This window comes from Esox lucius, chromosome 18 (genome assembly GCF_011004845.1).
Source record: "Esox lucius isolate fEsoLuc1 chromosome 18, fEsoLuc1.pri, whole genome shotgun sequence".
In the NCBI taxonomy this organism is placed as follows: Eukaryota; Metazoa; Chordata; class Actinopteri; order Esociformes; family Esocidae; genus Esox; species Esox lucius.
In genome coordinates this window covers 17,095,118-17,166,538 of record NC_047586.1, presented here as the reverse complement: position 1 = coordinate 17,166,538, position 71,421 = coordinate 17,095,118, and the positions used below count along the sequence as shown (strand labels likewise).

The window sequence follows — 71,421 nt, the reverse complement described above, 5'->3', positions numbered from 1 at the left end:
ATCGGGACTCATCAGACCAGGTAACATTCTTCCAGTCTTCAACTGTCCAATTTTGGTGAGCTCATGCAAATTGTAGCCTCTTTTTCCTATTTGTAGTGGAGATGAGTGGTACCCGGTGGGGTCTTCTGCTGTTGTAGCCCATCCACCTCAAGGTTGTGCGTGTTGTGGCTACACAAATGCTTTGCTGCATACCTCGGTTGTAACAAGTGGTTATTTCAGTCAAAGTTGCTCTTCTATCAGCTTGAATCAGTGGGCCCATTCTCCTCTGACCTCTAGCATCAACAATGCATTTTCGCCCACAGGACTGCCGCATACTGGATGTTTTTCCCTTTTCACACCATTCTTTGTAAACCCTAGAAATGGTTGTGCGTGAAAAACCCAGTAACTGAGCAGATTGTGAAATACTCAGACTGGCCCGTCTGGCACCATCAACCATGTCACGCTCAAAATTGCTTAAATCACCTTTCTTTCCCATTCTGACATTCAGTTTGGAGTTCAGGAGATTGTCTTGACCAGGACCACACCCCTAAATGCATTGAAGCAACTGCCATGTGATTGGTTGATTAGATAATTGCATTAATGAGAAATTGAACAGGTGTTCCTAATAATCCTTTAGGTGAGTGTACATTCACAATATACATGTATTAACTTCCTGGTAATAATGTTAATCCCATAAATGTTAAGTCTAGTCACAATGACCTGTAGGTCCTTAAAAAAGAACATACACACAAGACCCCTTCACTTTCTCAAACATTTTTTATGTTACAGATTTTATTCATATTGACTACATGTTTAGCCATAAATCTACACACAAAAGCCCTTAAAGACAAAGCAAAGCAACAGATTTTGAGAAATGTATTGAAAATAAAAATCTAGTTAAAAATAAATAAAACCCTTCTTCCTTCCTTCAATCCTGACCAGTCCCCCAGTCCTTACCACTGAGAAGCATCCCCTTAGCATGATGCTGTCACTACCGTGCTTCATTGTAGGGATGGTATTAGCCAGGTGATGAGTGATATCTTGTTTTGGCTAGACCTAACACTTGGCACTCAGGCCTAATTCTTCCATATCGGTCTAATCAGAACAGATACTTTTTCTTCTTCATGCTCTTAGAGTCCTTCAGGCGGCATGTCATATGTCTTTTACTTAGCAGTGGCTTCTGTCTAGACCCTCTACCCGAAACAACAAACTGCTTGAGTGCTGCAGAGATGAATGTCCTTCTAGCACCTTCTCCCATCTTGGCAGAGAAATGTTGAGGCTCTTCTGGTCACCTCCCTGAGAGACATCTCGAAGAGGATCATAGGACAGAGGATGCACCTGAGCTAAATTTTGAGTGACATGGCAAAGGGTCGGAATACTTATGTACATAAGATATTTCCGTTTTTAATGTTCAATAAATTGGCACACATTTCTTAAACCATGTTTTTTGCTATGTCATTATGGGGTATTGTGTTTAGATTTATAGCAAAGATGTTTTGAAGGGGTCAGAATTGTATATATAGACTAGTTGCAGTCCAACAAGTTGTCAACGTTATTCTGTATTTGGTTGTCGATTTATGCAGAATTCATAAGGAAAACATTCTCTATAAATTGTCTATCAATAGGCTATATTACTGTGCCCCAATGTCGCAGTTTGTCTCAATGTCTCATCTTTTCTGACTAATTTTTTCATTATTGCAACACACCAGAATGGTGCTTTCCACTTCATTCTTGTGTAGGGGACCAATGAGGGTGAGATGAATGGATAGCCCAATGTTTCAGATTTTACAGAGGTTGCTGATATAACAATCACAAAACCAACGCTATGTCATATGTTCCTCAAGTGTGGGGAGGTATCTTAAAAAAGGCTATTTTCTCATTTAAGATGATTTCCAAATATGCTACAGACGTTCATGTGTTTTATGACTTACTCACGTCCACACAATTCTGTTGGGTAAATGTATGCCCAAACTATTCCAACACAGAAAAGATTTTAACAAATGCTTACTTAGGCCTAATAAAAATGTGTTGTAAGGAAACATGTTCACTTCTATTGTAATCATGGATGGTAATATGTCATAGAACACTGAAAACACTGGACACTTATTTGACATTCTGATTGCTGGCCACTATTCGTTTTGTAGCTGTAATGTGCTTAGAGTACAGGGGAATGACATTCAATGTGATTTAAGCTACTACTATTACTATTCCAGGTTAATTTGTTACAACCCGCCATATACTGTGAGAATAATGAAACAAAAAAACAGGTGTCTCTGGCCTCTCTACGCCAACCTGTCTGCTTGTGACGCAAGGGGAAAGTCTAGGCCTAGGCTACTTAAAGCAGGATTAGCGCTCTACCAACATTATTACACTCAACTGCCCTCCATTCAACCACCGCGCGACCTGCTGCTCGGCGCGTGATCGAAAATAGGAGGGCTTTCGACTAATCAGTACTTCAGACTCGCACGAGCAAAAGTGCTTGGGTTGTCGAGTGAGCTTTTAGCAGAGGCGCAGAAGGCAGAAGGAAGGAGCGCACGCAAGAGCGGCGCGTTACCAATGCATTCTCCAGATATAGTACGGTCCGAAGATTGAAATACGGAAAGCTATATATTCCACAGGAATTTTGAACAGTGCACGGTGTGCTATCGTCTCCGAATGAATGACCATGGGGGAGTGGACAATATTAGAGCGTCTCTTGGAGGCGGCTGTCCAACAGCACTCTACTATGATCGGAAGGTAAGAGGAATAGTGTGGATATGTTTGTAAGTGTTAGTGTGTGTTTGATGATCAAGCGCTAACCTGGCATGAAGAACTAATGAAAACGCAAAAAACTAAGATGATACTTCTCGAAAAATGTGAACCATTATGTAGTCACTGCATAAGCTAAACAAACAATTCCCAGAGAATAATTAAGACAACTCTACAAGGCTGTTGGCGCTTTCCTTTCAGAACTGACTGGTGGCTTTCAGCACTGGACAGCACCCAAGCGGACGCTTTGAAGCCTAAAGCCTACAGCCAGCTTTATTTCGCAATACTTGTGCATTTATCTGTTTGTTTAACGATTAAGCATTTCATCTTTATAGGATACATCTAAACAGCGAAATGTTGTTCCTTTGCTTGTTTGTCTTGTAGGATCCTCCTAACAGTGGTGGTGATCTTCCGGATTCTAATTGTTGCTATAGTTGGAGAAACCGTCTATGATGACGAGCAGACGATGTTTGTGTGCAACACCCTGCAGCCCGGCTGTAACCAAGCTTGCTACGACAAGGCGTTCCCTATTTCCCACATCAGATACTGGGTGTTTCAAATTATTCTTGTATGCACCCCTAGCCTCTGTTTCATCACCTACTCCGTGCACCAGTCTGCCAAACAGAAGGAGCGTATGGAGCGGGGGTACTCCACTGTGTTCCTCTCCTTGGACAAACGCCAGGATTCCATAAAAAGAGACGACAGTAAAAAGATCAAAAACACTATTGTAAATGGAGTACTTCAAAACACGGAAAACTCGACGAAAGAAGCCGAGCCCGACTGCTTGGAGGTGAAGGACATCCCAAACTCCACCATGAGAACTAGTGGAAAGTCTAAAATGAGGAGGCAGGAGGGCATCTCAAGATTTTACATTATTCAAGTGGTTTTCCGAAATGCGCTAGAAATAGGGTTCCTGGTGGGTCAATATTTCCTGTACGGATTCAATGTCCCCGCGGTATATGAGTGTGATCGATACCCCTGCATCAAAGATGTAGAATGCTACGTTTCAAGGCCCACTGAGAAAACTGTGTTTCTGGTCTTCATGTTTGCAGTCAGTGGCGTCTGTGTACTGCTGAACTTGGCTGAACTCAACCATCTTGGATGGAAGAAGATCAAAATCGCTGTCAAAGGCGTGCAAGCGAGGAGGAAGTCAATCTACGAGATCCGTAACAAAGACTTGCCTAGAATGAGCATGCCCAATTTCGGCCGCACTCAGTCGAGTGACTCTGCCTATGTTTAACCCCCTGATAAGGCCGTGAGGATGCTGTCCATTGCAGCACCACGGAATGGAACAACTGTACAAATAATAGAAATATAGTGGACATTTTATCTCACCAACAACGTTTGTAAAGTAAGCTAGGTGGGGTAGATCGATTTTGTCTGTCTTGGACATTTAAAAAACAAACAGACCAAACGTTTGTCATGTAGGATTTATAAGAAGGCACTTCTCAGTATATGGTTTAGCCTATATTTTGTAACGTGCAATGTTCTTCGCAAAAGCACATTATTCGTTTTCACAGATTTACTCTGTTGTTTACTTCAGTGGTTTAAAAAGGAGTAAATACTTACCCTAAATATGCATAATGAGCCAAAATATATCCGAGTTGTGCTGTGAAGGTGTTTTTAAGACATTCCAACGGTTTTAAACACCCCATTTAAAATAAAACAAGAAAACAACGATACACTATTTGGCAGTTTTAGGGTAAATATTCCCAAAATCATCGAAAGGTCTCTTCATTATTCCTGTAGGCTTTATCATTCATATTACATCTTAATCAGATATATTAACATATATCATCTCTGTTATTGTTTTGGTTGCCTGAGCTTGCACCACTGACCTTAACCTATGTGATCACGCCATTGGGAGATGTGCTGCAAATGATTTATTCTGTGACTTTTTTGTTCTTTTTTTATCTACACCCAAGCGCCCATTGCATTTATTTTTGGGGAAACCGAATTGTCATGATTTTATGTCATCAAGTGCCATATATGTACATACATATAAACATTATATATCAATCAAGTATACCAGTCATCATGAAAGCTGATTTCTTTAAATTATTCTTTTGGATTAAATGCTGTCATCTTTCATTTTGGAAGATAAAAAACAAACAACCTTGGCACATTCAAAAACAGATTGATGAGCAACTAGTCAGCTAGAGCACAAATCTGATTTGGAATCAGTTAGATAATAAGCAATATGTAATTGCCTCTGGTGCTACCATATTCCAAAACAGTGGTTCAACACATCAACTGAAGACAAACTGAAAGGTGATTTTATCCAAAAATAAATATGGAAATCATGTATACAAAATATGTGTTACGAGTGATGCTTTTCCAACTATACAATAGATCCAATACAAAGCACAGTAAATCGTATCTTCTCAGTGGTTTGCCCTTAGGACCTTGCACTCCTTTGGGGCCCAGTGTCTCATCAAGTAACAAATAAGTTGTCTGATAATGCACGTATCAACCCGGCAAAAACGTTACATATTTAATGCAGTAGATGGAAACAAAACCATGTAGGTTGTGTTACACCTTCTGGAAGGAATCCCACGTAGGTCGAGTCACACCTTCAGAACAACTTAGCAGCAAAGACATTCACCTGACAGGCACCTATCATCCTGTGTCCAATCCATCACCACGTGATTGACTGTGTTGTCCGCTCACCACGCCGACCCACCCCCACCCCCACCCCCACCCCTTGCAGACACCAGCAGATGCATTTGCATCCGCTGCATTCCACCTCTTCCTCCCTGGCTGCTTGGGGCCATAGAGAGAGGATGGTCCAGCCCTGTCGGAAAGCTGAGAGGCGGAATCCGGCGCTCCCTCAAGGTCACAGAGAAAAGTGCTGAATGTGAAAATCCTTTGGCCCAGAGGGTCCGGGTTCTGCACAGCTGAATGGTCAGGACACAGACGTGGGGAGTGGTGGTGCTGGGCCGGCTGGACAGGTAGGCTTGCCAAGATGACTCTGCAACTATGACGGGCAAAGAAATCGAATAGCCACTGCCCTTAACGATCAATCAGAAACTCCTCGAACACTAAACAAGGAACACACTCTGCTCCTGCCTATTCTCGCCGGTGTCATTCTGTGTGTTAAAGTTCAACTTCACGATAAATTCTTACTCTATAATAAGGTCCAAGGAAGATTTCAATAGGCCTACAATACAGACAAATATAAGCAATGAGACATTCTGCATCTCGCTAGATCCAGACAGATGCAGCTTAGTTCTCGGTGGATTGGATTAGTGGTTTCTAATATTTCCTTTTGTGACCTTCATGAAAGGCTATCTGATAACACGGGAAAGGGTCAGACAGTTAACAGGAAGTACTTAGGTACAGCTAAATATAGTTGCAGTCTGATTACACACTGGCTGCATATTGTCCTTGTGTTTTTTTGTTTGTCTAGTGAAGACTTGCAAAAATGATTCTCTAATCCATAGCTGTTATAGTGCTTTGTACTATTCTTCACACATATCTACAAAGACATGGACTGTTTTAGACTACTGTGTTTTTCATTCAGATATGCACAAAAACTTCTAAAGACACTCCATTTATAAAGCTTGTACAGCAGATTCCTGTTAATGAGGGTTTCTTTCCTCTGTCGTGTTCTGATTTCCACAATGAACTGTTCATCTACAGCTGTAGTAATGAAGTATGTTAATATTCAAGTCAATGTCGATGCGGCTCATGAATATTTCATGAAGTCACCATCATCTGTATGTCTTTCATCTTCCAATGCTATCAAAATAAAGCATTTAGATCTACTGTGATTGTAATGGGCACTGTTTGTTTCCACGTAAACAGAACACTCCTGCTCCCTTCACAAAGTACGCAACACAGCTGGAACCACTAGCTCCTTCAGATACGTAGTTACTCACCATCAATACTAATCCTTAACTTAGTTACAGCACACACTACAGATATATGGGCCCTTTCAGAGAGGCCTTCACAGTCAGATTCTTCCTAAATATATTCATCTGGCACAAACCACTTTTCTGAAAATATCCCAAGTTTTTGTCATGACAATGTTTAAAAAAGAAATCTGAAGCATATTCCAGATTTTTATAATGATGTTAAGAATATGTTTCCAAGCATATAATGATCCTACACAATCGTCACTCATCTTGAGCACTTCCAAGATTAGATGCTAAACAAATTTGCCTTTTCCTTAGACAAACCAATGAAAGAACATCAAAGATAGTTCATGAAGCCTCCTCACACAGAGGGACCTGTGTGTCTTTATTGTACCTGCTCTGTCCAACACAGACAGTGTCTTCCTCCGTTTGGAGCAGATGAACAAGACATCAAAGCACACAGACAGGTGGCTGCCATGGGAAGAGATTACAGACACAGGCCACTAGGCCGGTTGTCTGATGTTGAAGTGCACAAGGCCTGTTCTCAACCATAAAGACTGTGTGTGTGTGTGTGTGTGTTTGTCTGTGTGTGCTCGATTCACTCCTGCCCTCCAACTCACTGTCTATTAGGGTCTATTGCATAAATAGTAGAATAAACACTAAAACAGAACAACAGCCTTCTTTTAAATTCTTAAATATGGTAACAGATTAACTCATTCATTAGGTTGTATAATATGTTGTTGTTTTTAAATAGAGGGACATCATTATAAAGGTGTGGTGATTATTGTAATAGTGGGACATCATTACAAAGGTGTGGTGAGTATTGTAATAGAGGGACATCATTACAAAGGTGTGGTGAGTATTGTAATAGAGGGACATCATTACAAAGGTGTGGTGAGTATTGTAATAGTGAACATCATTACAAAGGTGTGGTGAGTATTGTAATAGAGGGACATCATTACAAAGGTGTGGTGAGTATTGTAATAGAGGAACATAATTACAAAGGTGTGGTGAGTATTGTAATAGAGGGACATTATTACAAAGGTGTGGTGAGTATTGTAATAGAGGAACATTATTACAAAGGTGTGGTGAGAATTGTAATAGAGGGACATCATTATAAAGGTGTGGTGAGAATTGTAATAGAGGAATGTCATTACAAAGGTGTGGTGAATATTGTATTAGAGGGACATCATTATAAAGGTGTGGTGAGTATTTTAATAGAGGAATATCATTACAAAGGTGTGGTGAGTATTGTAATAGAGGAACATCATTACAAATGTGTGGTGAGTATTTTAATAGAGGAATATCATTATAAAGGTGTGGTGAGTATTTTAATAGAGGAATATCATTACAAAGGTATGGTGAGTATTGTAATAGAGGAACATTATTACAAAGGTGTGGTGAGAATTGTAACAGAGGGATCTCATTACAAAGGTGTGTTGAGAACTGTAATAGAGGGACATCATTACAAAGGTGTGTTGAGAACTGTAATAGAGGGACATCATTATAAGGGCATACGGCGAGTACTGCAATAGAGTGACCTCATAAGGAGTAACACAAGTGTTCATGAAAGGCTATCTTCCAGGGGGAGACCATGGGCCTTACAGAATTTGAAGAGTAAAAATACCTAGATTTGTTCAGGTACCTGGAGCTCCCTTCATGGGCAGGCTGCATGCTGGAGTCATTACCATAGCCTTGGACACGAGGGCCCATGAAGTCCAGGCAGCACGAGGTCGTAAGGGCTAACGTCCCGACAGCCCATTCTAGTAGCTGAGACGAGAAGGATAATGCAACGCAAGTGGAATCAAACACTGCCGCACCGTCACTCAACACGCCCCAACCTCAGCCTGCTGCCAGGTAGAAGGACCACTTCAAAGACACGTTAGATGCGTGTGAGTGGGTGCGCGTACATGTGTGTAATTTCAGCAGGGCTCAGTTGTTTCGAATAAGCAGCCAGCTCATCTGAATCGGGGATGAACTTCCTTTATGTCCGCAGGAAGTGCTGTCAAAGCAAAGACGGCTGTTTCTGTGTCAACTATTTTGTTTCAGCGAGACATATTCAAACAGCAGACATCACATAAAGACATGGTGGCCAACTCAGTGCTTTTGAACAGTACAGTCGTTTTGACTGAAATGCTGTGACGGCAATAAAGTCATTAAGGAATTACCCAAGCTCCTTCTGTCAGGTTGTTTACGACTATTCATGCCGACCATTGTCAAAGAGAACAATCAATGTTAGTTTTCCCTAAAGGATTAAAGCAATTGCTATCACTGTGAGTGGATATCAGTAGAATCAATATGAATGTCATCTGATTAAATTTGTTTGAGCTATGGAGAGATTTCAAAGCCAGGCAGATCTGCCCGGTAACACCTAAATACAATCCTCTAAGTAAGTCCATGTGAGCTTAACTTGAGTTCCCCTGGCCCTAACAGACTGCCCAGCTAGGCCGAGAGGACTGGGTTAGCCCCGATCTCCTCACTTCACCCTCTGGCTGCCGATGGGAGGTCTGATAGTACTATCCTCTGAGCACAGGACCTCTTTCTCTGTAATCTTGTTTTACGTTTGTAATGCTTTTTTCAATTTACTTTTGTAATTAACCTCTGTACCCACCCCAATTACTTAAAGCCTGATTTGCACTTATGACCTTGACTTGTCACAGTAACTCCCGGCTGGCTTGGGAAAGACGTGTCCTCTGAAGCATATCTCGCCTAGCCATACTGCTTCTTAACACACACTCTGCTCAACCAGGGAGTACTCGCCATCACCCAGATTGAGCTTGCAGGAGCCAGACCAACCACAAGGTGTCACTAGACTCTGAAGAGGCAAAGCAAATCAATGTGAGACTGACCGACCCACCCCACCACCCCAGACTGTGTTGAAATAATTTTCACAGGCCCAGCCATTGTCGGGTATTGGGACTTCCAGTCGAAATGACGCGGCTGCATTGCGAGGCGGTGACACCGATTGTTGTTGTTCAGTCATCGTTTTCTCTCCTGGTCTCCGACTGTCTCATTAAATCAGACCATCTATTTATAACACAACATATCAGAGGAAAGTGTCCTCAGGGCCCATATTTATAAATGGTCTCAGGGTTTGTACTGATCTAGAATCAGCCCCCCCCATCTTGATTTTGATCTAGGAGCTGAAACAGATCTTCGATCAGTACTCTGACTCTTAGATGCTTTCTAAATATAGTCCCGAAGAGTGTGCTTTGTGGTGGAGATGAAATGCCATCACAAATCTGCTGTTCGTTGTAGTGAATTAGACAATGACTTACTGAAGCAAATAAGACAGAATGACAGATTCTCACAATCCCAGCTCGGGCATTTGATCTGGCTACCTGCTTCTCTGGGCGGGTCTGTACTGGGTCCGTAATGGATCTGTAATGGGTGTGTTCTGGGTTTGTACTGGTTATGTACTGGGTCCATATTGGTCCTGTAATGGGTCTGTAATGGGTGTGTACTGGTTCTGTACTGGATCTGAGGAGGTGTGTTATGGTCCTTCTGGATTTCCTAATCATTTTGAAAGTACTAACCTATTCTGCAACCCAAACGCCTTCCTGTCCCTATATGATACATTCATCCTGTCCCTATATGATACATTCATCCTGTCCCTATATGATACATTCACCCTGTCCCTATATGATACATTCATCCTGTCCCTATATGATACATTCACCCTGTGCCTACATGATACATTCATCCTGTCCCTATATGATACATTCATCCTGTCCCTATGATACATTCATCCTGTCCCTATATGATACATTCATACTGTCCCTATATGATACATTCATCCAGTCCCTATGATACATTCATCCTGTCCCTATATGGTACATTCATCCTGTCCCTATATGATACATTCATCCTGTCCCTATATGATACATTCATACTGTCCCTATATGATACATTCATCCTGTCCCTATATGATACATTCATCCTGTCCCTATGATACATTCATCCTGTCCCTATGATACATTCATCCTGTCCCTACATGGTACATTCATACTGTCCCTATATGATACATTCATCCTGTCCCTATATGATACATTCATCCTGTCCCTATATGATACATTCATCCTGTCCCTATAGGATACATCCATCTTGTCCAGAGCCTCACGGTCAAAAGCAGTGTGTGTGTATTTTTAAGTAATTAATTTTCATTTTATTGCATGACATAAGTATTTGATACATCAGAAATGCAGAACATAATATTTGGTACAGAAACCTTTGTTTGCAATTACAGAGATCATATGTTTCCTGTAGTTCTTAACCAGGTTGGCACACACTGCAGCAGGAATTTTGGCCCACTCCTTCATACAGGCCTTCTCCAGATCCTTCAGGTTTCGGGGCTATCACTGGGCAATACGGACTTTCAGCTCCCTCCAAAGATGTTCTATTGGGTTCAGGTCTGGAGACTGGCTAGGCCACTCCAATACCTTGAGATGCTTCTTACGGAGCCACTCCGTAGTTGCCCTGGCTGTGTGTTTCGGGTCATTGTCATGCTGGAAGACCCAGCCACGAACCATCTTCAATGCTCTTACTGAGGGAAGGAGGTTGTTGGCCCCATCCATTCTCCCCTCAATACAGTGCAGACGTCCTGTCCCCTTTGCAGAAAAGCATCCCCAAAGAATGATGTTTCCACCTCCATGCTTCACGGTTGGGATGGTGATCTTGGGGTTGTACTCATCCTTCTTCTTCCTCCAAACATGGCGAGTGGAGTTTAGACCAAAAAGCACTATTTTTGTCTCATCAGACCACATTACCTTCTCCCATTCCTCCTCTGGATCATCCAGATGGTTATTGACAAACTTCAGACGGGCCTGGACATGCGCTGGCTTGAGCAGGGGGACCTTGCGTTCACTGCAGAATTTTAATCCATGACGGCGTAGTGTGTTACTAATGGTTTTCTTTGAGACTGTGGTCCCAGCTCTCTTCAGGTCATTGACCAGGTCCTGTCGTGTAGTTCTGGGCTGATCCCTCACCTTCCTCATGGTCATTGATGCCCCACGAGGTGAAATCTTGAATGGAGCGCCAGATCGAGGGAGATTGAACGTCATCTGGAACTTCTCCCATTTTCTAATTGCGCCAACAGTTGTTGCCTTCTCACCAAGCTGCTTGCCTATTGTCCTATAGCTCATCCCAGCCTTGTGCAGGTCTACAATTGTATCCCTGATATCCTTACACAGCTCTCTGGTCTTGGCCATTGTGGAGAGGTTGGAGTCTGTTTGATTGAGTGTGTGGACAGGTGTCTTTTATACAGGTAACAAGTTCAAACTAGTGCAGTTAATACAGGTAATGAGTGGAGAATAGGAGGACTTCTTAAAGAAATCTGTGAGAGCTGGAATTCTTACTGGTTGGTAGGTGATCAAATACTTATGTCATGCAATAAAATGAAAATTAATTATTGAAAAATCATACAATGTGATTTTCTGGATTTTTGTTTTAGATTACGTCTCTCACAGTTGAAGTGTACCTATGATAAAAAATGACAGAGTTCTACATGCTTTGTAATTAGGAAAATCGGCAGTGTATCAAATACTTGTTCTCCCCACTGTACCATAGGATATACCAGAGGATATACCAGAGGATCCTTATGGAGCCTAACTTGAAACTGAAGTTCTTTATTAGATCTTTTCATCAGAGCTCTTCATGAAAGACCACATGCTGAGATAACAGAACCAAAAAAATGGACTGACCAATGTTTCTTGCACAAATTCAGTAGCCCTTCAGAGAAAGTATAGCATTTTAAAACTGTTTCAGCAGGTGTTGGTAAGTTCTGAACGTTGCCACCACAGGTGAGAAAGCAAACAGGTGTGTTTCTAGCAGGAGAAGAGTTGCTAATGAAGCCTCTATCTGTCATGGAGATGATTTTCACAGTGATCCTGCATATCTGCTGCATCATCCAGAAGGTGACATTGTCAGCCAACAGAACTAAATTGGCACATTGGCTCTGGAGACACATTTATACCCTCTATAACTCTTTCACTGAAACAGAGGTTCCATTGGACGATTGCCTCCATACAATGTATCCAACCATTGTCACCAAACTTCGGCAAGCGGGGATACATTTTTCAAACAGAAATGGTACAGCTGAGATTATTCTGCGGGTTTGGTCTTCACTTGGTCAGTAAAATGTCCTAGCCGTCATCATGCTCAGCCTTGATAAACAAACGCTGGTCATTTAATCTCTCCGATGGTTTGGGTAAGAGGGATCGGACCTGGTACGGAATGCCCACATGCCCCTTCCTGTACCCTCCTCCCACTCATATCATCTGTCCACATCTGTCCCCGAGCTAACCCTGGTTCCCTACCCATAATCCCCCGCCAGCACCAGAATAATGTACCGAATGACATTTGTTTACCATTCCAATTCCCCCTGTAGTGTGTGCTGATTAACGGGAGATCCAGACCAATATCCCGCTACCACTGTCTGGATAAATTCATCATTGTGATTTCACACCGCTTTCTATGATCTGGGATCAGAGAACCCCCTCCGGAGGTGGTACCAAGAGGCCAATCACATGGTCATTTTCTTTTTTCAATCTATTTCATTCGAAGCAGTGAACAATTCCAAACGTAGACAGAATATGGGCGATTCCGAGTAGGTAAACCAGTAAATCCGAGCTACCCGTCCCATCCCACACACAGTGCCTTTAGGTACATCAGAGCCCAGATCTTCCTCCCATTTTGCTCAGAGATTCTGTAGAGGGTGAGTTGACATCGAAGCGTGCCTGACGGAAGTGGCCTATGTATATTTAGCGTGATGTGAGGGTTCACTTTCAATGTGTGTCAGGCTTGATAAAACCAGGGCTTTTTCCTCACCAGACGACCTGACCAGAAAAAGGACACTCACTGGGCCCTGCTTCCTCATGTTTCATTCACACACACACACACACACACACACACACACACACACACATAGAAACAGACAACACGGACACGTTACTAACTCTCGCTCTCTCTTTTACAAGCACACCCCTAACAGCAGGTGACCCATGTGACAGGGTCTGAAGCCAAGGAGAGACTCAGATAGCCTAAATCCCTATTGGGTAAGTGGATTAATGATCACCGCATCACCACTAACAAACTTCTCAGGTACTGTTGTTCACACACACACACACACAATAGACACGTGTGGGATGTGTCAATCTGGGCTACAATCAAAGTCTGCGAACGACTGAGGTTAGGCGGCTGTGACAACAGCTCTCAGCACACTGAGGCTTATAGGCAGTGACAATAAAGAGAGACGTTTCCCTTGACCCAGCGAAGAGCGCATGCAGGTTGCAGAACACTCCGGATGTCAACTGTGCGTTCTATCACTCAGCTGTCAGCAGGCAGCCACTCCGCAGCTCCAGCAACCTCTCTAAGCCCTGTTTGTGCGTGTGCGCGCGCTTACGTGTGTCTGACAGACGGAGACACTGCGTGCGATAGAGCTATCAAAGGCACCATACTGAACCTTGACTGTTATATTATATTTCGGATTGCAGCCCAGCGTATTTTCTCGGAGGCGTTAATGGGGAAATCAAGTCAATGTGTGTGTGAAGATAAGCCTGGTCGGTAACAGGCTCCCCTGGAGTAATTTGTTCCTGCTATTCCTCAGAACCTCAATAAAACCTCGGAGAAGCTCCAAAATGGGCGAAGCATCTTCATTGCACCGAGCGAATTGTACCGTATCGTATTGCCCTCGAAACAATGAACAATTTCTATGATTGGCTCCTTCGCCTGAAGGAACATTGGGAGACTGCCTCAGTCCTCTTATGTGGAAAATTTTTTATTCCATTTGATTAATTCCAGTGATCAGAGACTGGTTTGAGTGGGGATTTGTTTTCTGAGGCACATTCCTCTGGTTTCTAGGCAGACTTAAATCTGGCTAGGAGATGCTTGGCTAGAAGGGGTGACGTCCTGTCCAGACTCCGGTGTATTGCCCCAGGGGACAATTTGGGTAGGATTTACAGTGATTTCCAAGGGGCCCCTCCGTATCAAGTCCTAATGAGAATGTGCAATCAATAACATAATAGCAAGCCCAACAGCGGGCAAGGTCTGAATATATTGACGTGCTGTAATTCCTGTCAAGCGACCTGTCTCGATTTGTTTGACGCTGCACGGCGACGAAAGTGTTTACAGATGAAAGACTGAAACCCACGAAATTCCCTGTTCTCACACATCACAAGCAATGAAGTGTCAGGGAGGAAAACCCGCCTTAACAACCCTGGGCACGGCAGGGTACGGGCCTGACAAATCATTACGGCACATCAATGTCACGGCGTCAGCGCCGCAATGCAAACAACCCCAACAAAGCATACCGAAGCAATGCAGACACGAAGGATCCGTATTGTCCATATTTATACATACTCCTGCGAACCACGTCTCAACGCCGGCGCTGAGATCCCCCCCCCCTCTGACAGCCTGCTGCTGGTGACAAACAGGCGGCCGGGCCGCGCCGCACCGGCTCATCCACCTCCATATATCAACCCGTTGACGATGCCCCTGCAGGAGGAGGAGGCGGCCGATGAAATCACCCCGGTCCGCGGAGGGGGGATCCGTGGGGGGGGGGGGGGGGGTCAGCCTGTCAGAGGAAGAGGAGGGGGAGGAGGAGAGGCACTGGATAAGCCGGCGGATGGAGGGAGGGGAGGATTAATACCCGGCCAGCCGGCGATCCATCATGGTGGATGAGTCCGGGCGGAGGCAGGGCACGGCCAGTCCAGAGACCCAACCCCCCCCCCCCCCTCTGAGGGATGGCCGACTGGACATCCCTGCTTGATGGCCCCCAATAGGGAGGGGTTTGGAGGACCTTGAGTTGGCATTTGCCTGGTGATGTGTTTATGGGGGTCCTCTGTCAGGGATCACCATAGGAGTCCGCTGTTATGAAGCCAGCAGAGTATTCCACAAAGCCCAATCTACGACTTGGCCTGGTGACTCCGACAAAAGAGCCAGAAATACCTAAGTGAAACTTAAACAGAATGTTCTATTTTCCACCATTGTAGTGAATTTGAACGTTCTCATTTCAAGCTTTTGCTTCCTTCTGAAGAATACCAAGTTTGCCTGAATATTTAGGCCTGTTAGCAGGCTAACTCTTTGATCCTGTTTCGTGGTATACCGTTCAGGAATCCTGAACATCACAATGCTGTGTCAGGAACTACACTCAGCAAACACAGATGTTGCTAACATTGCACCAGACAGTAATGCTTTTTATGAATTCTTCCTCTCGTCTCCCCTTCCCTCACTGTTCAGAGATAGAGGGTGGTTGTTGGAGTCAAGCGGAGAAGGGCATGCCTGGGAAAGTCCAGCCGCCCTAAAGGAAATGAATGGAGTCCCTGACTCTGAACCATGCAGACAGGCCAGTCAGTGAAGGCGTTTCAACGAGCCACTCTAATGAGCCAGTGAGGGACCAAGTCAAGTGGGGAGGAAAACACAAGCGTTCGCCCGACATACGTACAGATGCGTGCGCACAAACACACACACACACACACACACACACAGGTTGGCACGGCCACACGCTTCTCAGAGGTGTCGTCCCGTTTGCCACATTCGTCGCCCGCCACTATTTCCACAACACGTGGCTGTAAACAGCGACAGAAATAAGTCAGGACAAGGAATCGAAGAAATGGAAGAACGCATCTATCCAATTAGAGGCAGTTACAGTTTTGTCCTGACGTTCCGCTTTCTTTCTGGTGCGAGACCATTAGGTGTATTCGGGGTTGGGGTTATTCAAAGCAGAGTGCATTATTCCAGCTGCCCCTTTAATCCTTCCTGGGCTGTGGAGCATGTGCAGATTAGAGGATTATTTACAGCTGCTTCCTCATTGTTTAGCAGGTGAAGTAGGCCAGCGGTTGTGGCAGGAACTATGCTGTTGTGAGGACAGCGTGAACTGAGGTTACAACTCAGCCTGTCCCCAGTTACCACCGTTACCTCTGGGAGAGAGTGGAGAGAGATTATAAACCACATTGAGCTCGTACCAGTTACCCTCTCTCCATTTTCTTATCTCTCTCTTCCCATCTTCCCCTTCAACCTTTCCATGACATTCACCCTCTCTTGCAACAACAGGGTTTGAGAGTTTCTGGGGAATGTGCGAAGTGTCTCTCCTCAAGATCGTCAGATAAACCTGCTGACGTGGGTAGTTGTTCCGTTTTGGGTTTGTCTCTGTGTTATTTCCCCACAGAGCCCTGGACGCTGAGCTGCCTCGACAACACACAAAGAAGCACGGCTCGCTTTACTGTTCTCTGCTTGAAGTGTGTGAGTGTGTGAGAGAGCAAGAGAGAGAGAGAGAGAGAGAGAGAGAGACTCTCATATTCTCATATTCTCTCAGCATCTCCACGTGTGACAGTGCTATTTTAGGAAACTACGGCGCCTCAGCCGAATCGAGGCTGTGACGCTGTGAACGAAAGGACAGGATCCCACTTCATACTGCACCTGAATGTGGACAGAAATAAAGCAGAGGACGTCAGAGCCAGTGTGCTCATCAAGATGCATTTAGTCCAAATAACCACCCATCCCACATGCACCAAACGTCCCCCCCCCCGCTGGATCCTAAGTTCTGGTTCCCCCGGACCACGTGGACCCCCCCTGTACCGTCTCTTGTCGGGTCACTTCCCGTGTCAACCCTTCACCTACAGAACAATACCCTTGACCGCTCCGGAGGTAACACCTCTGAGGGCCTGCACTGACCCTTCCGAAGGTAACACCTCTGAGGGCCTGCACTGACCGCTCCGGAGGTAACACCTCTGAGGGCCTGCACTGACCCTTCCGAAGGTAACACCTCTGAGGGCCTGCACTGACCGCTCCGGAGGTAACACCTCTGAGGGCCTGCACTGACCGCTCCGGAGGCAACACCTCTGAGGGCCTGCACTGACCCTTCCGAAGGTAACACCTCTGAGGGCCTGCACTGACCGCTCCGGAGGTAACACCTCTGAGGGCCTGCACTGACCGCTCCGGAGGCAACACCTCTGAGGGCCTGCACTCACCGCTCAAGAGGCAACACCTCTGAGGGCCTGCACTGACCGCTCCAGAGGTAACACCTCTGAGGGCAGACCGGTGGTGCGTCAGATGCACAGGCAATGTCCCCGTCAGCTACGGGACCACGCAGTAAGCTGACACCCCATCTCTCTGCTGTTACTTCCTCAGTCCGGATGCAGGTTATGAAGATAAGACACTTTAGTTCTGGACTGGGCTTAAAGTGACTCCTACAATAATGAACACATGAGCTAAGAAAAAATAAGGGTGAGATAAGAAATGAATTGGAGCTACTGAGGCTTCTAACAATTCACATACAGTAGTAAACAGCTGTCAGAGGTCATTCAGCAGAGCAGCACGATTCAGGGCTGTCCACCTGTCTGTAAACTCAGTCAATTTATTGAGATGTGACTACTCCTGTACCCGTCGGCGTGGAAGAGAAGAAGTGAGAGCAATTGGGGAGAATTAGTCAAGTCGTCTCTGTAGCTCTACAGAGGGTCAGACATTCTTCCGCTTACTCCACCTATGCTGTTTCACACTACAGAGCCAAATCCAGTCAGGCTTTACTAGGCTGACCACACAGTGGTTGCTGGAGTGTATCAGGCTACAGCAGAGCATGTTGTACAGATGTTTTTTATTTTTATTTTGTGGAACCATATTCTAGCAGAAAGTGGAAATCAGTCGGATCAGTGCGTTTGAGGTCACACTCAGTGACTAACCACCCCAGTTAGATTGGAGGCGAAATACCGACTTGAGCAAGTTGCTAGAGAGTGATGATTCAGAAAACTGCTGCCAACGATGCATCACTCTCCCCCGGGCATTGTTGGCCAAATACGCACCGCCCCACGGGACTCCCAATCACACATCGGAAAGAGGCGCAGCCGAGGCTCAAACCCGGACTATGGGGGATGCCTCAGCACTGTGATGCAGCTAGACTGTGTTCTGACCACAACCTCAGATTTGCCGTCCCAGCATGCATTAGTACTGCCGAAAACATTACATAAGTGGAATTCCCCTACAGACTGGAGTCTCAAATGACAAAGATGTGACTAATCCTACACTACAGTGATGTCATTTCGATGTGACTACTCCTACACTACACTGACCTCATTAAGATGTGACTACTCCTACTCGTTGTCATAACCTTCAGGGATGCATCCTCATTGATAATGATTCTAAACAGTCATGTGACAGGAGCTCAGTTAGCATAATCATTTGAGTCCCATGTCATCCCATTCCCTGTGGGTCTCACCAATCCATGACCAGGTTCTTCCTCTGTAATACCTGAGCATTCACTACACCCACTACGTAGCAGTGAAAAACATAGTGGAACTGGCTTCGACTAGCAGACTTGAAGAGCCCTACTTGGTGCAGTACTTCTAAAGCAGTATGCTACACAGGGAATAGGGGAGTGTGGGACATGCTCTTGGTCTCCTGGCAGAAAGCCAGACCAAAGAGTGTGGTGGTTGTCTGCTGTAGGCTCTGTAGCAGATAACATGGCACGAGATTTAGATTTAGAGTGTGACCAGTGGATTATAACAGGTATAAATAGACCAAGAAGAGGAAGCACAACACCACGTAACTGCTCAATAAATCGATAGTGTATATACCAAGCACATAAACTAATGGCTGAAGAACGATCCCATAAGGTAGGCTCCCAGTTAGACATACATACGATAAATGACAAAGTAGCTCTCAGACAAACACACACACACACACACACACACACACACACACACACACACACACACACACACACACACACACACACACACACAGCATTGTTGTTCTGTCTTTGTAGGGGCAGGAAAAAAATATTTACTACTTTCCTTATCCCCTCAACCTTAATCTCAGAAACCAAAACTTTATGTGTAAATGTCACCGTACCCGAACCCCATCTAATATCTAAAACTGAACCCAATTGTAGGTTTTACCCTGAACCTAATTCCTAAGACGGAAACAGCCTTTTTCCAAGTGCTGACCAAATTGTAGGGATTTATTATCTTCTGGTCCTCACATAGCAAAGTAAAACCAGAGTGGGACACACGCACAGCTATATACTGGAGGACATGTAAGGACAAAGTCCTGATCAGAAAGGTCAGCTGTGGTTGAGTTCATGGTTGGTTATTATTAGCCCCTGTATTCTCTGGGCGGTGGGGCCTGACAGAGGTATGTCACCTCGGAGAAACTATGTCTCCACCCACATTTACACCCAGTAAACTCCTCATTGACTTTTAGTCTTCCAATCACAGGGCATATAACCAAGGAATTATTAACATAACCAACAACTCATCCAACAGGAAAGATTGATGGACCTGAGAGAGACACAAAGACAGAGAATGTCAAAGGCAGTACTGTATTGTATGTTTAATTGGGTTATGTGCGTGTATGAAACAGAAAAAAAATAATGAATTGGCATGTGAGAAGTACACATAGTACCGTCCAATATGTGGATTAATCATGAATCAGCCAATCAGATTACAGTTTTAAACCCACACAGCGGATGTTGTCCAGGTGGGTCAGTCAGAGTGGGGGCGAGGGTGGGGGGTAGCAGGGCGGTACTGCGATTGGGACACAACAGTCCTCATGGACCCCCAGGGACCCCCAGCTCTTCAGAGACCCACTATGGTAGTCCTCAGGGTCCAATATGGTTCGAAAAAGTCCCCTGTCAGACATTTTGCTCGTAAGTGTGTTAGCTAGCTTTTGGGATCTGGCAGTATTTTTTGTCATTTGTGATTTCAGGGTGTGATACGCAACACGCTGCATATCAGTGAGTGTGTGGTTAGCATTGACGCCGGTCCTTTCGAAGCTATCTGTATTGCCACCTGTTCTCTTTGTATATTTACCCCTTTCCTCAGCCTAACCTCCTGTCCCTCTCCATGTCGTGGAAACATAAAACCCTCCTCCGCCTCAAGACAGTTTTTTTTTTTCTTTTTTCTGGTCACTTCCATTTAATCTACTCTAAAAAAAAAACAAGTATGTTTGTTCTTTAACCAGAGCAGTCCATATTTTACATCTACTCCTCATCCCAATGAGACCAGAAGGCCTGTTGGGTTATAGCCATGAGGAAATCCTGCAGCCTGAGGTGTCTTGGGGATAGAGGTGTTACCATTCCCATAGGAACCAATCTGGCCAAATGCCACGGCTGAATACCATACCATCCATCAGCTGCTGGTTCTAGCCTGCTACGATAATGAATGGGCCAATACAGCCAGCTAGCAGCACACACTCCACTTTAATCAGTGACATGCAGTAAAACCCCGCATCATAAAAACCTACACAATCCAGTTATTGGATATAACAGTGTGGCTTTGCTATGGTGCAGATGGTCTGACTGTAGAGTGGGTGTGTCCACACGTCCGAGAATAGAGAAGTATAACACAACATAACATGCTATCAGTTCATCAGGAAAACTGTCGACACCTGTCAATACAAACATGTTGAATGTTTTGTCCCTTTCAAAATGAGTGACATTCCTGACTAAAAGCCCAGTGGGGGACCTCGTGATTGTGTGGCCTTGTCTCACCAGTCAATTCCTTAATTCCTGTCCTGTATCCTGCCCATGGCCCTCAGATATATACACACACACACACACACACACACACACACACACACACACGCATGCACACGCATGCACGCAGACAGATTCATTCACACCTTCACACACAGATGCAGTATATTCACGCACAAGCCCAGTGATGTTTATGAACACACACACGCGTGCGCATTATTACGTACACATGCACACATGCAAACATCCTCACAAAACACTCTACATGCTTCACAGATCATGGGCTGGTAGATTAAGGATGTTCTCTTTAAAGCAGCTTACCACTTAATATTCACCTGAACTGTCCTGGTCCCCAACACCTGGACCAAACAGACAAAGGCTGGGATGATTTTACCTATAGAGGAGACAGACTGCCTCAGGTACTATTTGGATCAACAGAATAGAGAGAGAAAGATTGAAAAGATAGGTATAATTTTGCATAAAAGATTCGGTGAAAGAAACAAATAACGCATGTGGAGCAGAAATGGACTATTCCCACTTCACTCTCAAACCTTTCATAAAAAAAAAAAAAACAATCATGACTAAACGATACAATCATGGAAGCCGCAACATTGCAGCAACATTTGTGACCCATTGCCATCTGAATAGGTCAAACAAGACTGTAGAAACATAACCAACATGTATTTCTTTATTTTAACGTTGCCATTCATACTGGGTTCAGATTGTTTGCTTTGGTTTATGTATACGCTGAAATCAAGCTACACAAGATAAGGTACAGTACAGTAAGAGAATAAGGAAAGAATAAGTTATATAAGAACAGGAGAAGGTATAAAATGAAGGACAGGTATATAAGGAGTGAATACAGTACATTAGAACAGAATAAGGTATGCAAGAACAGAATAAGGTATAAAATGAATGAAAGGTATATAAGGAGTGAATACAGTACATTAGAACAGAATAAGGTATGTAAGAACAGAATAAGGTATAAAATGAATGAAAGGTATATAAGGAGTGAATACAGTACATTAGAATAGAATAAGGTATGTAAGAACAGGTTAAGGTATAAAATGAAGGAAAGGTATATAAGGAGTGAATACCTTATTCTGTTCTAATGCACTGTATGTAAGAACAGGTTAAGGTACAGTATACAAGGAGAGGACAGGGTCTGTAACGAGAGGACAGATGCATTACCCAAGACAGTGACCTCTCTTGGGGTACAGGCTGCCAAGGTTCAGCGGGAGGGCGGGGCTCAGCGGGAGGGCGGGGGTAGGACACTGAAGGTGAGCAGAGGTGAGGCTGCCTGACTGGGGGGGAGCGAGGGAGGGGAATAGAGAAGCCATATGGCCACACTATGAGAGGTCTGTAGCAGTCAGGGCTGCCGGAGAGGTGGAAAACACCACCCACACACATCCATCCATCCGCTACTACCGTACACCACCTCTTACAGCCATTAATAGTGGCGGTCCAGTCACATAAACCTTAATGACTCCTTAAGTTTCCTCTGTGATGGTGTTCTGAGACGTCCCATCATCTCATGGTGTGGTCGACATGATTGCCACAGCGTAATGTTGACAGTTATATCTTTATATGGATACATTCAAGGCCGAACCCTCAGGAACCTAACCTGTCAAGGCATTATGCTGTTCTTTTTAGGGCTGGATCTGATGTTAGTAGTTGGCTTTTTATTTATTTATTGAAATTAGTGTGTAACAGAAATTTAAAACATTTATTTCTAAATGATTTGGGGACAGACCTTGTCTTAACAGAGAACACCCAAACACCGCTATTACTTAGTAAATCTACTTTAACACTGATTAGACAACTTCTACCATTAATTATTAATGATACCAACCTTGCATATAAGATATATTGTTAAGTGTATTCATTTTATTTGACTCTGCATCACAGCACTGAAAAGCTTGCCTGCTAGCCTTTCACTGAACTATTTAAATCAGCTTCATGTTCTACACGTGACAAATTAACACTAATTTGATTTGTAGCAACAATAGGGACTAAGTTGCAATCAATCAAACCCTGTTCCCTCAAATCCTATTATTTGCCAGATAAGGTAAAGCTTTAGTAGCCAAAGACACTTTAGGATGCATTTGAACATTTAGCAAAAATTATCTTCTGTACATATTTAAATGTATTTACATTTTTGACAAACAATACATCTGACGTATCTTCTTACAGAAAATATAATTCACCTGTATGTTTTTTTCTTCTTAAGGGGTAATCTCTTTAAGACTTATCAACAACCTTCTAATCCCTATCAGACAAACCCCCTCCATGTCATTAAAATACCACCTGGGTCAAAGCAACCATGTCCGTGTTAAGCCGGTTTACATAAAGAACAACTTGATTATAGTGTCCATTCAGCAGACAATCTGAGCAAATTACAGAGCACACGTTTCACATGTGGGTGCTCCCAGGAATCGAACCCACGTATAAAACAAGTCGAACACATGCTCAAGACCTCATATATAACAGTGTATCAGTGTGTGGAACAAAATGAGTGGGTAATCCCGTTCTTGGACAGGGGGTATTGTGCAGCGAAGACAGGTTAAAGAACGTCTGACATAGAAAGATAAACACATACACGCATCTGTCCCACTTTGCTTCCTTCGTGTTTGACCCAGCGTCTGTCCATAATCCGTCCCCTGACGACAACAGCCACTAGAACGTTTCCCTGGACCTCCCGTGGGCTCCCCCATATACAGAATTTCAATGTTTTATTCTCTTTGCGCAATATTTTTATGGACCTTTTTCTGATGTCGCAAACGACAAAACCAGACCATTGAATCATTGGATTTCGTGACACAGAAATTGCGTATTTTTACTAGAAACTTTTATCTGTGCAGTATACCATAATTGGAAATGATGCTTGGACCCCAAAGATTGACCGAGGGCACTGATGTGCAGGCACATTGCCTACACCATCAGTGTAGCACGACAGCGCCCCCGTGTGGTGCAACAGAGACCGACAAGTAGTTCTGTGGACTAACAACAAACAACAATAAATGCTCTAGCAGACATCCTGACAAAGATATAATCAAAGGTTAAACCCTCTCCCTGGTCATAATCAAAAAGAACACAGACTGAAACAGGGAGGGACTACCTCAGCTCATTCAAAATGTACCCAAAAAAAAAAATCACATTTTACGACAATGTACTGAAATGAATACAACCCATGCGTCCATGACCTGGCCACCATGTTGACACAGTGCTCTGAGTCAGAGTTAAGATGACACAGCGCTCTGAGTCAGAGTTAAGATGACACAGCGCTCTGAGTCAGAGTTAAGATGACACAGTGCTCTGAGTCAGAGTTAAGATGACACAGCGCTCTGAGTCAGAGTTAAGATGACACAGCGCTCTGAGTCAGAGTTAAGATGACACAGCGCTCTGAGTCAGAGTTAAGATGACACAGCGCTCCGAGTCAGAGATAAGCTACACTTAAATTGAGGGTTAGTCCCATGTTTGCATCCAGCGGGGAAGACAAGTACAACAGAAGATGGATGCCAAGTCAAGGTAGATGGTCACAATCAGTACAACTTGCAGATACATTTACTTTCAGCATCAGGGAATAAATCTTTCGACTATATGACACACTTACATTTCTTTGTGTGACCATTACTATAAAAATAATCATTAGCCAAATGGAATAATGATGATACTAAACCAATTCATGAATCATTAATAACATCTGTGTTTTGTCCTATGCCGGCATGTGACCCAAAAGCTTATTTAGTTGATGTCTACATATTAATAGCACATGCATAGACAATCTCATTAATACAATTTTCTCCACAGGATCTGAACAATCTCTAGATTATTGCAATACCTAAAATATTTAGAAACAGAGTTCGAGAACAGTATCTGTTAGACCATTCAAATGTGTTGTATTAACAGTGCAGAATACATTAAAGGTTATATTAACAAATGGCAGCAGTTTCAGGCACCCTCTTGTGTCAGCAAACTGTAACTACAGTCATCTATCCAATAAGTCATTAGACACTAATACAATAAAAACACAGAACACCAGATGGGTCCCATTTCATTTATTGGGTGAAAAAGAGGTCATGCTCTTCTCATTAAAGACAGTGCACAATGTTAACATTTCATTTCATACTAAAGAGTTCAAAGCCTATGTTATAAAAGTAGAAATTTTAGTAAAACCTGTCAGTACAAGGTTAACATCTATAAAGGTAATGTCCTCCTTCTTGGACTGTACATGTACAAATAAATTAGATTCAACAGAACAGAATATGAGATCACCACAGCATTCATGTAGCAAGCCTCATTCAGCAAAGACAGGTAAGGCTAACCTCATTCTGTGAGGTTGAGCATTAAGAGGCCAACTTTCCTAACTGCTAAAGCACATCATACATTAGCTCTGTCTTTATGGTATACAATAAAACACATTATCATTAGGCATGAAGCCCATTTCGACCAATCTTGCAAACAGTACAACTAGTCCATCATCCTAACCTGCCCTCATCACTAACCAATCAAACAGCCTTAGAGTCTCAACGCTTAAAAAAGGCTTCATTACCACATAAACCTGGTTCCTAGGGTGATTTACTTCCACAGAGAGCTAGTTGGGCGAATAGGTTAACCATCAAACATCCAGTCACAAGGACATATCCGCTAAACTCAACACTTCAAAGTTTAACCAATCATAAGAGACATGAATACATGCAAAAAAGCACATTGGTACAAGAGACAAGAAACTGACCAGAAATGCAACAAGACAATGACAATTAAGCGGATCAATTAATCAAACACAATTTCACAAAGACAAGACCCGAATAGGAATACAAGCAACTGGAATTTGGAACAAAGATTAGTGAGCAATCGATGGTTCTGAAACAAGCGGAGAAAGGGTACTGAAAGTCAACATTGACAAACACTGAAAGCAAATTAGTGAAAGAAACCATGCAATATCCTCCTCTCTAGAAAGAGCCAAGACATCCAGTCCCTTACACACCCCTGCACCTGCTCTGACAAAACCTAGAGGCAATAACCGGAAAGAACTATACGTATCTATTTAAAAACATTCAAATGCAATTAGTGTCATTTGTAAATATATAAATACGTTTTGAAATGGGTAAAATGCATTCTCCCATATCCTCAAGTGGCAATCCAAATTTTATTTTCTGTGCCAGTATTCACAGCCTGCTCTTTATGTGCCCATTCAGCATCATAAAATGGTCAATCATTTATGAAAGAAGACTGCCATAGAAAAATACTTCCATTACAGAGAGGACATGTGAACTCTGAAGAGTCATGGAAAGAAATGAATCACGTATTCAACTTCACTTATCAGGTGTAACCATAAGAATGAATATGCCAATATTTAAATATCTACTGCCTCACGTAAACCAAATAGGTCAATAAACAAAATCCCTAAAACTTTCAGAGCAGAGGCTACTGAAGCACGGCAACAAGTCCTTTCAAGCAGTGACATTGAAACAACGTTGCCATCCAGTTCAATAGCTAGTCAAAGGTTCTTCTGTTTTCCAGGTTCTCAACTGGGCTATCCACCCCACGGCCTTCCTGTAAACATGTCCATAGACTTTTGACACAGGTGACACAGTTATTCATCCAGTCAACATCCAAAGGGCATGTATAACAACCCAGTCTTCCTCTCAGAACATTGTATTCTTCATAGAGGAACTGCAGTCAGCTGGCTTTAAAATATGCCTCAGTACAACATTAGTACACGTTATTATACAGACTCAGGTGAATTAGCACCAAGGACTCCAGAACCAGAAGCTTTTAGTGGGAATACTTCAGAGCCAGCTAGAGAAGAAAGAAATTAATCATTTTCACAATCCAGCTAATTTCCCATTAAATACGTATTTATTTTGGATTTTATATGTAAGGGGGACATTTTAGGGCCTGATATAGAGTACCAGTCAAAATGTTGGACACACCAACTCACTCAAGGATATTTTGCACATTGTAGAATAAGTGAAGACATTAAAACTATTAAATAACACACATGGAATCATGTAGCAATCATGTTGATTATTCAAAGTAGTCCCCCTTTGTCTTGATGACAGCGTTACACACACTGTGCATTCTCTCAACTAGTTTCAAGACGTAGTCACCTGGAATGCATTTCAATTAACAGGCTTACCTTGCTGAAAATTAATTTGTGGAATTTCTTTTCTTTCCTTCCTTAATGCGTTTGAGCCTATAGGTTGTGTTGTGACATGAAAGGTTTGGTATACAGAAGACCATTATTATATCTGTACTGTAGTAATCCATATTATGGCAAGAACAGCACATATAAGCAATGAGAAATGACAGTACATTATTAATTAAGGACATGACTGTCAGTCAATCCAGACGATATTTAGAACTCACAAAAACAATCAAGCTTTTTGATGAAACTGGCTCTTATGAGGACCACCATAGAAAATGAAGAGCCAGAGTTACTTCTTCTGCAGACAATAATTTAAAGTCGAGTTACCAGCCTCAGAAATCAGCAATTATCTGCACATCAGATTACAGCCCAAATAAATCCTTCATAGAGTTCAAGTAACAGACACAACTCAACATCAACTGTTCAGTGAGACTGCATGAATCAGACCTTTATGGTCGAATTGCTGCAAAGAAACAACTACTGAAGGATACCAATAAGACAAAAAGACTTGCATGGGACAAGAAACATGAGATACGGATATTAGACCGGTGAAAATCTATCCATTGGTCTGATTAGTCAAAATCTAAGATTTTTTTGTTCAACCACAGTGAGATGCCGATGGGTGTTCAACCACAGTGAGATGACAATCTCCGCGTGTGTGGTTCCCATCATCAAGCTTGGAGGAGGAGGTGTGATGGTGTGGGGGTACTTTGCTGGTGACAATGTATGTGATTTATTTAGAATTCAAGGCACACTCAACCAGCATAGCTACCAAATTATTATGCAGTGACACGCCATCCCATCTGGTTTGCGCTTACAGGGACTATTATTTGTTTTTCAAAAGTACAACGACCCAAAACACACCTCCAGGATGTGTAAGACCTATTTGACAAAGAAGAGAACGCAAAGCTTCCATCAAGGCAAAAGGAGGCTACTTAGAACAATCTACAATATAAATGTATGGATTTGTTTAACAATGTTTTGGTTACTACATGTGTTATTTCATAGTTTTGATTTATTCACTATTATTCTACAATGTGGAAAACAGTAAAATAAAGAAATAATATTGACTGAGTAGGTCTTTCCAAGTATTTGTCTGGTACTGTGTAGGAGAATGCAAACCTAAACCAATTTCATGAATATCAAACTTCTTAATTACTTGGGGATGATCTAAATAAGATAATGTGTTATATTTAAGCCTCATTTCCAAATACAAACAACACAGAAGAAAGTGGAGTGTGTGTGTGTGAGAGAGAGACAATTGTAACAGTCTAAAGGAATCTTTCTGGGCTTTCAGTCTAGCAACATTTAGTTTACTGACCTAACCACAATTTAACATGCTGTCCCTTACTGTTAACAAGGGCATAAATATAATTTTCATTCAAAAGTGTAATGCCTCACCTTGTGAGCAGTGTCCGCAAATTGTTGGGCTTTGTGCATCAGGTCTACAGTCTTCTCCTCGGCTCGGCCCAGTCTCTCCCCGCGCTCATGCAGGGCCTGGCTGGCCTTCTGGACTACACTACCCATGCTGCCCCCATAGGGGCGCTGCCCACTGGGACCTGCTATAAACGCACATGGGCAGAGACAAGTACATTAGAGATGGTGTACTCAGGGCTCAGGTGATCCACCTAAATTTCACCAATTTGATATGATTAAATGCACAGATAAAACAAGTAAAACAGTCAAATCATTGACTTGTAGAATCCTATACATTTAATTCTACCCGAAAGCCATCATTATTACAGAGCTTGTGCTAAATGTGGTCTCAAACACTGCAAAGAAATCCTCTTCCTTGATAACAAACAATAAAAAAAAATTATTAGGCATTACTGTAGTAATCTATTTTATGAATCCCACAAAGTGCTTAAACCCAGCCTGTTCCTAATTTTATTACATCAGGAACCTTAATCAAAAAAGCCAAGTAGCCATATTAGCTGGTGTTAACTTAAAGATAAGAGAACAGTAAACGTTTTCACAGATCTGGGATGTATCCACATAGCATCAGAGTAGGACAACTGATCTAATCCATATAATATCATTCATTGTGGTCTAAAAGGTCTAAACTGATCATACCCAGACCTGAATTGTTCAGCTTAGGACACTATATTAGCAGTTGCTCTGTCTCTACGACCAGCTACAGCCTGGCACCTCTCCCAGTGCCACACATGACAACCACCCCTCCCTCTCTGAGAGCTCAATGGGGAGCCGCGTTCCTTCTCAGTCACCCTGCCCCGCGTTCTCAAGGCCTGCCTTTGTTTTTTAGCCGGAGGTTTGGACACAAAGTCACCACTCATCTAGGCGTAACCCTCATAGAAGAGCCATTCTCTGCTGTATTGGAGAGGTGTCACTGAGGACAATAGATCAAACCAGCCATTGCCTAAAAGAGGGTTAGGACTTCATGGGAATACAACCCATATAGCCGTCGGTCAACTAAGGTACATTTCCCCACATGCCTTTGTCATCTCTGCAAAGACACTGTTGCTACTAAACAGCTGAGTATTATTACAGTAAATCTGGGCTATTATTTAGATACTTACCTACAGTTTGAGGGCGGCTTCGCTTTAAAACCATTGCCTTCTTCATGCGGTTGAAAAATACTTTGCAGCGGTTAAGGATCAGATTAACATTGCTGGCATCTGTCAGAATGACACAGTGCAAGCCGATAAGACAAACATAGGAAACCTTTAAAAAAACATTACCATGATCAAGAAGGCAATTAGAAAGTCCCTGCAACATGAGAGGTCATGCCACTGCTAATGCTGATTCAGTGGTTTCAGAATGCAAACTTACTGGTAATGCAAATTCATTCCCGTAGCACTTTGATTTGAGACCGTGGAAGGGGAGAGGTTTGGGACAGTCGGAATTGGGACCGACTGTTGACAATAGACTCTGTGCTTGTCCTTCAGCACCCCTTACCTCCTGTGAGTTTGGAGTGACAGTTGACAAACTCAGGCTTGCGGGGCTTGGGGGGCTTGGGACCCACGATGCTCTTCCTTCTTGCCTGGAGGCCTGGCCTTCCTGTCGGGCTCCCTGGACTACCCTGGCCCTCGGGAACCATCTCGCCCTTCTGCTGGTCCCCAGCAGGCCTACCCAAGCCACCATGGACCCCCTCTTTGCCGTCCCAGTATGTCTGACAGGCATGGTACATGATCTGGATGAAGATACACTTCTCTGGCGCAGAGCTGGCCACCCATTGGTCCAAAGCGTTATCGAATACCAGGTCAAACTCTGGGCAGTCCTGAGTCACAGGGGATGAAGTGAAAGTTACTGTTAGGGGAACAACTATAGTCCAATAGCAGCACTTATTTGATGGTCTAATAAAATCACATTCCTGACTTCAGGGATTTTACACAATGAACAACAAAGAACACAAAGTAAGGACCTTTTAGCTGACGTGTCATAATCCCCACAACACCTAGCGGAAGCTCTTGAAAAGAGGTTATTTGCGTTAATACACCATTAACTTCTTCCATAGGGATTAATTCGATACACTTCAAATAAGTGGATGTTCCGTTTAGGCTTATGCCTGTTCAGCTTTATGATAGCTGTGTAAATGTCACAAGGTGACATTTGCATCAATTCACTCTACAAAAAGTTATTTATAAAAGTCCCCCTGTCCAATAGATATTTACATATTTGAGTTGGCGTAAGCCACATTTGAAGTGGATCTAAAAAAAGTAATGAATGATGTTGTAATAAGGCAGAGAACCGCATTTCCAAGTTTTGCTCCAAGGTCCTGTGGGGATTCAGACTCATGCCATTTTAGTCAATTAATGGCTTTTGGGATTCATGTGTCCAATATGTTGGCCTATATGCTGGTGGCAAGGTCACCTTGTTGGGGTTTATGCCGTTGACCTGGCGGAGCTGCTCCACTGTCCACTGTGACCTCCTGGTGAAGGGGGTGGAGCCTCCAAATCGTTTGATCTTGGTGATGAGAAGCTGAGCTGGCCTTTTATTGGTCACTGCGGATATGTGGGAGGGATCATGAGTATGTTACCACTGAAATGGTAAGCAAGCACACGTTATATAAATCCCCAACGGACGACCATGTTAATGTACCCACTACTGGAATAAAGACTTTTCTAAAAGATATTAATTCTGCCAGAGGCAGCAGCTTAGACAGCTGAACCAACTGAGGCCACAATTCAAGGCAGGATTTTAAAAGACAATAAAAGATTTACTTTGCGTTACTGAACATGTCTTTAACTGTGAATTAATGACCATGACGCAGAAGCCACTGGTGCCCAGACGCAATCAAAGATCAACATATAGACTTCAGATTCCTATTGTTCCAGTGTTCACGCGATATGAAGGTTTATAATGACTGGAGACTGGCAGTGCCATGTGAGGGCACCCATCCATCAGTGGTTTGGGTCGGGCCAGTGAGGAGCCGGGGCTCCGGGTGACTTCATCGCAGTAACAATAGTGACTAGGGAGACGGGTGACACTGAACACCACTAAATATGGGAATTATCCTTCCGGTTCAGCTTTAGGATCCATGTCCTCTCATAGTGTCAGACTCAGAGATCCTAGATAGCCATCAGCACAATGTCCTCATTTCAACAAGATGAATACCTCGGAATCTTCCCAGTCAGACAATGCCACTCTTATGGTTAAACAATTCATGCTTTCTATAGCCTACGGAATAAGAGAGTTGTATGTACCAGGACTACAGAGTGGTAAAAGGACAGCGACGTCAAAGTGTCACACATACGTATTTACCTGGTAGTTAAAGATACATGGACCCATATTCACAACGAGCCTCTCCAACTGGGATCCAACTCAAAACTTTAATTTGAATTTCATAAAGCAACCTAGATCACCACTAATACCGTCAGGCACACCCTGCTTTCGATTTCCTAGACACCTGCGAAAACTATTAAATGCATTGACAGAAGTAGATCGAAAGAGGTAGTAACGATGTATTAAAAAGCTTCTAAAACACAGGCGTTACCTGACAAACAGATGTATGTCACATAGTCTCCCTTGCCTCCAGTGGGCAAAAAGGGGACCCTTTTCCTCTTCCTCCTCTTCACCTCCACCGCCACAAGCATCCTCTCATCCCGGGGGACAAACACCTCCCTATTGATTGCGGACTGGATATTCATAGCGCAACTGAGTGCAAGGTAGTTGGTGATCTTTGAACAGAGAATCAAATGTAGACAGCAAGCGTCATATTATGCATTATATCATAAGAAAAGCAATGAGCTTTAAAGGGTAATGTATGAGTAAAGTGCTGAATGATACGTCTGTAAGAGTTCTTGACCTCCTAAAAAGAAAGTTGCTTAATTATTTCAGTTGAAATTTCCCGTGGCATTAAGAACATTCCTCAAGAGATCAGAAATAATAGTTTACGATACCTTTTTCGTTGCTTTACTCTTCACACCTCTGAGACGCAGTAATTCTCACCAAACTATTCCCAGTTACGCCTTTTTAAAGTGTTGGCACACCACAACGGCGTGCCTTACGGAGAAGGCAAATCTGTCTGGGAGACCGTTCTATTTGACCTTAGTTAGGACGTCACGTGGGAAAATTGACAACGGAGTTAGAATTTCATTACAACAGATTGGTAATAATACAATATCGGTTACAATACAAAACAGTCATCCTAATTTACTAGAACTGACATTATTTATTGCGGGTTGCAAATGCTTTAACCATGCATTTTATGCAAAACCTACAACTATTTCAATTAACTACTGTAAAAACGCATTTTGTCATTAAACTACTTTTTAAAGTTCCCTATTCTTTCTTCTCAAAGGTAAAGTTGAATGAGGATACCACAGTCAGACAGCTGTCGATATCTATTTTAATGTAAAACAAATCGTTTACCAAGGTTTATAAGCACCACGTCATTACTTCGAAAAGACAACACAACGAGCATGACAGTAGAACGGGCTAGGTGGAGACATGACAGAAAGGGAGTCCTCTAGTGCTAGTAAAGGGTAATACAGCTGAAGTGCGGACTAACCACAACACAATTAACCACAATTCAATTTCCTTTGCGTTCAGTATTTAATTTTGCCTGGAATCATAACTCTATGCAAAATTAAGCATATACACATATATCAGTGGAACACCTCATGGCACATCAATAGGTAAGTTGTATCATGAGAAGCGGAGGAGGTTGTCAGCGTGTTAGGTTTGTGTGTAACAATGACATGTAAACAAGGGTAACAGGCCACTCAATACCCATATTAAACTACTGAGCCAAACTGAAACAAGCTGAGCAGTACTGCATTGGCCAAGTTACACACCACCATACATTAGGGGATGACATTTCTATGACTCCGGATGACACTGAAACACGTTGAGAACTTAAATATCAAATATTCACAAAAACACCAAAAGTAATTCTCTGACAACACGTACTGGGTAAAAAAAAAGTTCATGTTGACACAAAAACCAAAGACATCCTATTGCAGAGAGATCTGATTTGAGTTATGATGGTAATAGTGTTATATTTATTTTAATAAACAATCACAAAGAAACCCTCCTATGGCTTCCAATGAGTCTGCATGCCGCAACTCCGGATTAATAGCAATACATTATTACTGAAAGCATATTCCTCCCTGTCTAGACATCCTGAATATCATGCTTTGTTTTCCTTTTGACCCGGATCGTTATTGATTGAAATAAGGTGTTAGAAAAATAAGTACAGCGTATTCTCCAGGCCTCGCCATTGAAACTGTTTCGTTAGGCGGATATGCATTAAACATTTTGCATGGGTACTTCATGCACGTTTCTTCTTTTACTGATATGTTTCTGTCTTTGTCAGTTGCCTGACTAGAAAGTGCCGAAAAATATCACGTTCCTGAATATGTGCGACATGTCTGTGTTATTAGTACAAATGGATCTAGCAGTGCTCTATTCGATCGAGACCGTTTACAGAGGAACCAAGATGTGTGTTCTCCCGATGGATGTTTCACACAAAAAACAGCACCCGCCACTAAGTTAGCAGAGATCAACAAAAACGGCATTTGGCAACATCTCTTAAATTGTGCATTCAACATTTATATAATTCCGTCATCCTTCATGGAAACCTTGCGATTAATCAGTCTGTGTAAACACGGGAACATATAGCAATCTGGCAACCCCTCACAGCAGAGCCCGTGCATCCTTTGCTGACGTGATCTCAGAGCAGCGTAGCAATGTTAAAAAGGGGATACCGGACAAACACGTCTCTGTCTGTGGACTGTGAATTATACTTTAGTCTTTAGGGCTGCATCCTATTTGGTCTACTGTATGCTCCAGTCCAGTTTCACCCATATTAGGGCTTTAACCCTAGCCTGGTCAAACACAAACAAACAAAACAATGGCGGTTGTAGCATCTTCTCTGTAGGTATTCCGACCGTAAAGGGATGGATTTTAATGTAACTCTACAAGCAAAGCATCTGAATGAGGGTTGATGCTTAGAGTTGAGTTTAGGCTTTAGCCATGGCTACATTTTCAGGAGTGACAGATCAAGTCGAGGCTGTGTTGCTGTAGATTCCAAGAGGATGGACACCTAAAGATTTGCCCAGAGAACCAGTCGTCACTGAAGATCACAGGAAACAGTCTTTTATCAGGTTGGTAGGTGCTTAGGAGGGAATACAGTCTTCATTTAACCCACAGGGTGGATGAATTGTCAGCATTGTGACCATTAGAGGAACAGTCAACATTAGGATCATAGGGTAAAGGGAAGGGTCTCTGACAAGATGACCACAGGCTGACCAAAGACTGACCATAGGCAGACCACAGGCTATAATGTGGTCACTGAATCACAGCTATGTCTCCTCACTCTAGATCACGTGTGTGTCTGTGTGAGCAGGTTTCATCATACAAATGTTCCCAAACTGCGGTAAACCAGGTACATTTTCCCTGTCTCCATATTTTTTGGCCTAAGTGATAGTTTCATGGTAAAACTGATGTTAAGGGTTAATGATTAGGTTTAGGGTTAAGGTAATTGAGGTTAAGGTTAGTGTTACTGTGAGGGCAGGATTAGTAAAAATAGGATTTTAAAGGAGAATACATTTTGATTTCCCTATACATTAATTAATTCGATGTGTGTTTGTGTTGGCTGTGGGCTACGATAACTCAGGGTTATCCTCAGACTGCTGAGTGGGACACTCTCGTCTGTACATGAAAGTGAGAAGAAACAGCGCCACGTCATGTGAACACCAATAAGCTGTGTGCGAGGTCACCGCCGACCAATAGCGGCTCTCCACCATACCCTCCCGCAGCTCGAAGTCAATACGCCTCTCCAACTCCACTGTAACACAAAAAGAAAACAGTTGAATGTCGTGATATCTTTCGGCTTTGCAGCAATTGTACCCCTGTACCCTGCCGGACCTCTAGGCCAATCCGCAAGCAGGATTGGAACCCTGGTCTCACAACGATGCAGCTAACTGCCAGGTGATAGCTTTAACGCTGCGCCATTAAGAGGCCACATAAGGGTTATACAATTAAAACACGCACTTGGACAACAACACGAGAAGGCTGTTAGAAAACGCAACAGGGAAACCTCAGTAAAAAAGGATTAGTGCATTATGAAGTTTCCCCCTGTTTCTGATAACAATATGGGTCGAACACGGTTCTTAATACCGAACTGTTTTTATTATTATATATTATTATGGGCTAAAGTGCCTATAAGCCCTATGGTAACTGCTTAGGTCCCACGGATGGAGGACAGGCATACATACATGTGGCGTTGTCCAGGACAGCCGACGTGGATCTAGACATGGAGGGCTCGATCTCCCTCGTCTCTTGGACTACTGGTAACTTCTCCTCTAACTCAGCAGAAACAGCCTCCTCCCCCGACATGGCATTATCCACCTCCAAGGCTCCGCCCTCAGAGTCAGAAGGCTCCTCCTCCACACTGCCCACCTGACCACTGGAGCGAGAGAAGCGGGAGAAGAAGATCCCGCCAATGCCTTTTCCAAGACTTGCGGCGCCTGCCCGAGACGGGGAACAGAGCAGGACTTGAGGACAGATTGTCGCAGCGCAGCACTTATCCTGTACACAACACAATCAACACCATTTTTTTCCAAGGTTCTAGCGTGTCAATCCCTGTGGCAGGACTTAATTGCCCTGCATTGATTTGTTGAAGCTGGGCGGTGAGTTTGTGCTTGGCTTGCCGCTACATCAGCTTTGCGAGCTACTTCTGTTTCAGCGAGCTTAAATGAGCTAATTCAACAGGATGAAATATATTTCATGTCCAACAGGCCACTCTCTACTATGCCATAATAAAATCTGAAAAGTCTAAAGTGAAAGGATAATACAAAAACAGAAGTCTAAAAGGGAGTGGATAAAAATGAAGAATATAATTCAAGAAAGTCTCTCTTTCCTCCCTCTTACCCATGATGCTGGCTTTACCCAGGTTAGTGATGGACTCTCCGTAGTGTCTTCGGGTCTGGGGGGGGGAGGTACAGGGGCTGGGGAGGCTCTCTGTGTCTGAGACAGAAGCACTCTCCTTCAGTGCCGGGTTGAGAAGCGTGGGACGGATCTGGTCATATGGAGTCGGACTACTTGTGTTATACCTGGAGATCCCGGTCACAATATCTACACGTCATTCACAGACATTTCTACATGTTCCTGATTCATCCAAAACTGCTCCAGTTCTGCCGCTGATTCTATGCTGCTCTAAATCTGTGTGTGTGTTTGTATACAGTGTATTGACAGTGGTCTTTTCTAGGCAAAATTACACACCAAATCTGGTACTCACCAGTGTTTTTGCTGTACTGATGGTGATCTATTTAAACATGATCAATCCTCTACTCACCAGTGTATTTGGACAGGTGAAATGTTACTGTAGTTTTTTAAGATCAGAGGCTCCAATCGGTATGCCTGAGAACGCAGCAAACAAAAGCCTTGTTAAGCACGTCCATCAAAACATCTCACCTCGAACCTAGAACCAAAATGGACACTAGCTAGCTAACCGTTTGGAAAACAGAAACAACAGAACAAGTGTCCATCCTTGCCAAAGGCCTAACTCCAGCCTTAGGCCCCGCCCGACCCTAACCCCAACAAAGACTGACTGTTTGGGTTTGGCTGGTCATCTCACCACTGGGTCGGTGGGATGAAATATGTTGAAGAGACGTTGGCAGATGGATTTGGGCAGGATGTGATCCTGGGTCACATTGTTCCCTGGCCGGATCCCTCGCAATGCCAAGAACACAGCCAGGGGAGAACCCATGCAGAAGAAGTTCTCCACCTAGAACGGATTAAACACATAGGGGGGGGAATACATTACAATTATAAAAAATACAAAATATAATTTGGTTTATATATACAGTATATAGATATCAGAGGGAAACCAAGGTTCTAGTAAATCCCTGGTTCAATATCCAGTGTCTGTTACAATAATTAGAAGAAATGGAATATGTCAACATCACCTTAAATTTCAAGGCAGAAGAAAAGCATTCAGATGATGGGGATTGCATAGCGGCAAACTGACTTTCCAAATCCCGTAACCTATAAGCCGGTTGAGACACCAATGTCATCATACAGCTATAGATTAAAAGAACATTAACATACAACACAGGGGACAAATAACAGTGGGATCTTTTCATTCGGAACACAGTAGCAAAAGATAAACATACAGAAATTAAAAACGTAATGGACAAGTTCAAGTAATCCTTCCCAGTTTGATTCCAATTTTTTTGTCTTCTGGTGACTAATGAACATTTGGTGAACATTTTGGTGAACGTTTGGTGACTTGTCCGTCTACCTACCTGAGCCGTGTGAGTCTCAGCTCCTCTTGTAGCTGCCGCTCCTGGTAGCTCAACCAGCACTCGTGAAGTTCTTCTGCATCGGGTTCTCTGTGGTGGAAGCGTACCGGGTCCCAGCCCGTCATGATGTCGAAGGTGATGACGCAGCCCAGGGAGTGGGACACAATGGAGACCTTGCCGCTCTCCTCAAACTCAGGGTTCCTCTTGCAGAAGAGGGTGTAGAGACGATTCAGCTCTTGAGTCAAGCCCTTCGTGATCTACAGACACAGAACAAAGCATGGTGGATCGGTGTAACAGCCTCCAAATGGAACTAATGGTTTCACTCGAGTTTGAGTGTGTGTGTGTGTGTGGGTTCTAAAGGAACAGGTGTGTTTGGGTTCCTGAATGTCAATTGATAAAATCCCATGATATTTGTAAAATGCTTTGTTAACTGACTTGAGGGCCCTTTGCGAAAAACGCACAGTGAAGTAAAAAGGAATAAATACACATATATTGAAATAACAATCACTTGACTATTTACGGAGTAACGGTACCGGGTCGGCGTGCTAAGTAACGGGTCAGTCAGGTTTATGTACATACAGGGGGACTGATATGAAACCTGAATCACTGGCACCCTCTGATTCACCGGCCTCCAGCTGCAGGGGAATCTCACTGGAATCTCACTGCTCTGGACTGTGCTGACCAACCTGGGTCCCATTTTATGAGTCAGAATGCTGCTATTGGCAATGGTTCTCTTTAGCTGTTAAGGCGAGGTCACAGTTACTGACTATAAACAATCCAAGTACAAGGGTACACTGCAGACTGCATTATTTTAACTGTGGAACTTGGTTTCATATCAGTGGCCTACGATATAGATATTGTAGTTGTGGGAAGTCTGAGGAGCTGGTTTTGGGAGTGGGACGCTTATTTGACCGTCACAGTTAGCCGGCCTTTGCTGATAAGGTAGTGAAATATCAGCACCAAACATCACGCCTGAACGGCCGCGGCTATCAGGGGTAGGGTTACAGGGTGATATTCAGAAGCCTTGAAGGTTGACCATAAGTGGCATTCAGATTGCAGGCCTGCATAAAACCAAAGTTAATATACTAATGTGCAGAACCAGGTTCTATTTGTATTCTTAAGTGTCAATGTGCAGAATAAACTTTGTAATGTTGGAATCAAATTTTGAATTAAAATGCATTTTGTCAATGAAAATAAGCCATTTAACATTTGTGTGTGCTTAAGTTGTGCTGAGTTAAGTTGTGTTCTTGTTGTTTTCATCGGAATCTTTGCTCTGTTAATACTAAAATGTTATTTTTAATATCCCGACATTCTTATATTAATGGAAATCTATTTTGAATATTAATAAATGGATGGTGTCATTAATTTACCTCTATAAATATTTGTGGGGGGAGTCAGAGAAAAAGAGAAGACACAGAAGGATCCTCTCACCTCATCTCTGTACAGAGGGCTGGTGTAGTACATGATATCCATGGCACTGCTGTTGAGCATGTCCCTAAGCCCTCTAACTTTGTCTGGAGTGATAGAGTCCACCGTGTCTGCAATCATCAAATGCACACACAAACACACACACACACACACACACACAAACGCACACATCCCCAAGTCACCTACAAAGTTATTTCAGTCCCGCCATTACATAAAACAGTGGGACTTGGAGCTAAATTCTCTTTCTGTACACACACATGCTGTTACTCTGTTTTATGTAACCCTTAGTTTTGAAGTTTGTGTCATTAAAGTAAGAAAACAGTTAGATTGAAAAGACAGGAATGCAATGACAAACACAGCATATCTCCATTGTCTGAAAATGTCCAAGAGCTAAAACTTAAATCTCAGCACCCTGCAATCAATGCTCCCATCTGGTTTATTGGCAACATGTTTATGGTGCATTTGGACTCAAGGGGGAACCAAAAATAACCTAAATTACACAATATTCAGCTATAAAATTCATCATACTTTTTTCTGTATTCATATATTTTGTTTACTTTACAGTACAATATGTTTAACAACCTGAAATATGTACTTTTCTTCTATGGTTCATGAACTTTTAGCCATTAGCCAGTCAGCGCTTCTTATTTAGTTCAAAGCACATTCATTCATCCAGTTGGTATTCACACAACTTGCAAATTCTCACCACCTATGTGGCTATGGACACAGCTTTATCTCCATTTAATAGGTCAGTGTGGCTGTGGTCTAATGTGCTTATACATACCTCCATCCAGGCACAGTTTAGACCTCCATTCCACGGGAAGGAACTCCACGTGCTCTGTGGAACGATCAGAGAAATGCTTCTCCTCCATTTTCCTAGCAGCATCCCTCATCCTATAGGACAGTAATGTCACAGACACTGATGCATGTACATGACAGTTTAGTCATAGTTTCTATGAACATCTCCTACATAAGGTGTAATAAACACAATAAGAATGCATTCAAATAAAGTGTTAATTACTGCTCCCTTTTCCTCCAGTAATACTGTGTTATGAACACCACTATGAAAGGGTCCGACAGGGGTTTAAGACAATTACATAACAGAGGTCCTTGAGCTTGTTATCTCACATGCTTGTGTTCCTGATGATTCGGCCCTGATCCATCTTCTGGCCAATCCCGTGCACCACAAAGACGATGTGGGTTGTTTCAGGTGGTGTATCTTCAGGTGCCGCCTCTTCCACATAGCCCCGATGGAGACGTGTCCCACTGCTACCAGCTGAGCACGACGGAGGGGAATTATACCGACTTTTATTTGATGTCATTGGACCCTCTTACACTTTACAGAAACATGTTTCAGCTTTGGTTATTTTGGTTATTTTATTTTTTAATATATATATATATATTCTATGACAAGGCTTGCAATGACACAGACCTTTGGAAAAGCCCAGTCTCTGGGTGACCGTGCGTGCGATCTTGGAGGTGGTGGCGTCACTGTAGAGATAGACCTCGTCCACACTGTGCCAGTCCACATGGCTTCGGCTTAGCTTCAGACTGTGAATTGCTGGGAAAGAAATGAATCAAGAGGATCTTTAATTAACATAGACCTATTAACTTAAATCTGTTAATGTGATTCAAGTCTCTAGTGAGTCACGGAAAAATCCCACTTGCATACAGTTCACCACTTGCATGCACTCAATCAGCGTTCAGTAGGCACTTAATGGAAAAATAATGATATGAAGTAGATGAAATCCGATTGTTTTTGCTTTTGGTGTAAAAATCTTTAAAAGAAATTCTCCCTACTATGACTATGATACCGTTGTGTGACGGCCATTTTTCCACAATGTGTGTGACAAACATGTTTTCCTTCCAAAATAGTTTGACAGCAGATGGCTCTAACTGGCAGGTGACCTTGTGAATGCACCTCTAGCTTTGCTGAGTTCGGCTTCCACAACGTCACCTGACCAGCTTTCTTTGTGACCCTGCCCTAAATGTCACGGTCCGACGCGGAAGAAAGAAAGCCTACACTCAGTATTTTCATCACTTGCTTTAGAGCTCAACAGCTGCCAGCGCTGCACGTAGTGTGATACCAGGTCCATGAAAGCACTAGGAAAGGTCAACATGTGACCTATTGAGCGATTCCGTGAAGCAACCTCTGGTGCTCTAGCCATGTTTCCTTTCTTCTAGGGTTTAGAAGATAAGGCCCTGTGACGGGACACAGGAATCAGGATAACTCACAGGCTCGTATCAGCCGTTATGGATCTCACCGGATAAAGGCTAGTGCGAGGCTATTTACTTTAATGGTGCTGAAATGGGGAGTGCATTAATATTGAGTGCATCCACTTTACCATCCTTGCTGTCCACTGTGGTGGTCACCATTTCAGTAGCCATCTCATAGGTCTCCCTCATCTGGTGGCCACGGAAACGAGCCAGGTGCTCCAGCTCGATTTCGTCACTCTCGTCCTCTTCCAGGGGGAGCCACGTGCCGTCAATGAACCACTGGCCCCTCATCACAGGGATACGGTCCTGCTCTGTAGACGGAGGGGTTGGAATGTATGGTCATGTCAGCCGACGCTAAAGTACATTGGTCCAATTCTATAATTGTCAGAAGTTGGCTATCTTGGCTTTATGCTGACATATTTTGGACTGTTCGATAGGATAATGGGTGTCACTGATGAAATCAAGTGTGAGAGAGAATACTTTATTATTAATAAAATTAGGCAACTCACGGTTCCAGTAGACTGGGTAACATTCTTTCTCTTTAACGTCCACTTCATAGAGACCCCCTCTGACACAAACAGCCTCAACGTTGACACTTGTGGAATCCATGTCGATTTCATCGGTCTCCGATCCTCTTTTCCCTCCACCCTCCGAGTGCACTGCGGTCAGCTCCGCTTGAATAGCTGTCCTCTCAGCTGCGTCCTCAGGGAGGGGATCCGCCACCGTGGCTGACCCACTGCCTTGCGCTGGTTCGATGGTGGGACTTCGGCTTTTGACCTTGCAGGGATTTAGTTTACATAATTTGCGATAAATTACTTCAATTTTTAAAGAGTCATGTCCAACAAATGGCTTCCAGGTTTTTTTGTCCTCCTTGTAAAACCAACGCACTTCCTCGGGTCCCAGCTCTGTGACCACCTCTCCGCGGTGCCTGGAACTGTTCGAGCGATTCCGCTTCTTTGTAGACACATTCCCATCACTTTCAGTATAGTTCAGGTCGTTTGTGATGTCCAAATAGCCGGTCCCCGAGTCGGGTAGAGAGTGATAGCCAGAGTATGCTTCTTCCACAAGGCCCAATATCATGCCGTCCTGGGATAATCGGTGATCGCCTAGCAGCAGCGGAGGAAGATGCTCCAAGCCGGACTGGACCGAGTCCATCTCCCGGTGTATAGTCTCCCCCATCGGTTCTTCATAACAGGACACAAACACATCATTGGCCATATCCCAGTCATTGCTGCTCACGGAATTATTATCCGAGCTCGGCTGACGGGACGATTTAATGTCCTTAAAACTGCTCATGACTACAAATACAATTATAGCCTAACTCTTATTGCCTAAAACTCGATAGGCCAATAGCTCACGATCCAACCTTATTTGTTACTGTGCTCTTGTTTAAATCAAATCTATTATTTACTGTCACAGGTCCATGATAAACGGTTTCCAAACCTTATTGTTTACCGCAAATGCCACCAGCTACGCCGGTTCATCCACACTGTCAGAAAAAAACTACCGAAATTGAGACTTCTTGAAATTATTAATGTCGAGAAAAATGTTGTCCCTGTCAATAGTCTACCTTTTACCTATTATATTCGCCAGTCTATTTGAAACAAAAAAATAAAAAATTACACTGTTAGGTTACGTGCTCCTCCCAAATGCGCGAATAAATTACAATGTGGTTAGAATGGTGCACGGGCTTGTCAGCCACCGTAGCTCACAGACGGAAGTGCCTGTAATGGAGGATACAAATGTTGTTTTTGCAACGGATTTGATGATGAATCGGATTATTTATCTTTAACCAAAAGTAAAAATGGCTGCCGTCTTTCTAGTTATGTTATATGAATATTCTCCTTTATTTTATATAAGTGTCATATCGTTATGTTTCGTTATTACCGCCGCAATGGTCCTCGGCTGGTAGGTTCCTCAAATGACAAAACATGGTTATATTATTGAATGAACGGTATATAAATCAGTTGTTCGCCATAATCTGGGCATAAGCAGTGTAGTCGTGTTTACATTCGAATCAGTTAAAGCCAATCTCTCTTACGGTTTTGTTGTAATAAAGATGACAAAAGACGGATGGATCATTTGACAGGGGATTGTGGCGTTGACAACTCACGTGACAACCAAAGCTGCGACATGATGTTTGACACAGAAAGAAAACAATGTAGTTAGATAAACATGACACGCGGAAAACTGAACAAAGTACCATAGGCTCAGAATAAATACATCATGTTGTATTAACTGTTAAAATTACTTTCTGCACAGTTTTCTGCTCCTTGTATTATAACATGTCTATAACAAGGCTGGAAAGAAATATTTCCCTGCAATATTAAGCTATGGGGAGCTTTATATAACGTTTTATTTAAGTATTTATTTTTTTGTATACACAACAGAGGGTAATAGCCTACATTAAAAGGTTCTCCTATGTTCCACCTCATCCCCCATAGGTTTGGTTTTGACGTCCCGGTGATTCTCCGCAGCTCTGATGAGTCCGAATCAGTTTTGCCTGTCCCAGAGAAGAGGATGGTTCAGGTGACCAATCCCTTTGCCCTAGAAATTGGGTCTTCAGGGGCGGCATCTGTGAAAGGTGAGACTGTATTCAAGAACAGTTGTTCTGCAACTCGCCTGACATAAGTCCGGAAGGCTATTCCAACACAGAAGAACATCTTGTGAAAAGAAAAGCTGAAATCTCACACCCTGAAGCTCCCAGTAAAACTGTGATCATTCCCCAACAGGTTGTTTTCTTGTGGGTATCAGGTGATAGGCCAATGGGTTTTACAATGTATTAGGTGTGCCCCCATGAATGATACACAAATGTAAAACTCCTTTCCAAAAACTTAAACATTTGATTAAATGAGGGATACACATTAAGCTGGTGGTTATGTTTAATAAGCAGTTAATATTGGGTAAAGCTTAGGTTAATGGATAAAAATGCTGCGAAGGCCGTTCCCTATAATCTTGGCTACCACAGCTTGAGGAAGAGAGCTCAGTGACTGTGTTGAAGGTGTATTTGTTATTATTTTGAAGCAATCCTTCATGTTGACATTCTGGAGGAATTCCAATAAGTTGTTCAAGGAGAAATGTTGTAATGCTAGATTAAATAATTTATTTTCTTTGTCCCAGAAAAAAGAGAACCTTGCCCCTTTTAAGTTGCACATTACCAAATTGAATCAATTAAAGCCCAGATAACTGAGTGAAAAGGCCAAAGCACATGGCTTATTATGCTAGAGTCCTATTGGTCTGCATCATCATGCATACAAAAATACAGACATATAATAACCAGTCACAGACAAGTATATCAATGGTGTCTAATCATTCTACAGATTATTACATCATTACATTCCTATTCATTACTACTGAGAAAACAAAGCAGTCTCACTAGTACAGATCAGAACCTTCCTGATATAAGGCTGGTGCCTTGTTGTTGTTCTCCCGAAAAAACTAATACGTGGAGGCCATATGTCAGACCATAACACAGGTCAGTCACCTAAACAGTACATTTTATTTTTTTGCTTTGTAACCAGAGAAATAAACTGTAGTACTATATCCATACTATATCCATGTACATTTCCTCAACCGCCATCCGACTTCCTCTGAATCATATTGTCATTGTTAAAGGAGAGGATTACATTTTCAAGCACAGGTTTCACCTGGGACAAAAAATATTTTGCTACTTTGTGAAAGTGAGTGCATTTTTTTAGTAACCTCGCTCCTGCCAACAGTGAAGTCTGTTCAAAATAAAAGATAAAACGTCTTCCAGTTTCAATAAAACTGATTATTTGTTTTCTTCCTTCCAGAGGGTATATCCCTGCATCCATGTTGCCTAGAGCCTTGTGTGCTCAGCTGTTACTGGGGATGTGGTGTCCATGCCCTTCAGGGGGCGCTACAGACCCATCAACACAGCCCCAGTAAGCTCAGCACGCCACAGCTATTCCAGGAAGCTCTTCACTTCCAGTACCACCACTGTCAAACTTTCCAGTATCCTTTTTACAGGCTCTAATCTGATAATTGTTTAATCAGGATTTGTTGTTTGGTTTGTAAGCCTATAAGTACAAGTATTGTTATATTTAGGTCCTTGAATTGATAATTTTTTTCTTTTGTCTATCCTTTTTATATATTGAACAGTAATGCATACATTTTTCAGTAATGTATGACCTCATAATATTTCATTGTCATAATATTAGGTTGGTCCTGGTTTCTTATCCATGTCAAAGGTTAGACATAAAACCTTTAGTGAGACTCTTTCTGACCCTATGGTCCGTTTTTTTGGAACAGCCTGCCTGAAACTCTGAGGGATGCCGAGACCATGTAATATAAAAAAAAAAACATACTTCTTTGTATCCTGGCTTTCTAAATTGTCTTTTTTAAGTTGTCTTGTGCTTATCAATTTTATTGTTCATTTTATTCCTTATTCATGTGCTATTTAAAAAGGAAAGGTTCTTGGGGGATCCTTCACATTGAAACTGCAGGAATCCATTTAAGTTTTTCAAGGACATTTATTTCAAGTTATTTTAATTGTTTCTCAAATAACCATTTGAAAAACATACCCCTTTAAAAATCAACCATGCTCCACCAGATGGTGTCAAACACTCCTCCAGCATCGTTTCATTTGGTCTGCATCACACAAATGTTCTTCCTTGTGAGCCGAACACCTCAAACCTAGATTCATCTGTCCATAACACATTTTTCCAATCTCAGACCAGTATTCTGTGTTTTTTTGCCTATCTTAATTTTTATTTTTTTGGCGGAGTCTGAGATATGGCCTCTTCTTTGCAACCCTGCCTAGAAGGCCAGCGTCCCAGAGTCGCCGCTTCACTGTTGATGTTGAGACTTGAGTTTTGGAACATAGGACTGATGGTTGCTGATAATGGGCCTCTGTCCACCTATGTAGATATTCCATAAAAATCTGCCATTTCCAGCTACAATAGACATTATCAGCAACATTAACATTGTCTACACTCTATTTCTGATCAGTTTGATGTTATTCTAATGGACAAAAAAAATTGCTTTTCTTTTCAAAAACAAGGACATTTCTGAGTGACCCCAAACCTTTGTGTAAGTAAAGTTAGGTTTAATGTTGAAACACTAAACTGGAGGATCGCTGCTGGGCTTTCAGTTTGTATGTCTTTCAGTTGAGTGTATTTTCATCATGCATACATTTTATCCCTTAACCAAAGCCTTAGTACTGGTGCAGATGACAGAGAGGAGTATCATACTAAGATTGCACCTGATCTGGGGATTGCTGATTTCGGCCTGTTGCCACGGGAACGTTACCCCCTAGTGGCTTTACTGACACTGTCTGAACCTGAAGCTAGGGACACATACAATATTGTGAGTATGAATGTCATGGTAGTTCTTGGAACATTGTCACATGGGGTCTGTTTAATTTACACAGCTTAAGCCTAGTTTTAGAACATCCTCAACTCCTAATTCCCTCTGGAAGTGTTTTTAGGTCCAGGACAAATTTGGGCACATCTGATATAAAGTGTACTAATGTGGTGGCTACAGCGGGCAGTCATTATTCTGTGTGGTTTGTCTCAGATGGCCAGTGTCACCGTGCTTCACGTTCCAGATGACAAATACAGCCTGTCGGCACGGATTCTGTTTCAGTATCTCCTCACTGCCCAAGGAAACATGTATGAGCTAAAGGTAGGACTATTTTAACTGCATTGTTTATTCATTCATTCATCCTATGCAAACAGAAGTCTAATGATTAAGGATGTGGGTAAGTGCTGAGTGAGATTACGGGAGCCTGCAATTAGGTTTTCTCCTATCTTTGGTTGTTCCATATACTACTTAGAATATATTGCCTCCTAAACGGTTATGTCGTTGTAAATGTCAGCTGTTAAGTCTAATGCTAGCTGTTGCCATACCTACAAACGCTTCCTCCTCCAGCCACTCTTCATGTCAGCTGAGAGCAGGGGGTTGTCGGGGGCGACTGACTTCACCCCGAGCAACGAGGTACCAGCAGAACCACAGGAAAGGGGAATGGGAAAGGAGAAAGAGGAGGACATTCCAGGAACGCAAGATGAAGCGTGGTCGGAGGAGGGAAAAGGCCAAGACTGTGTGGTGTGTCAGAACGCGCCTGTGAACAGAGTCCTCCTACCCTGTCGGCACGCGTGCGTGTGCGACGGCTGTGTGGACCGCTTCCAGCACTGCCCCATCTGCAGGGCTTTCGTATTGGAGTCCTTTACCCTGTCCCGGCAGCTCCCTACAGAGGACTGCGATGACGCAGAGGATGAATGAAGTGTCACCTAGCTGGCCCCGGCTGTTATTATTTATAAAATGAACGTAATGTTACTCATCGGGGTAGCTGTGTGAAGTAGCGACTGGAAGGGTGCCCAGACAGTCCACATCACGAAGAATGCTGCTCCACCAGAAACGACTGGACCATTTCAGGGGAATCAAAGGTGTTTATCATGAAATGTTTTATTGGAGAAGGTTCAACTGTTTTCCAGGTATGTTAGCACATGAGCCACATTTTAAGTTGAGTTTGAAGTGGAAACTACTCCTTGAAGCTGTTTGTAAGTAATGTAGGATATGGAAATGTTAAAATGTTTGTCATTATAAACTGGGTTGTGTTAAACCCAGAATGCTGATCATCTGAAAGCCTCGAGTTCTCTGACCGTATACCACAGGTATTAGAAAATAAATGTTAACTGTACTAATTGGGTTGGTAACCAGTTCATAATAGCTGAAAGGCACCGTGAGGTTTTGTGGTGTATCTGGCCACTATACCGTGGCTATGGGCTATAAACAAACAGTCCAAAATTCCATACTTGGTGTTTTATTCCTTTTCAGCCTGTGTCAACTTGGCATCAGTTTTCAAAAGCAGCAACAAGAGCAATTTGTACTAGTGTGATATATCACTGTTTTTAATGTGGCATATTATTTTTATGCTTTTACAGATACAGGTGCTCCGATGGTAGGAGGATTTGTCTTTAAATGTTATATAATCGTAAAATACTGGGCCGTGGTCATCACTTCACACTACGGAATGGGCACATGAACATACTGTATTGATGTATGTATTTCCAGCATCCGTAACTGTTTTGAGGTCACACTGAGTCTGTATATAAATGGTACTCTAATAACACATCCCAGATCTGCTTTTCCCAACAAACTGCATTATACAAAAACGTAGCAAAAAAGAAATGGAAAACAACTTTTTTTTTAACCCCCAGCGATGGTCTCTTAATGTCATTTAATAGAACGTTGCAAGAGGAAAACCCACATCTCTCTTGCTTTCTCACCTACTCTCCACTTTCACATATAGAAATACAGATATAGGCATTTATATAGGCTTGTAGTCCAGCTTGGATTCAAGTTTCTTCGAATCGGCCACCTTCCGAACGGCCTTCATGAAATCTTCCTGAGTGACATACTCGTGATCGGTACGGATTGCAAACATTCCTGGAAGGCAGAATAACATACAAGATAAAAAACTGGCTGGTTTAAACCAATAGGTTTTACTTAACTAGGCTTAAACCAGACATCCTATTATTTTTAGTCCAGAAGGAGGCTTTAATTGTTTCCTGGAAAGCTGCCTATATGGGAAGTTACCTGCTTCCGTGCACACATTTCTCAAATCTGCACCGTTGAAGCCGTCTGAAAGTTTCACGATCGCCTCGTAATCTAAAAACACAAAGCGGCAACACCTGTCACATGCAGCAGAAGTCTAAAACCTGATTACACCCAAATTTCTTCCAGCTGTGCCTAAATCAAGACCACAGCCTCTCCATAGTGACTGATATCAGACACACACCTATCTCTCCATGTTTGGTGATGGGGCCGGAGTGGATCTTTAGGATATCCAAGCGGGCCTGTTCATTGGGCAGCTCAACATCTGTTAAAACAACCACGTGTCAGTCATCTTTTCAAACCGCAGACACTATATTGTTTTACTATGTGGTTATGATGGAGAAACATAAGGCCCTTGAGGTAAGTCCCAAAGCAGATAGGTTCCTGAATGGTTCTACTGATAGAACAAGACTAAGTATAAAGACAGGGTAATGGTGGCGGGTAAGATGGAGAACATACGGATCTTGCGGTCCAGCCTGCCGGGGCGCAGCAGCGCAGGGTCCAGGGTGTCAGGCCGGTTAGTGGCCATGATCATCTTGACTCTGTGCAGGGTGTCAAAGCCGTCCATTTGGTTCAGCAGCTGGGTGAACACAGGTGCACCCACCACAAAGATCAGGACAAACCCACTCAGTGAGAAGGTTGCTTATCGAAAAGCCTGTCAAGCTGGCTGCAAACTATGCATAACAGATCTATAGAGCCACAGACCTGAGCATTTCCACATATAGATTTAATCTCAAAGAAAGCCACGCATGCTAAACGGCATTGCTACATAACCTGTAAGAGTTACTGCTGCCCATTTTACCTCCATCAGTGTCCTCTGGATCTCCCTGTCCGCAGACGTGCCCTCTGAGAATCTTCGGCCACCTTGTGGAAGAAAATAAATATTCATAAACGTATTCAAATATCCCATTAAATATGGCATCTGGGTTCTGGATGCTTAGCCTGGAACCAGGTGTGTGTTTGCTGTAAAGCCAACTCATCTGGTTGACCAACCACAGCAGGTCACTAAGGACCCAGCACAACAGGATCCGGGAGCAGGCTATAGCTAATAATCACCGATGGCGTCGATCTCGTCCATGAAGATGATGCAGGGCTGGTGGTCCCGGGCGTAGTTGAACATCTCCCTGATGAGCCTGGCGCTCTCTCCAATGTACTTGTCTACAATAGAACTGGACACCACCTTGCAGCCCAGAGGGCGTGAACACAACGAGGACATACCAAGCGTCAGCCATGTTGTTCGAAGAACCGCAGAGTCTGAAAGGCAGGTGCAGGAAAACGTGTAGCCTGCAACTCACCTTGAGGAAGTTACAGTCCATCTGACTGGCCACAGCTCTGGCCAGAAGGGTTTTTCCAGTGCCTAATGAAAAACAGTGATTAGAGGAAGTCCAACAATAAACCGCTAGGACCTTGGTGACAACATTTCTCAGGCCACGGATCCCTCCACTTTCTTCTCAGTATGCACGGTGCAGTCCAGCGTAGGGCCCTCAGGTCTTTGCCAATGTGTTTTTGAGATCGAGGTTAAGAAAACCATGACATCAGAAATCAAGGTAAAGGTATCGATTCAGTCTGACGCTAGTGTGAAATGGGGCTAGGGCCTCACCTGGAGGTCCGTAGAGCAGACAGCCTTTTGGAGGGATTATTCCCACCCTCAGGAAGAGCTCAGGGTTGGTCAGAGGAAGCTCAATCACCTGAAAAGGAACATAGGGTGTGTCATATACAGCGATGTAAACTGATAAAAACACTGAACAGACTACTTTGTGCCGTGTCATGCTGACATTTTACCACCAACTACACCAAGTGTTATTCCAACCTGTCGCCATCAGCATCCTGTTCATCCCAACCCCCAGGAAAGCTGAGCCCATTTTCCATGTTCTGCATGTGTACTACTGAAAGTCTCCCCTACGCATTACAATCTATTGGATTCAACTTCTCATTACTGCATAACCGAATACGCTACTGAAAACCCAGTGCTTGATCAATCTGATAACAGATTAAAAAAATATATATATTGCTGACAAGTGAGGAGTTTGCATGCCTGCACACAGAACACCAGTCTCCATAAAAACCCATTCAGCAAGTACCTCTCTCAGCTCACGGATCTGCTCGGCCAAGCCCCCGATCTCAGAATAGGAGATGCTACCGGGGTCTTCATGAGACATGTTGTAAACCAGAGGGTCTACCTCTCTAGGCAGATACCTGCAGGTTGGGCGAGAGCGCATGGGTCACTGGACATCAGGAGCAACATTTAGTATGTTCTGGCTGTGGGACGGAGGTGACAGTTACCCAACAGCTGTGTGTGTATACTCTTTACCTCATAATGGTCAGGGTGGTCATGTCCAGGGCCACCCTGGTGCCTGGTTTGAGCTGTGATTTGTCCAGCTGGGTAAAAAGACAAACAGAATGAGTCCAATAACAAAACAACATGATACAGACGCCCAGAGGAATGGACAAAACCCTAACGACACAGGGGCAGCGAGGCGGATCCAGACTCACTTGTCTGCGACAGCCGACAACGTAGCGAGGTCCATTGGTTGCCTTCACGATGACTGTGGAGAAAGGTCAAGAAAGAGCGTGACAATATTGCTCACTGACCAACGCTGTTAAGTCACCTGCTTCTTTGGCTAGCTAGCTAACATAAGCGAATTGCAGACAGCTAAATGTTTTCATTTGAATTCCAGCCACACGCCCAGAAGGTTAATGTCGGGTAACAGCTGGCAGCGACAGGGCAGGTATGTGCATTGATGAGGCTCATAGGGAGGACCAAGGATTCTCAGGAATTATTTACTAGAACTGCTGCAGAGGTCATCTATACTGGTTTGGCCCCATTGTCCTCTGATCCCTCCAGTTCCTCTAATGACTTACATCTCAATTATTATTTTTTTGTTTCATTAAAGTGCTGTTACATTCTTCATGAAGACATTTAAACATTGAATAAATTATCATAGGAGGCCGATAACAATTGTTGTAACATACATTTCTCCTCTGTCAGCTGTTTGAGCACTTCACCGACGATCTAAAAAAAAGAAAAGATGCTGTTAAAATAATGTATGTTCATTACACTAACAATATGCCCATCGAGAAATGTTATGCAACTGTGTAGCTTATCTTACCTGACCAACACTTTGTAAGGCCTTCAGATCATTTTCAGATTTTTCATATTGTTTTGTCTGTTCCTTGAGCTGTTCCCGCACTGCAAGTAGGACAAGACAATGCCATGAAGTCATATTGTATCCATCTAACTACCTAGAAACTCTAGCTAGTAGTGTGGGTACAGTGTTCGGTTGACTAACAGGTCTTTGCCATTTTAGCTAGCTTTGGTCGCAACTAATATATTGTCTCCTCACCAATGTTTATTCATGCAGTTGTTGACATCTTTAGTTGAACATCATGACACAGGTGGAGTTGGAGTAGAAACATACTCAAAGGTAGCTGAGGCTCAGCCAAAAGGTTTCTCTTCACCATATGCATGTGTATTAAACTCTATGGACTCCACTTACCAGACATTGCATTGAATGTATGTTTCGCTATCACGTCTTGTTAAAATCTGTTTTCCCCAGGTAGTCCCACTCAAAATTACTATGGAACGAGCTTAGTTCTGCCACCGAGGCATGGTCGGGGAAGGAAACTGATTTACTTTAAGTCATGGAGTGGGACTACCTTGTGAAAAAAATATATTTTAACAAGGTATAGATTAACTGCACATCGGCTGGCAAATAGTCATTAGAAATTATAAACATGCCTTCTATGAAAGAAAAATAGTTTCTGTAACGACGTTGCGCGAAAAGTACAGTAAACACACGATTTCTAAGGTAGTACTGTATACAATTAATAATTCGCAACCGAAGCTCTAGCTAGCAACTTTACGAATCGTTGTCTGTTCAGTCTTAGAAAATAACTAACATGGTTTTGCAATGTCTGTAATGCCAATACCAGTTCAACCTCCGTACGTTTTGGTAGCTAGCTGTTTTTTTTTGCAGTATCATGTCGTTAGCTGTTTGTAAAAAGACCATTCATTTCTATGGCCGAGAGTACTGCATGACAAAGCGAGTTAGCCACAACCGCTTTCCAAGGGGATTATGTTGTTCATTGTAGTTTGAGAACCCCTTTCATGATCACTATTACGAAATATTGACAAAGACAATGTAATATTGTACTCACACTCTTTTAAACGACCGTCAATCTCTTTATGTTCAAGTAATCGTTTTCTGTAATCTTGAAGACCCTTTTCTCTGGTGTCAGCCATGTTGTCGTCTCTATGAATTATGGGAACCGAATCACGTCAGAGGATATGTTTTGTTCCTCGGTCTCAAGCAATTTCTTAACTCTACCGCATGGAGCCAGTATTTACCCAGACATCACACTGGTATAAAAATGACTGGGGACAATTGTTAGAATCAAAGATAATGAAAGCCCAGTTCCGATGAGTTATGCTATCCGATGCGCAAAAATACATATTTTAGTGTTGTGTCACAACAAATTGCAAGCAATCGACGCGTTCCTCGATCTGTGTGCGATTCCTTCAATGGTTATCCCATATTAAGTTCTGCTTTTCGGATGTATCAAGTACTTATGTCATGGAATAAAATGCAAATTAATTCCTTAAAAATCATACAATGTGATTTTCTGGAGTTTTGTTTTAAATTCCGTCACTCACAGTTGAAGAGTAACTATGATAAAAATTAGACTTCTACATGCTTTGTAAGAGGGAAAACCTGCAAAATCGGCAGTGTATCAAATACTTGTTCTCCCCACTGTATGTCAGAAAGCCCACGTCAAGTCTGATTAGTGTCAATCATTTATGTTGCGCTTCATGTGTCATTTATGCAGACAGTAGTCGTTCTCATTGATTGTATAGCTGTATTTGATTATGACAAATACCATTATTAGTGTGTCAAAGTGAGTGTTATAAATGAGCAAGAGGAAGGGGAGCAGTGACATTTATCAGATTTGTGGGCAGCCTTGTCATGATGTCATGAAACACCACTTGTTTACTGATAGTATTTATTTCATGTTCACTCTGGTGCGTTCAGAGTAAAGAAAGAGAGGGAGAGAGAGAGCACGAGAATGCCAACAGGGCTGCAGGTGACAGAGAACCAGTTCAGCACATTTCTGTTATTTCAAGATAGGGGAAATATACAGAAATGTGGGTTATTCAGTTCTCCTATTTCAACGTAGGATATCGGAAGCAGGGAAGAGGAGTGCTGGTGCTGCTGAACAGGGTGCGTTTATTTGGTTTACATTGCGTGCAGGTAGTAAACGTTATTGAAATGTTTTAGCTAACGTTAGGGAAATCTAGTAAACTAATCACAGTCAGGTGAAAACATAATGAATCGCACCTGTTTGTAGGTAGACAAGCTAAATGCCTATACTAATGGAGTAGTAATCGTTCTTCCAGTTTACATACAATACATGCATGCCAAAAAGCACCCACCCCTGTGGATTGCACTGCATATGACAACGCTCATTTTGAAAACAAGCCCAATACTTGTTTTCTATGTAATTCCATTCATTCTCTTCCACATCCTTTGTTTTGTATATTGTGTAGAGTACATCTAGGCCTGTATATCTCACATCACTTGCTCGTGTGTACAGACTCCTTTCTCCCATTTTCTGATTATTCTCCATCCGTCTTCAATAAATGGATATGCCAAGCTGAAAATCCTAGCTAAGCATCTTAATAGGCCTGTAGTTTCCTGTTCAGCTCATCTCACAGGTTTTCTATGGAGTGTAGGTCTGGGGACTTGGATGGCCAATGCAAAACCTTGATTCTGTGGTCAGTGAAACATTTTTATAATTATTTTGAGGTGTGCTTTGGGTCCTTGTCCTGCTGGAAGATCCAACCATGGCCTAGTTTAAGCCTTCTGGCAGAGGCAGTCAGGTTTTGATTTCAAGAGCTCAAGAGGATAAACATGTTTGCCAAATGTGGCAATAATACTGGAGGGCACTGTAGCTAGACATGCTTCAAACTCAACCAAGAGTAGTTCCATTTTGACATGAAAACACCAGTTTGACATGAGCTGTATCCCTTCTATCTATTTTGCAGTATTTTGAGGCCTAAAAATCGTACTAGACCTTCTGACTGAAAATGAGTCTGGTTATGTTTGTCATGGGTTACATTCCCACTGATTAGTCACAGGTCTTTTGTAGTCTATAATAATTCCCACGGGATCATATGAGCAAGCTCCTTTTTTGTAGTATAAACTTGTAGAGAAGGGAGAAGAGCTGGGGGAGCAGGCTCATTTTCAGTTTAGTTTAGTTTTCTTGGCAATGTAGGCAAATAATATTTCCTACGGGAGAAACAAAAGCTTTAAGACAAACCCCCCCCATAACCACTTGGGCCGGGAAACACAAGGAAGTGTTGTGAAAGAAAAAAAAAATGGTCTAAGCTTTCGGTCTTTTTTTCACTGTGATTATGGTCCATCGCATCTTCTTTGAAGCACCAGGAATGCCACCTGTTGGATTCATTCTTTTTAAACATATAAATTAGTAGTACTGGAAGGACTCGCCCTTACGCAAGACCGCATAGGCTTGGCTTTTTATTACGCACTATCTCACCCCGGTCACCCACTAGTCTGGGAACAGAATAAAATGTAACCTCGAAGACATGACACAGCTGGATTTCCAAAACATTTTATTTACTACACGTAAATGACAGTAGGCTTTTAAAGGGGTATCAGAATATTTATAGGGGGATGAGCAGGATGTCTCATACTCTGTATAAGAGTCATTTCAGTAGAAGTTCTAATCCAGACGTAATCACAGAAGCCATTCATTCACTAGTCGCAGGAACTTACCACCGCTCGAAAAAATAATCAAATAGTTATAGTGAAATACAACAAAAATAGGAGCAAGATAGTATAAGCAGTAATTGTATATACATAAATATTTACGGTGTGTTAGTATGAATGTCCGTTTGTTTGGGTGAGTCGGTGTGTGAGTTTAAGCTCAGTTTAGCCCGGTGCTCATCAGTCTGTTATCCTGTGGGTAGAAACATCCTGTCCAGAGCCATGGTCCAGTGGTAATACTCACGGCTCCATGTGGGCCAACCTCTAGGTGTCTCTATGTGTCTTCCACTTATTCCTGATGGAAATGAAAATATTGCAAAAAATGACAGAAATTAATATGGAGAGTGTGTCAACTCAAAAAAATAAAAAATATATAAACATAGCACCCTCTGATCCAGTACAGTTACTATCTGACCGGCAGTAGTCAAGTGAACAGGAAATGGCTGAGGTGAGTGTTCCTTAACAGTGCCCAAAGACTTTGGCCAACTTTGTTTTAACGATGGTTCAATTGATGGCTTTAATGATGTTTGAATGCCCGAAAATTTTACTATTCTGTGGTATGTAAATGTAATGGAAAATCTACTCCAGTGAAAGCTCTGTGAGTGTAGGCAGTTTGCATGCGCTTGGGCCCTGTCACGTGTGGAAGGACACAGGCGCAGAGTCAAGATCACAGGGATAATCCATGTATAATGAAACAAAACTCCAACAAAACAAAACGCCGCAACCAGTGACATGTGCTTAACTGAAAACAGTCAAAACCAAAATGAACCACGCCAGCATGGCAAAATCAAAGGGCTTAAATAGGGTCCCCAATTGGAGGCAATGACCAACACCTGCCTCCAATTGGGGAGACCAAAAGGATTGGAGGTGGCTAGATGAGCCACCTCCTGTCCTGTCCTGGCTATGCCCCGAGCCCAGCGCAGAGATGGCTAGGGGCACAGCCAGGACGTGACAGGCCCCTAGATCAGACGCTGCATGCTAGTGTAACATAGAAAATGTACTCAAGTTCTTCCTCATTTATAGAGGCACAGACCAATATGTCTTTTATAAAAAAATTTTTTATTGCAGTCTACACAACAAGATAAAGTACAAATACTATAAAAATGCTTTCTCAGCTTGACCCTGTTCACTCCTTTTCGTCGACTTACCCCAAAAGTACAGTAAAACAGTGACATAGGCCCCTATCTGCAACAAACAAAACAAAATAAGAAACTCCAACCCATACAATACATGATTTAAATACCCAATACAATGTAACCTAACGTCTTCTGCTTGCCCCAGCTGCTTCACCCTGTTGTCACACATGTTCACAGACCCCTACTATAGCAGCCTCTTGTAGCTAGCAGCGTAATGTCAGTAGAATATATGATATACAAAGTGTAGTGGACTCAGGGATCTTGGTGGTATTCATATCACCAAGATCAACAACAACACAGAAAGCACGGTTAGAATGCAGGTGGGGTATTTATTAGAGTCGGGTATACACAGTATGGAGGAACATAAAGGGGAGTCCGTCAACCAGTTAACCGTCCTTACTTCGTTCTCCTTGGTCTTGGTCTTGGTCCTTCATCCAGAGGTAACAGGCACTCACACTCCTAGGGTTATTGTTACGCAAGCTCTCCATACCCCCCCCCCTCTCTCTCTCTCTCTCTCTCAATTCAATTAAATTAAATTCAACTTTATTAGCATGACAGTTATTACAACCATATTGCCAAAGTACAGTACGAAGGAGTCTACACGGTAGCAGCCCCATTAAAGGTCACATCAAGAACAACAATAACCAGCATTGTCAGAAATATTCAGCAATAACAAAATGCTCAGAGTGAACAATAGGTACAAATAAACAAATAACAGTCATATAAACACTAAGAGCAGAGATGCCCGTCATCATCCGAAAGACCTAGCAACAGCTAAAACGTTGAGGTGAACAGTAACAATGAAGTGAGAATACATAAATAATGAATACAATTTAACAGTTCACAGCAGGTCACAGGTTATCCCTTATTTTGTGGCACTCTCTGAGGAAGCGACCAGCTAGGGGGGCTGTGTGTCCCTCCCCCAAGAGCACCTGCATCTTTTCCTCATTGGACAGCATGGTGAATGATGGCACTAGTGTTTCAAATGTATTAAAGAAATGCTGTCTGGTTTTTGTGTCGTGTTGGCAGTGTAGTAGAAAGTGCATCTCTCTCTCTACCTCACCTGTCGTACAGTGACCACATGTTCTGGATTCTTTTGGTAACCAGGTTTTTTTGTGCCTACCTTTTTCAATGGCTAGGCTGTGGTCGCTGAGCCTGTACTTGGTCAGGATCTGTCTCTGCTTTATATCTTTGACAGTAAAAAGATATTCAGCCAATTCATAGTCTCTGTTTAGGGCCCGATAGCAGCTGTTTTGTGTGTTTTGTGATTGTTCCAATGTTCCAGATAGGCCTTTTTGGTTTGTTAAACAATTTGGTTCACTCTGATTTGTGATTGTGAAGCAGTGCTGATCTGAGATGGAACGATGTTAGGTGTTAGTTGGTTAGTAAGTCTCATGACCAGCTGACTGAAAGGACTCTTTTTGGGGTTCAGTTCTTGGGTTTGCAGTGCTTCAAATTGCAGTGTGTCTTGGGGACTTGATTTAAGATGTATCCAAAATTTTAGTGTTCTTTTTTTAATGTTTATTATTAAAGGATAGCGGCCTAATTCTGCCCTGCATGCATTGGTGGGTGTTCTTCTTTGTATATTCAAAATAGTTCTGCAGAATTCAGCATGTAGGACCTCTATTGGATGCTTGTCCCATCTAGTGTAGTCATGCTGACTGAGTGGACCCCACACTTCACTTCCATATAGCGCTATTGGTGCGATTATGCTATAAAATATTTGTAATTGGTATGTCTATTTTGTGAAATTTTCTTCTAATTGCAAAAAAGGCTCTACAGGCCTTCTCCTTTAGCGCATTCACTGCCAGACCAAATCTTCCAGAGGCACTGATTTTGACCCCCAGGTAATCGTAGGATAGGGTGTGGTCCAGTGTGGTGTTTCCTAGAGTAAAAATATGTCTGCTTTCTTGAGATCATTATTTTAGATTTTTTAAAGTTTACTGTCAGGGCCCAGTTCTGACAGTATTGCTCCAGCAGATCCAGATGTTGCTGTAGACCCTGCTCTGTGGGTGACAGCAACACTAGATCATCTGCATAGAGCAGGAATTTAACTTCTTTGTTGTTTAGGGTGAGGCCAGGGGCTGCAGATTGTTCCAACAATATCGCTAGCTCATTAATGTAGATATTAAAGAGCGTTGGAGATAAGCACTTATTTTTGACATAGATTGATTTGATTACGTCGTAAACTTTACCCCCTATACCACTTTGGAGAATTTTATAGTATAACCCCTCTTGCCAGATTGAATCAAAAGCTTTCTTAAAATCAATGAAGCATGTAAAAATCATTTTTTGTTTGTTTTGGTATATGTGTTGATCTACTAGGGTTCTGTAAGGAAGGCCAGCATTCGGGCATTGATGATGCTGCAGAAAACCTTCCCCATGTTACTGCTCACACAGATGCCTCTGTAGTTATTAGGGTATGATTTGTCTCCACTCTTATGTATTGGAGAAATAAGCCCCCGGCTCCAGATCTCAGGGAAGCAGCTGGCTGTAAGGACCAGGTTGAACAACTTAAGCAGGACCTGCTGCAGCTCAGGAGTGCTGTTATTAAGCATCTCTGTCCTGATACTGTCAGGACCGCATGACATCCCTGGTTTTAGTTTTTTAATGCTGTCTTCTAATTCTTTTATTGTAATTTGGTAATCAAGTGGGTCCTGATTGTTCTTGATAGCTGTAGTATTCCTAATTTATCTTGTATTTGTTTCTGGTTAGAGGTTAGACTGTTAAGTGGTATTTCCAAACATAACCATTTTGAATTCCTAAAGTTTATTTTTGTTTTTGCTTAAGTTGTTCCATCTTTTCCAGAATTGATTTTGGTCAATGGAGTCTTCAATTTCTTGTAGTTTTTGATTGTAATGTTTTCCTTTTTTTTGCTCTAGGGTGCGTTTGTATTCTCTCAGGGTCTCTGCATAATTTTGATGCAGGTCTGTGTTTTGAGGTTGATGGTGTATTTGATTAGACAGATTTCTTAATTTCTTCCTGAGATTTTTACAGTCTTCATCAAACTACTCTTCCTTATTGGGCTTTTGTTTTATCTTAGAACTATTTTTAGTAAGACCTGCTTTATTTGCAGCTGTGTGAAAAATGCTAAGAATTTGTTTTACAGCCTCATTTATTCCAGATTGATTTGTTTGAAATTTGGCTGAGAGGAAATCATTAATTATGTTGGTAATTTCAGGAGAAGTGATGATATTTTTAAAGGTGTTGTCACTGTCAGGAGCCCATCTGTATGAAGTTTGTAGTTTGAACATCTTGCAGGCCTCGGATTCTTTTTTTGTTGGTTGTCCAAATGTTTTCAGATAGACATTTATCTGACAGTGGTCTGTGAGTGGTGTCTGTGGTCTGACAGTGAATGAGCTGATGGAGGAGGAGTCCATGTCAGTGATAGCGTAGTCGACTACACTTGTCCCAAGGGTTGAACAGTACGTGAACCTCCCTAAAGAGTCCCCTCTGGTCCTACCATTGAGCATGTACAGGCCTAAGGAGCGACAGAGATGCCCGTTTTGTTTACTATACGGTCAGGGTTGTTTCTCTGGGGAATCATGTGGGTGAGGTACAGTGAAGGCTGTCTGAAGATGTGACTGTTACTAGTAGCCTCAACTATATCAGGCTCACATCCTGTTCTGGCATTCAAGTCTCCGATCAGCAAGATACTACCCTGGGCCTGGTAGTGGTTGATCTCTACTTGGAGATTGTCAAAAAAGTTTTCATTAAAATATGGTGACTCTTGAGGAGGGGTGTAGGCTGCGCATATATATAAATCGCTGTCACATTTGATGGTGATTTTGTTTAATTTGAGCCAGGTGTGTGTTTGTGCTTTTTTGATTTGTTTTAATTGGTTTGATAACTCCTTTTTGTACCGTACAATAACCCCACCTGAGTCTCTGCCACGTTTGGTAATTTTCTGCTTGAGGGATGGCAGTAGGATTTCTGCGTAACCTGGGGGACAGTGAGTGTCTGTGTCCTGCCAACACCATGTTTCTAACAGTATGACAATGTCATGACCATCTATGCATGAGAGAAACTCTGGGTTTCTACTCTTTGCTCCAAAGATGGAAGAGTACAAACCTTGAATATTCCATGAGCTAATCAAGAGGGATTTAATTTCATTCATTTACTATAATTACAGATGATTATATTAGATCTATGTACAATGACAGGTAAACAATTCAACTGAGTTGAGATCAGACGGTAAGTTATAGCCTTTTTAGAATACTTTTTTTTGTGTGTGTGTTGGGGGGGGGGTATGTGGGTGTGGTTGTGTTAGTGTCAGTAGGGAGAAAAATAATAATTATATATATATATATATATATATATACATATACATACATATACACAAACATACATATATACATATATACACATACACATCTCTCTCTCTCTCTCTCTCAACATACCGTGCTGCTAGCTGCTCCACAAGAGGACCTGGCTGTCTGCACAGCAAATAGCAGAATGGGCACCACCATATTCTTTCCCTTTAACCTGTTGTTGGTAGCTAGGGGCAGGTGCTGACCACATACTAGGCCCACTAGATAAATAAAGACAGGACCCTGCATGCTGTGCCCACTAGATAAATAAAGACAGGACCCTGCATGCTGGGCCCCCTAGATAAATGCTGACAGGACCCTGCATGCTGGGCCACCTAGATAAATACTGACTGGGCCCTGCATGCTGGGCCCCCTAGATAAATACTGACAGGATCCTGCATGCTGGGCTCCCTAGATAAATACTGACAGGACCCTGCATGCTGGGATCCCTAGATAAATACTGACAGGACCCTACATGCTGGGCCCCCTAGATACATAAATACAGGATCCTCTTCACTGGGATCCCTAGATATTTGCAGATTGTGTACTGCATGCTGTTGTCTACAATTGTTTACATTGGGCATTGTGAGTGTTTGCTACCCTTGTCTCCAGATTGTGAGCAGATGAGGCCTGTGAATTTTAGCCTTTGGCATTGTCATCTGAGCACCAGGTCGAATGCAGTTGTCTACATGCTTGGTAGGTTAAACAATACCGTACATGAATCATTGGATCTAGGATTCTGCCTGGAAATAATCCCAAACCGGCAACAGAGTTATTAACCATGAGACAAGCAGTGACGTACTCCATCCCACATAACAGTAAACACATCAAATCATTAAACAGTTTTCACAATGTGTCGTCAGTACCATAGAACATTGTATAATCCCAATGTATAATCCCAATAAAAGTCCTTCCTAAAATGATCTGGCATTAAACACTATCAACAAATATATAGACCATAACCGATCAAAAATATGCAAAATAGTTTGTTGATCTTTGTAAACAACATTTTGACTTTTATGATCTAAAATGTGCCCCTTACAGTCAGTATTGCCATTGTAATCTAAATCCATAGGTTCATACACATGTATTAAATAATGTGATGTAGTATTTAAGTGGACATACACATGTATTTAATAATATGGGGTAGTATTTAAGTGGACATACACATGTATTAAATAATTTGTTGTAGTATTTAAGTGGACAAAAGAGTACTGTGCACATGAGGGCTATTTTTGTGCTAGAACAAAAAAAAACAACGGCAGCTAGAGGCTGAGACCTAAGTTGGAAAAAAAGGTTTAAACTCTTGAGACAAAGATGAGACAAATCTGTAAATCTTAACTGTGACGCATTGGGAGTTTATTTGCCCTTGAGACAAGTCACATGAGAAAAACTATTCAGTGATGTATGATTTCACATTTAATAATATGACATAGGCTTTCTAACAAAATTAATATGAAGTAGATTAGATATTGTAATCTAATGTGTACAACCCCATTCCAAAAAATGTGGAACGCTGTGTAAAATGTAACTAAAAACAATGCAATGATGTGCAAATCATTGAAACCCTATATTCAATAGAAAATAGTTCAAAGTCGTCATCAAATGTTAAAACGGAGAAAAAAATGTGTTTCTTGGAAAATATATGCCCACTATGATTCTGTAGTGGAAATCATTGCATGGGCTCAGGAACAATTCTGAAAACCATTGCCTGTGAACACAATATATCACAGCATCCACAAATGCAAGTTAAAACTTTACCATGCAAAGAAGAAACCATATGATCCAGAACCACCGCCGCCTTCTCTAGGCCCAAGCTCATTTAAAATGGACTGAGGTGAAATGCAAAACTGTCCTGTGATCTGACAAATCCAAATTGTAATTTATTTTTTGGAATCATGGATGCCACATCCTCTGGACTCAAAAGGAGAGGGACCATCTGGCTTCTTTTCAGCCCACAGTTCAAAAGACAGCATCCGTGATGGTATGGGGGTGCATTAATGCACATGGCATGGGAGACTTCATCATATCTTTGCTGGCATCATTAATTCTGAACAATACAGGTTTTGGAGCAGCATATGCTGCCATCCAGATTACATATTTTTTAGGGAAGACCTTGCTTATTTGAGCAAGACAATACCAAACCACATTCTATGCATATTTCAACAGCATGGCTATGTAGTAAAAGAGTCCTGGCCTGCCTGCAGTCCAGACCTGTCACCCATTGAAAACATTTGGTGCATTTTGAAACGAAAAATACGACAAAGGACAACCCATGCTGTTGAGCAGCTGAAATCCTATATCAAGCAAGAATTGGAGTACATTTCACTTTCAAAACTACAGAAAGTGGTCTCCTCAGTTCCAAAATGCTTTCAGAGTATTGTTTAAAGAAGAGATGATGCAACACAGTGGTTAACATGCCCCTGTCTTTTTTTTTTACTTTGAACCTTTTTGTAATGTGTAGCTGGCATTAAATTCAAAATGGGCATGTATTTTCTTTCTAACTTTCTCAGTTTCAACATTTGATATGTTGTTTTGTACTATTTTCAATTAAATACAGGGATGAATGATTTGCACATCATTGCATTCTGTTTTTATTTGCATTTAACACAGCATCCCACACTTTATTGGAAACATGTTTGTAGTATAGGCCTACTGACAAACATTTCACAGGGATGAGATCCTGTGGTTTTGGCAAAGTGCAATGTTATTTCCCCACTCATTGCACAAACATCCTCTGTGTTGTCAGGTTGCATTAGCTTTAAAAGCGTGTCCTGCAGGGACTGTTTCAATGAAAGAAATAGCTTGCAGCAATTCATGGGAATGCCATTGTCTAATAAACCCCAGACATGCATAGATGACAGTATTTAATGGTGGGTAGACCAGGGGTTATGTAACACAGGGATTAATGTGACACAGGGGTTAATGTAACACAGGGTAATAACTGAGATTTTTTAAATACAACATTTCCAAATGGCACATGGTTAAATTCGCTGCATCACAGTATAAGTCATTGCAGCCAGGAGTCCACATTCTGTGGTTAACATGTCTTTGTGAGGCAGGCAAGGCAGAGAGCTCATTTAGTAAAAGTGAAATCACTGGCGTGACTATCAGTGGTGCAGGGGGTGAGGCTGCACCAAGGCCCGCGGTGGACGGGGGGCATGTGCTTGGCCTCTACGGTTATTATGTGTCTGCATTTTTGTTTTGTGTTCTGTTGTTCTATGTGGCTATCTTAGTCAGACGTTGGTTGTGAGGGTATTCTTCACCAGGATCCGCTTCACATGTGTATATACCACATCTCAATTCTTCGTCTTGGGGGGGTGAGGGCGGCCGGCATCACCACGCCACGCCACGCCATTGAGTGCAATAGTCATTTTTGTTGTTTTCAAAAAGGAAATAAATATAGTATAAGAAATTGATTCGCCTAGCAGTGACCTAGCAGTGTGATAAGATGCAGAATGACTTTGACTCTCCAGGGGCATGCTGAGAGTTGCTGCAAGACCATAAGCACACTTTGGAGAGAAACAAAAATGTAAATACAATCACTATCATACATCAGCGAACAATTATTGTTTCTATCAGTGAGTAGATCTCCTTTAATCTCATTACAATGAACATGGTTGAATTTTCTCACAATACTAGACTTAGTCATCCGGTATAATGTAGCTGTAAAGCCTGTCACAACATATCAAAATAACACCTAATAAACATATTTACTTGGCCTCTGGTGAATATGACATCCCTAATAGAGAACATTTAAAAAATGTAATAATTAATAATGGATTCCAGTAATTACCTTTTTTTTTTCTTAGTTGAAGACAATGTTACATTTAGCCCCTTAGCCTGTTTCTTTTAATCCCTCGATCGTACAAAGTTAAGTGTAGCATTTCATTTCTGACACACACAGTTGAATTGCAAACTACAGGCATGTCCTCGAAACATGGATACGGTCTGTAGTGGAGGCTAAGTCATGCATGTTATCTGCATAACATCATATTAATATGACTAAAAATAAGTCTGAAAGTGTTCCATTAATCCCCAGTCTCCCCTAGCCCATAGTCATCTTGTCTCCAACTGTAAAGAATGACCCCTCTGGCAGCAAGCCAGAGAAATTTTAATGTGGTCAGACAGAGAAGCAACTTTTTGTTTTGTCTTCAGACAGAGTGGTCAGACAGAGAAGCAACACCAAAGTTTTCTCTTCAACTGCAAATTGAACATGTGTTGCTAATTCTCTTCATCTGTTTGGTTTATAGCATGCTGCTAAATTTCTGAACTTGGAAACAATAAAAAAAACATTCACATGGGAAGGTCGCCTTTGGGGAGATGGCGCTTGATTAACACATGGCAACTTAACCCTAACATTCCCAAGGAGAGCCTTTTTGTGTTTGAGCTGCTCAGTTTTTCTGGATCTGTAGAGAACCACCATTACCAACTACACATGATCAACAGAAGCTTAGTTGTAGAGACATTTGTAAAACAAAGCAGATCTTTAAGGGTCAAGGGCTGGGTCTTCTACAAAAAAAGTCTCTAGAGAAAAAGTATTCAAATACACTAGAAATGTCCTTGTTTTTGTAAGAACAGCAAAATAAATTCCCATTAACATCTAACTGACCAGAAATACAGTGTAAACATTGTCAATTTTGTAAATGACTATTGTAGCAGGAAACGGCAGAGTTTTTATGGAATATCTACATAGGCGTACAGAAGTACATTATAAGCAACCATCACTCCTGTGTTCTAATAGCATGTTGTGTTTGCTAAGTTTATAATTTTTTAAGGGAAATTGATCATTAGAAAACCCTTTTGCAATTATGTTAGCGCAGCTAAAACGGTTGTGCTGATTACAGAAGCAATAAAACTGGCCTTCTTTAGACTAGTTGAGTATCTGGAGCATCAGCAGTTGTGGGTTTGATATCAGGATCAAAATGGCCAGAATCAAATAACTTTCTTCTTAAACTCAACAGTCTATTGTTGTTCTGAGAAATGAAGGCTAGAGGAAGTTTGGAAAAAAGTGTTGGATGAGTTTGAGGTGTTCGGATCACCAAGAAGAACATAAGAGGCAGTCCAAATGAAAGATACTGGAGGGGTGCTTGACCATGGTGGAGGCAATGTGATGGTCTGGGGGTGCTTTGGTAGTGACAAAGTGGGAGATCTGTACAGTGTAAGAGATCTTGAAGAAGGAAGGCTATCACTCCATTTTGCAACGCAATGTCATATCCTGTGGACAGCTTGGTTGGAGCAAATTTGCTCCTACAACAGAACGGTGATGCAAAGTACAGCTCCAAATGATGCAAGATTTATTTATTAGGGAAGAAGCAGTAAGCTGGTATTATTTCTTATTGACATGAATTCAATGAAAGTGAGAAACACAACTGTATACGACAACTCATTTTGGGATCTAAATACAGTAGCTCTGGTTGTCATGAATAGATAATTGTAAACCACTTCGATCTGAATACTAAATGCGAGGTCAGAGCAAGCTGAAATTAATGAAAAAACACTTGTAAAAAATATTCTTAAATAAAATACGGTAAAAATATTCACACATAAAGCTTATTTGAAATTTTTAGGTTAAATCCCACACCCTGCATTCTTTAAGCATTCCAGTAGCAGTTCACCATAGAGTCCTAATGTCAGTACTCTTACACTGAAACAGTGTGTAAATAAGGGTCCACAGCTTGTTTTGTTCCGGATGGTCTAATGCGAGTGACAGCTATAATGCTGTTGCCCTAACACAAACCATTCTTTTTAAGTAATCTGATCCATTCACAAGACCAAACAAGATTCCATGTAAGACACAGAGTGGGAGTGAAACCACAGCCATGGAAGTTGAATTACCAGGTGAGAAAGAATTTTTAGGAGTGGCATTAACTGCAGTTGTAAAGCAGTTGAGAAAGCATGGTCCTTGGGAACAGACACCCCCAGAATTACAAGAGATGTAAACCTATTCATCAGAAAGAGACAGATGGATGAGAGTAGAACCACTGCCCTGTGTGGGCCAGGCTCTGGGTGGCTGTTTGAACCGTCAGGGCATGTGGTGTACCAGGGCTGGTTGCGCAGGAAGAGGCTGACGTGCTTTAATCAAAAGGTGGGGGTGGTCAAGTGTGGTGAGTTGACTGGTGAGGAGAGTCCAGAAGCTAACTGGCATGTTGATGGGATGGCATGGTTCTCCACAACACTAACAGAGCCATATAATTTAAATTGAAAATATTCTAGACATTAAGTTAGTTGAATTAGTGAAATAAGTCGTTATAATGTATGGCTCAGAACAGAACTTGTAGATGATAATGCCATATTCTGAACCCAGCATGTTTTTAGCGTGTTATAAAGGGAAGCTAAAAGTTTGGAATACATCTCCACTGAAAGACAGCAAGCCAAAGTAAAACTTGAATAACAACCAAGGAGTTCGGTTTGGCAGTTATCCCAAGGAATTTATTTAGAGAATTACATTTTATCACAGCTTTTCCCAGGAAATTGTGTACACTTGAGTAAACCATACTCTCAGTCAACAAGGTCAGTCTCACATCTGTATGCTTTGTTTATGTCAGCACAAAACACCCAGGGATGTTTTCTTGTCGGCCTAGTACAAGCCCTATTCAGTCTCAGGGATGCTAAGTGTCATTGTCGTTGTATGTTATTACTTCTGAAGTGGACTTGATATACCCAGGGGACTTGCTGCTCTGTTTAACCAGTGGGTTTTTCAACACAGTGCTGTCGTTACCACCATTCTAAACCAAGAGGCTTAAACAGTACAGCAAATTGGAGGTTAGAAGACACATACATTCACACACAGGCAAAACAGGCCTGAATGTCTTTATGATTTCATTACTAGTCTGAAACATGGAAATGAAAGATGTTTCAACTGGTTAGACTATCATGTCAAAAATCACTAGACATCCCAGACCATACAAACCACACAACACACAAGTACAAAAATGCAAAACTACACTCCCATACCCACTAAAGAAAACCGAGCCAAAATATGTCAAACTACACCAAATAAGATTGAGCTAAAATATATTTTACAAACCTCTACACCAAAGAGGATATAGATTTGAAGTTCCAATCCAACTGCCAATGCTGTTTTCTAAACACAAAATGCTTAACTTTAGTTGTTTCTAGTTTCTTTAAAATAAAGAAAATAGAGCTTTTGGCCACACACAGCAGTGTGTGTTGGTGCTTGGTATCTTTTCTTGGTGTTGAAAAGATAAACTATATGCAGAAAACAACCCATTACCTAAAACATGGTGCTGGGTCGACAGTATTAAGTCATCATTTATTTCTACTGGCACTGTGTTGGTATTAAATGCTTCATGACCTTTAGCCAGTAACAGGACAAAAACCTGTCTCCGGTCCCCACATAGTGATGGCCACTTTTACAAAAACTGTAAAACAAACAACTGTATCACCTCCTGACCTGGCAAATATGTGCCAAAATGTCATCTCGGTGCAATAGTCAAACAATTTAACCAACATGTTCTCATTCGGGATTCATACCATTCGTGGAGTCAAAGTACAAAAAACCCATTGTGAATGAAGTGTGCCAAGGATTCGGGACATACCGTATATGACGGGAATGCAGCACCAAAAAAATAGAAAAGCAGTTTTGGGAGAGTTGTTCTCCCCACTGTATATCTTACAGTTCAATGCCATGAAGTACATTTCTTTCATCTGCTTTTGGATGCAAACGTCACAAAGAAAATTGTGTAGATTGTTGAATTAGATGTTTTAGAGAATTATGCTGGAATGATGGTTTAGTTAATTAAATTAACAAGTCTGTTTGTTTGGTAATCATGGCAACTGTAGATGGCTAGTAAACTGTGCAGATACTTCAGTGGATGTTGTCACATTTTTACTGGCAAATTAATGAATTATTCAGTCGTTATTTAATGTTATAGTGGGAACACATTCAATTACAGCCATGGTTTAAAAGGAATAATCTACTTGGGGCTTTATGCATCCTCTGGAAATTAGGTCATTTGTAATGCAATTTTTTTAGAGCATGCATACCTCCTTGTTAATAACCCCTTACAACATAGCCCTGGTTAACATGTGCACTACACAGACACATTATGATGTATCTGGGAAACAGACCTTCCTGTGTCAAGGGAATAACTCTTTGCTTTAATAAAACAATGTAAGCCACAGAATGCTTACTGCTTTTACACTTAATGACGGACAAACACTAATAACTATTATAAATAAAATAATGGACAGATAACCACACCTTTTAAGAAATAAAACACTGTATCAGGAAATACGTGGAGAAATATAGAAACAGTTCAGTGCCTTATTGTCACTCTCTCCTCCAGCAAGTAACAGTTCACAATATTTCAATCTCAATACATTATTAATTTAAACATTTAATGAAGCTACATACATTGCATTCGAAAGGTATTCAGATTCCTTCACTTTTTCCACATTTTATGTTATAGCCCTTTTCTAACATTTCTAAAATTGATTAGGATCTTTTTGCAAACAAACATATATACATCACATTTACATAAGTATTCAGACCCTTTGCTATGACACTCAAAATTGAGTTTAGGTGAATCTGGTTTCCATTTGGTCAGGAAGGTGAACACAGTCCCGATGGCCACTCAGACAGAGCTCCAGAAGTCGTGTGTGGAAATAGGACCACTATCCAAAAGGACAACCATCTCTGTGGCACTCCACCAATCAGGCCTTCATGCCACTCCTTAGTAAAAGACATGACCGCTGTCTTAGGGTTTTCCAAAGGAAACCTCAAGGGCTCTCAGGAAACCTAAAGGGCTCTCAGGAAACCTAAAGGGCTCTCAGGAAACCTAAAGGGCTCTCAGGAACAAGATTCTCTGGACTGATTAAACCAATGCCAAGCATTTACTTATGGAGACAGCGCTCATCGTCTGGCGAATTACACACCTACAGTCAGCGCTTGGCTTGGGATAAAATACGTCCAGGAACAAAAAAATCACACATTAAACTGTGTTCATTAAAAATGTTGTTTAATAAGGCTTGCCTAAAAAAGGAACCGGAATGCTGTTTGCCTAAATTTAGAACTTTTAGGACTGTTATAGCCCAAGTCAAGCACTACAGTGAAGCCCAAGTGCCTACATTGAAGCATGACCTGAAAATGGCAGTGCAGTTATGTTCCTCATCCAAAGTGACAGAGCTAGAGAGAACATGCAGAGAAGAATTGGAGTAACTCCCCAAATACAGGTGTGCCACACTTGTAGCATCATATCCAAAAAGATTCAAGCCTGTAATCGTTTTGATTTTAATTAATTGGAAAAACATCTACAAACCTGTTTTTGAAGGGGTGTAAATATTTTCCAAACGCACTGTAATTGTACTCCATACTCGCCATTCCCAAATATCTGTCTGGTTGCCTGGGGTTCATTTGAATGTAGAAACAAGAAACCAGGCAAGCCTAGTTTTCCATGCCAGAAACAGTCGCAATATAACGGTATAAAGTTTCAGTTAAGGCTTACCATAACATAACTACTGTATATTAAGCCAGCAAATGTGTTTGTCTATCCTGACCCGAAATGCATGCACGGAGGCGTACTTCAAAAATCTACCAGAAACAGTCGCAATATAACAGTAAACTGTTTTATTTCAGGCTTACTATAATGTATATACTAACGGTTTTAGCCAGCAAAGTTTTCATCTATACAGAATAATTCATAATAAGTACTTTGCTTCGCCTGCGAGGAGATACAAACTCGGGACCTATAGTTCACAAGTCTGCTTCTCTAACCACTACGCTATTTAACAAGGGGCAATCAGTCAGTCTGTCAGTCAGTGACTTACTCCCTCAGTAAGAGACATTTGCTCTTCTTGGCCGGTTACGCTTACAAAAAAACTAAGAAATTCAACCATGTGTCTCATTCCAACCTTTCATTGTTGAGAACAGGTGGGTGTCCACCACAAATACCTATTTGTCATGATTTTGATTATGAGCTGTCTCAAACCAAGTACATGCGCCTAGACACATACATTTAGAAGATACTTATTTGGGGGAGAATGGAGATAATATGGCCAAATGTTGCTAAATGTTAATGTCAGTTAAAAAAAAAT

The 71,421-nt window shown here is 42.2% G+C and overlaps 6 protein-coding genes across 8 annotated transcripts in view; 2 read left to right on the top strand and 4 right to left on the bottom strand.

Annotated features, from left to right (window-relative positions):
• The first annotated feature begins 2,301 nt into the window (after positions 1–2,301).
• On the top strand, positions 2,302–5,041 carry gjd2b (gap junction protein delta 2b). Its single transcript, XM_010882283.3, has 2 exons — positions 2,302–2,715; positions 3,112–5,041. The coding sequence occupies exons 1-2, from the start codon at positions 2,639–2,641 to the stop codon at positions 3,965–3,967; spliced, it is 933 nt and encodes a 310-aa protein (XP_010880585.1). The 5' UTR covers positions 2,302–2,638; the 3' UTR covers positions 3,968–5,041.
• Positions 5,042–25,091: 20,050 nt separating this feature from the next.
• stxbp6l (syntaxin binding protein 6 (amisyn), like) lies at positions 25,092–32,686 on the bottom strand. Its single transcript, XM_013138619.4, has 7 exons — positions 32,560–32,686; positions 32,154–32,337; positions 31,031–31,161; positions 30,116–30,437; positions 29,737–29,835; positions 28,601–28,761; positions 25,092–26,850 (listed from the first exon to the last, which is right to left on the bottom strand). Exons 2-7 carry the CDS (start codon positions 32,305–32,307, stop codon positions 26,827–26,829), a joined length of 891 nt encoding a protein of 296 aa, XP_012994073.1. The 5' UTR covers positions 32,308–32,337; positions 32,560–32,686; the 3' UTR covers positions 25,092–26,826.
• On the bottom strand, positions 32,624–43,193 carry ddhd1b (DDHD domain containing 1b). 2 transcript variants are annotated; one of them, XR_002198170.3, is made up of 14 exons: positions 42,063–43,193; positions 41,682–41,864; positions 40,769–40,897; positions 40,465–40,612; positions 40,121–40,230; positions 39,340–39,446; positions 37,912–38,165; positions 37,573–37,651; positions 37,242–37,391; positions 36,960–37,024; positions 36,536–36,717; positions 35,881–36,132; positions 33,032–35,450; positions 32,624–32,706 (listed from the first exon to the last, which is right to left on the bottom strand). XR_002198170.3 is itself a non-coding variant. In XM_013138617.4 (13 exons), exons 1-13 carry the CDS (start codon positions 42,847–42,849, stop codon positions 35,266–35,268), a joined length of 2,631 nt encoding a protein of 876 aa, XP_012994071.2. In that variant the 5' UTR covers positions 42,850–43,193; the 3' UTR covers positions 32,846–35,265. The 2 variants fall into 2 exon arrangements, 1 of the variants encoding a protein (XP_012994071.2); XM_013138617.4 differs by lacking the exon at positions 32,624–32,706 and having other exon boundaries at positions 32,846–35,450.
• A 48-nt stretch (positions 43,194–43,241) lies between these two features.
• cgrrf1 (cell growth regulator with ring finger domain 1) lies at positions 43,242–48,326 on the top strand. 2 transcript variants are annotated; one of them, XM_010882279.5, is made up of 6 exons: positions 43,242–43,461; positions 43,998–44,137; positions 45,348–45,528; positions 46,734–46,881; positions 47,092–47,199; positions 47,446–48,326. In XM_010882279.5, exons 1-6 carry the CDS (start codon positions 43,358–43,360, stop codon positions 47,794–47,796), a joined length of 1,032 nt encoding a protein of 343 aa, XP_010880581.1. In that variant the 5' UTR covers positions 43,242–43,357; the 3' UTR covers positions 47,797–48,326. The 2 variants fall into 2 exon arrangements, with proteins under 2 accessions (XP_010880581.1, XP_034143593.1); XM_034287702.1 differs by having other exon boundaries at positions 43,268–43,351.
• A 401-nt stretch (positions 48,327–48,727) lies between these two features.
• Positions 48,728–53,388, bottom strand: psmc6 (proteasome 26S subunit, ATPase 6). The gene is given in 14 exon segments (NM_001304191.1): positions 48,728–48,963; positions 49,114–49,185; positions 49,316–49,396; positions 49,591–49,711; positions 49,934–49,995; positions 50,188–50,311; positions 50,427–50,488; positions 50,732–50,819; positions 51,213–51,327; positions 51,443–51,510; positions 51,625–51,677; positions 52,105–52,144; positions 52,242–52,321; positions 53,290–53,388. Coding segments are annotated over 14 exon segments (1,170 nt in total). The 5' UTR covers positions 53,375–53,388; the 3' UTR covers positions 48,728–48,844.
• Positions 53,389–71,144: 17,756 nt separating this feature from the next.
• Positions 71,145–71,421, bottom strand: part of ptger2b (prostaglandin E receptor 2b (subtype EP2)) — a 9,334-nt gene continuing 9,057 nt past the window's right edge. The window contains exon 2 of the mRNA XM_010882277.4: positions 71,145–71,421. This exon is cut by the window's right edge and continues 861 nt beyond it. The gene's annotated coding sequence lies outside the window, so the exon portion shown is untranslated.

Excerpts from the sequence above, each read along its gene's own strand:
- gjd2b (XM_010882283.3), top strand. The coding sequence starts at position 2,639 with ATGACCATGGGGGAGTGGACAATATTAGAGCGTCTCTTGGAGGCGGCT. Across the intron at positions 2,716-3,111 it reads CACTCTACTATGATCGGAAG|GATCCTCCTAACAGTGGTGG; the intron begins GTAAGAGGAATA and ends TTTGTCTTGTAG.
- stxbp6l (XM_013138619.4), bottom strand. The coding sequence starts at position 32,307 with ATGAATATCCAGTCCGCAATCAATAGGGAGGTGTTTGTCCCCCGGGAT. Across the intron at positions 30,438-31,030 it reads ACGGCATAAACCCCAACAAG|GACTGCCCAGAGTTTGACCT; the intron begins GTGACCTTGCCA and ends CCTGTGACTCAG. Across the intron at positions 26,851-28,600 it reads TTGCGGACACTGCTCACAAG|CTGGCTCTGAAGTATTCCCA; the intron begins GTGAGGCATTAC and ends TTTCTTCTCTAG.
- ddhd1b (XM_013138617.4), bottom strand. The coding sequence starts at position 42,849 with ATGAGCAGTTTTAAGGACATTAAATCGTCCCGTCAGCCGAGCTCGGAT. Across the intron at positions 36,133-36,535 it reads GGGTAAAGCCAGCATCATGG|GCGCCGCAAGTCTTGGAAAA; the intron begins GTAAGAGGGAGG and ends CGTCTCGGGCAG. Across the intron at positions 35,451-35,880 it reads TGTCCTGGACAACGCCACAT|TGGAGTTGGAGAGGCGTATT; the intron begins GTATGTATGCCT and ends TTTGTGTTACAG.
- cgrrf1 (XM_010882279.5), top strand. The coding sequence starts at position 43,358 with ATGGCTGCCGTCTTTCTAGTTATGTTATATGAATATTCTCCTTTATTT. Across the intron at positions 44,138-45,347 it reads AGGGGCGGCATCTGTGAAAG|AGGGTATATCCCTGCATCCA; the intron begins GTGAGACTGTAT and ends TCTTCCTTCCAG. Across the intron at positions 47,200-47,445 it reads GAAACATGTATGAGCTAAAG|CCACTCTTCATGTCAGCTGA; the intron begins GTAGGACTATTT and ends TTCCTCCTCCAG.